Source organism: Crocodylus siamensis, chromosome 6, assembly GCF_052110815.1.
Source record: "Crocodylus siamensis isolate JL-2025a chromosome 6, ASM5211081v1, whole genome shotgun sequence".
Classification (NCBI taxonomy): Eukaryota; Metazoa; Chordata; order Crocodylia; family Crocodylidae; genus Crocodylus; species Crocodylus siamensis.
Window position 1 is genome coordinate 25,864,400 of NC_143400.1, and position 64,814 is coordinate 25,929,213.

Here is a 64,814-nt window from a genome sequence, read left to right on the forward strand (position 1 = left end):
AGGATAATTTTTTCAAAGAGCTTACCCGGGATAGAGGTCAGACTAACTGGCCTGTAATTTCCCGGGTCCTCTTTTTTTCCCTTTTTGAAGATAGGGACCACATTGGCCCTCTTCCAGTCCTCCGGCACCTCGCCAGAGCACCACGAGTGCTCATAGAGCCGTGCCAGGGGTCCCGCAATGACCTCAGCCAGTTCCTGTAGAACCCTAGGGTGAAGATCGTCCGGACCAGCGGACTTGAACACGTCCAGCTTCTCCAGAAGTACCCTAACTAACTCCTCGCTAACCCTTGGCCCAGGCGTGTCTCTCTCGGGGCCCGAGGGGGGCCCAGCAGGGAGGTGGCTGAACTGGTCCCTACTTAGGAAGACAGAGGCAAAGAAATCGTTAAATATGTTAGCTTTGTCATCTGGCGTGATGACTAAGTTGCCCATTGTGTCCTGCAGGGGCCCCACATTACCCGGGACCCTCTTTTTACCCCCTATGTATTTGAAGAAGGACTTCTTATTGTCCTTAATCCGGGAAGCTAGTCCTATCTCCAACTCTGCCTTGGCCCTCCTGACTGCCCCCCTACATCCTCGGGCGACTATAACATAGTCCTTCTTGGCGATGACCCCATCTCTCCATTGGGTATATGCCTCCCTTTTAGCAAGGAGACATTCCCGGATGCTCTTAGTGAGCCATGGGGGTTTATGTGCCCTCCTGCTCCCTTTGACCCTTGTTGGGATTACCTCCCTTTGGGCATGGAGGATCGTCTCCTTAAGGAGCAACCACTCACCTTCGACATCTGATTCCCTTCCCCTCTGGGTCCTCAGCGCTTCCCCAACTATCCTCCTTAGCTTGTTGAAGTCAGCCCTCCTAAAGTCTAGGGCTGTTGCCTTGCTGCAGCCCTTTGCCACCTTACGCTGGATGGTGAATTCCAGCAAGCGATGATCACTGTCTCCCAGGTGGCCCATCACCCGCAGCCCCCTCACCAGGTCATCACCCGTGGCCAGCACTAGGTCCAACAAGGCGTCTCCCCTGGTGGGACTGTGCACCTCCTGGGTTAGATGGAGGTCCTGCAGTCTGGCTAAGAACCGACGTGAGCGATCAGACTTGGCTGACTGCTCCTCCCAGCATTCCTTCATTTTGCCTAGTTTTAGGACACCTGACATGCACCTAAGAGACACAGACCCTTTCACTCTGGTGACGACATGTTTCTGAATCCCAAGTATTTTGGTTGAAGATGGCAATGTACATATCTCTTTGAAAATGGTGGCCATACCCAGCCCGTACATTTTTGTGAGAAAGGCAGCTACACTTCAGAAACCGCCAACTGAGCCAGTGCAGGTTGTGAGAGCTGCAATTTCTGATTCTGGTCTTGTCAGAGGTAAGGCATTGGGCTCTGGCTGCTTTCTGACCACATCAAAATGAGACTCTGACTGAGCAGTAGTTTGACACTGCTGGGTTCAAGGGAAACTGGTGTTGGAAGAAATGAGGGGGAGCTGGGACCTGGGACATATACAACTCATGGGAAAGTGGTCTGAGGGACATATTCATGACAGTAAATACAGAGCCAGGACCCTTCTAATGATTGCTGAGCTAATATTTTGTCAATGTGATGCCTTGCAGACTGGGCACCTTAGGATGAAGGGAGGCAGTAAGTGCCATGCAGTCGTGGGTGAAAAGCAACAGTTCTTCATTGCTGCTTTGGGAAGGATGTCAAGCTTCCAACTCAAGCAAAGTAATTTTAGATTAGATTTGAGAAGAAAAGCACCCTTGTTTTCAGAGCAGTGAGGATGTGGAATAGATTGCCCAGGGAAGTTGTTGAACCTTCACTGGAGGTTTTCAAGAAGAGGTTGGATGGACATTGGCCAGGGATAATTTTGGCGTTATATTCTTGCATTTGTGCATTTGATTCCTGAAGTCCCTTCTATTTTATTGTTATTTATTGTGATTCTAATTGTTGTAAGATTTATAAGTATAGAACTGTGACTGCATCACTAATATGTATGGGATTTAAATAATGGCCTAGCATAAATAGACAGTGAGACAGTAGGAGTATTGGGCGTCTTCTTACAAAATCTCGTTTTTCTTCTCATTTGTCTTCTGTAGGTCAGACAGACAGATGGGTTTATATGTTTTTAGCTTTAGGCTGCTTTGTTTCCATCATTGTGTTGTATATTCAGATCTTCACCACACTGTTGAGGATCCCCTCTGAGCAGGGCCAGCAGAAAGCCTTCTCCACCTGCATTCCTCACCTGACTGAGGTCTCCCTGTGTATCTCCACTGGTGCCTTCGCGTACATGAAACCCACCTCCAACTTCCCATCCTCTCTAGATCTTCTGACAGCTGTTCTGTATTCTGTGGTTCTTCCAATGGTAAATCCATTCATCTATAGCATGAAGAACAAGGAGATCAAAAGTGCTCTGAAAAAACTGCTCCAAAGGCAGATGCTCTTCAAGAACAGGATGTCCCTTTTTACTTTGTGTGTTTGGTTTACTGCTTTGTTTCTTAAGATCTATGATTAAGTCATAAAATTAAGTATTCATAATGTTGTGCGCATTCTACTTATGAAAGATGACAGTTCTCAGCTACATTCAGCAGTGCAATAAAGACTGTGGTACTCAGCTGGAGTCTTTTTGTGTTAACATTGTTGAAATGTAAGTGTATGAGTCTGGTGTTCCATGTGCCACCTATATTCAAACCTTTTATTTCCCAGATGCTGATTATGACTTGTGGGATGTGGTTTTCTAAATGGTAAGATGAATGATTTGGATGCCAGAATAGAGAGCTGCCTGAGAAAATTTGCAGCTGACACAACCTGGGAAGGCTTGCAAACCCCCTGGAGGACAAGAGTGGAATAAGAATGGTTTTAATAGATCAGATAACTGGGTTAGAGGTAACAGGGGGAAAGCCAGTATGGATAAATTTAAGATGCTATATCCAGGAAAAAGTTTAAAAAAGCATAAATACAGAATGGGAGATAAGTGCCAGGCAGTCAGCGTTTATGTGAAGATTCAGGAGTTTTGGGGGAGCACAGCCTCAACATAAATTGACTACTTGCTGCAATTGTAAAGAAAGCAAATGCAATTTTTGAGCTGTATTAAGAGGTGTAAGACACTTGAGATGACAGTGACATTTCTTAGTGCTGGTCTGGGCTTCACTTTTTAGAAAGAAAGGAGCTAGCTGCAGCAGGTACCCAGGTGGGCGAGAAACATAATAATAAAGTATTTGAAAGGTAAGCTGTATAAGAAAGTTTGATAGAACTGGACAAAGATATTTAGGGCCAGATAATCTTTAGGGTCATTTTTAATGGTGATTGTATGATAATGTTCAGGATTACTGCTTCTGCAGTAGACTTACAGGTGTAATGTAAGTATGTAATGAGTAAGGACTGAAGATTAAGTGTGCCCCTAACAGTTGTTTAATCTACATTTAATCTTGCCAAGTTAGGTAAAAATTCTAATATTACAAAAGCCTTAATCTGCCTGTCCGTAAGTCTTTATTCATGCTCTGACTGGCAGTGCATAGTCCCAAAGCATGAATGTCCATGGAACAACATGCATTTGGCCTGGCTGAGGAAACTTCAATAGACTCCACAGAATCCTGTGCAAGGACATTGGGAGCCAGGGCTTAGAGGTGAAAGAGTGAGAATGAGAACTAGATTTGGTAGAGGTACTCCAGATTTCCACCTTGGTAAATGACCTCAGCTTTCAAAAAAGGATGGCATGAATATATCTTGTTATCATGCAGACAATTATGCTACAAGTTGATTATATTGATAAAGACAAAGCATAATACGGAAGTCATAATAAAAATGGCAACACCCATGGGTGGATGCAGGATTTCCTAAAGTGCTGTGCAGCACACCACTCCTCAGATCATGGGGGGATAGGGTAAGGCATGGGTGCAGCTCCTCCATACACATCTGGGGGTACATGCCCCCCGTGCCCTCCCGGGCTGCATGCCCCACCTCCCCATGCCCACCACATGAGCTGCTCATGGCTCTGTCCCCACCCTGCCCAGGCTGTGCAAGGCTTGACCCTCCCTCATTGCCACTGGGGGTGGGGGGAATGGAAGCCCCAGCAGTGACGGAGAAAGGGAGTGTGGATAGGGCTAAGGCTGGGGCCTCAAACTACATGGCCCCGAAAACCCTCTCCGCTTCCCCCTACCCCCTCTGTTGTACATAACTGGATTGATTATTGGACCCAGCATGGAATACAGCATGGCTTCTATGAGATCAAGAGCTGATGGGGAGCTGGGGAAGGCTTAATGCTCTCCTTGCTCAGATGGGCACTGTATTGAAGATCTGAATGTATGATACAATTAGGAAAACAAAAATGGTCTAAAGTTATGCAAAAACCAACAGCAAATATTTCAAGCTGTGTAAGGTACAAGTTGATGCAAGTGAGCTTGATTAGCTGAGGGATGTCACAGAAGAACTGGTTGATGCTATTTTCCTCTTTTAGGCCAGATTGACCCAGCACAGGGGAAAACTAGGGTGATAAATGAAATATCTGGGGAGTGTTTGGTTCATGAAAAAAAAAAAAATCCCAATTAGGAGATTGAGACAGGTTGATATTTTTAAATTTCTCCCATAATGGGATCATTGTTTCTGGCCATGGGAACATCCATGAGGACAGCAAATTCCAAACACCATAAATCTTCTAGCTGCTGGACTCCAACCAACCCCTGTCCCAAGTGGGAGCCACCAGTACAGTAAGTCAGTATGGAGGCTGAAGGACAGACACATATCAGGCTCTGGCATCTATCAGGTTCAGATCAAGAGAAATCAGGTCAGTGAAAGAGTCTCTGATCCCTTGATGCGCCTTCTGGAGCCTGCCTGGCATGGGCTGTATGTAGCATGTGGCTGCACAAGGATATATGCTTTGTGTAACACCTGTGTGAGGCCAGCCCTGTGTACTAGACTTGGGGTTTGTCTAGATTGGGCCCATTGACCCAAGAACCAAATGAATATGCAGTACTCATCAGGAGTGCACAGTCCTAAAGGAGCATGGTTCATTTCAAACCCTACTGCACAGTAGCAATGAGGTAATGCTCAGGAGCTCACTGCTACTGGCCAATAGCGGCAGTATCACAGCTAAAGCCCGCCAATGCTACGTTGCCAGAGGGATGAACAACATTGCTGTAGCTCATTGCTGCACTGAGTTACCATCTCATATAAACACACCTAGTCTGCTGCAAATCCAATGTGCCACAAATGACATGTGCTCCCAGATGCTGCCGGGCTACGGTGACCGCCCGCAGGTGGTGGTGGTGGCGGCAAATGGGGAGCTCCCCGAGGTAGCCATGGCAGTGTCAGTGGCAGGGGCTGGGGGAGTGGCAAGCGCTGGCGGGCAGTCAGTGACCATCCGCTTCTTTCAGGGAGTGCACATACACCCATATACACCCCCCACGCATCGCCAATGCCACTTGCAATATGGATGCCCAGTGACCTGCTGTGGGCACCATGTGCCGCAAACTTGCCCCTCACATCTTATGCTGTGCATGGTGACAGCTGGGGCAGGGCTGTGTTGCTTGCGGTGTGCAGGGCTACAACTGTACACATGGTCCAAGCACCAGATGTAGCCAGCCCACAAAGAGGTTGTATGCAGTGCCTCCACGAGACCACCCCTGTGGGCTTGACCGGGCAGAAGGGGTCCATCTGTGCTTGACACTGCTGGATTCATGGGAATCTGATGGTGGAAGAAATGAGGGGGAGCTGGGACCTGGGACATATACAGCTCAAGGGAAAGTGGTCTGAGAGACATATTTGTGACACTAGGTTCAGAACCAGGACCTTGCTAATGATTGCTTAGCTAATATTTTTCAATGTGATGCCTTGCAATGGAGCTTGTTTGTCTGAGTTATGGAATATATTCATTATATTTCAATTTTTTTTTTTGCGCCTTACAACCTGACTTTTACTTTCAGGTTATTTTCTCATGCAAAACTACATAGGAACTCACCTAATTGCAAGTTGGTGCCTCCCTGTATGCTAAGGTGCCCAGTCTGGCTAACTGGGGCTACCGAGCCAGATAGAGAAGCTCAGGGCCTTCTCAGAGATCCCATGACTTGTGCTGGGAGGGAGATTAAACTAGAGCAGAGCTCTGCTCTTCTGCTAACATATGTACACCTCAGACTGGTTACAACTGGGCTTTTCCTTCTGAGCTGTGCAGGACTCCAGGGAGCGAGTCCCGTGAGCCTTGGGAAGAAAACAACTGCAAAATTTTCGTATTGCTTCAGTCTTTTTCTACAAGGCAGGGTTGAGGTCAGCTGCACTCTCTGAAACCTGGTTGGATTTACTCCAGTCATTCAGTGACAGAGGGAGCAGAGAAAGACCTCTGGGTTATCTGTGCTTCTGGGGACCTAGACTAGTGTTTGGTGCAGAGGAGATCTGAAAGATCAACTGGAGAAGAGCAAAGGATCTTGGCAGGGGAAGCCTGAATATGACACAAGACACAAGAAACCTTCCACAAAAACAATTTCAGTAAGTTTGCTGTATGAGTAAAGTGTCCTGTCTTTGTAAGATGCAGAGGAGATTTAAGAATATAAAAGGAGGAAAACCTGGCTACAAAAATCATACTGCATTTTATGTATAATAGATTCAAAACTACAAGAGTGAGTGAAGACATTTTCAATATTTTCACTATTAATTCACATAAAATCATACAGTTTATAGGGAGTGGTGGGGAGGGTGGGGTGGGAATGGGACCTGTAAGGCAATAACATTTTATACAGTATCTTTTATTTCACATGTCCTTGACTGCAGCATACATTTTCTAGGTGAGATAGATAAATTATACAATTTCAGATTTAGAGCACATAATAAATAAAATCCAGAGCTGAGGCGGGGCTAACACTTTTTTACTTTTTTAATGGAATATTATAATATTTTATTTTATGTAAGCTCTTGTCAGGGAAAAGTAAGTTAATAAAATCTATTTGTCCATAAGGCAAAAAATGGAATATCCACACACATACCATGACATTTGGAGACATTATTGATGAGAATATCAAAGTCAGTGAGCTTGTTACTCTCCTTCTTACCACTGCCCTTGTTCTCTTATACCCAGGTCTTGCACAGTGCTCTGGGGAGGAAGATGTCCAACTGGACGGCTGTGACCAAATTCCTCCTCCTGGGCTTCTCTGACACTCGGGAGCTGCAGATCTTACATTTTGTCACCTTTCTCGCAGCGTACCTGGCAGCTGTGGTGGGGAACCTTCTTGTTATCACTGTCGTAACTACGGACCACCACCTCCACAGCCCCATGTACTACTTTTTGGCAAATTTGTCCATCCTTGACCTTGGATCCATCTCTGTCATAGTCCCCAAGTCCATGGCCAATTCTCTCTTAAACTGCAGGACAATTTCCTATGCTGGATGTGTGTCCCAGGTCTTTCTCTTCTTGCTCTTTGGTGCGGCCAATTTTTCATTCCTCACCATCATGGCATATGACCGGTTTGTTGGCATCTGCAAGCCACTGCATTATGAGATAATAATGAACAAGAGAGCTTGCGTCCAGATGGCTGCCAGTGCTTGGGCTGCTGGTGCCATTGAGTCTGCACTGCACACTGGGAACACCTTTAGTCTACCCTTCTGCCACTCAAATATCATCAACCAGTTCTTCTGTGAAGTGCCCCAGCTACTCAAGCTCTCCTGCTCTGTCACATACCGCAGAGAGGTTGCAGCTCTTGCCTTCGGTGTGTTTTTAGCTTTTGGCTGTTTTGTTTTCATCGTTGTGTCGTATGTTCAGATCTTCACCGCAGTGTGGAGAATCCCCTCGGAGCAGGACCGGCAGAAAGCCTTCTCCACCTGCATTCCTCACCTGGCTGTGGTCTCCCTGCTTCTTTCAACTGGTGGCATTGCTTACACAAAGCCCATCTCTGACTCCCCGTCCCCTCTGGCTCTCCTGGCAGCTGTTCTGTATTGTGTGGTGCCTCCAATGATGAATCCGGTCATCTACAGCATGAGGAACAAGGAGATCCAAACTGCCCTAAAGAGACTGCTCGAAAGGTTTTGTGAAAAAATATTCCATAAATAATAATTAAGTTATTAAATTATTGTTTTTATGCTAAAGTGTGCCACCTCTTTACAAAAAAATGAAGGTGGTAGATGAATCCTGTAGCTTTGTACGTAGAATGACACTTGGCTTGGGTCATTTTGTCTTATGAGAGTTTCATGTATGAAGTTTACCTTGTGTGCCACCTTTAATTAATCTCATCAATTGCAAGAGGAAGAATGGAAAATTTTCTTTACCAGTTGGTGTAATCAATTATTTGGATATAGGCAAATATCCAGATTCTGTGAAGCTGGGATGAACCGCAGACACTTTAGAGGACAGGCACAGAATTCAGATGGATCCAGACAGACTGGCAAGCTGGGCTAGAAAAAGCAGGATGAAGTCCAAGGAAAGAAACTGAAGTTGTTGCACCTAGGGAAGAATAAATAAAAGCACAAATACAAGCTAGATTAGAAATGGATTAGTGGCAGAACTGTTCAAAAGGATCTTGGGAATCTGGTGTATCATAGACTCAACATGGGTCATCAATTTGATGTAGCTACAAAAACATGAATGCCGTTTTGGGCTGCAACAACGGGAGTATTAGTTAGAAAGCATGGGAGTTGATAGGGATGTGTGCTTGGACCCATGCTATTCGATATATTTGTTAATAATGTGGATGAGGGGGGTAGAAAGCTCAATGATTATGTCAGCACACAATACCAAGCTGTGCGAATACATGGGCACACCAGAGGAGAGGGGAAAGATCAGGAGGACTTTGACAGACCAGGTTTATGGGTGGAAGAAAGTCCGAAGCAGTTTAACAGGGAGGGGGAAGTGCAAGGTCCTTCACCTGGGTAGGGAGAACCCTTACCACAACTATACCCGGGGTGGTGGTCTACTGGCTGGCACAGCATCTGAATCAGACCTGGGGGGTCACTATCAACTGAAACATGAGTATGAGCCAACAGTGTGTCAAAGCTGCCAGAAGGGAAAATGAAACTCTGACATGCCTCAGCCTATGTGTGGCCACTAGATCCAGGGAGGTAATCCTGCCTTTCTGTTCAGCATTGGTGAGGCCTCATGTGGAGTATTGTTCCTGGTTCTGGGCACCACACTTCAAGAAGAATATGGATAAGGTTGAGAGGGTATAAATAAGGGCTACCCGTACAATAAGGGGGCGTGGAGATTAGGTCCTATGAGGATAGACTTTGGGAACTGGGCCTGTTCAGGCTGAGTAGAGAAGGCTGAGAGGTGACTGGATAGCTGCCTAGAAGCACGTCGGGGGGGAGCACCAAGAACTACGAGAGCAACTATTCAGGATGGCACCGCAAGGGAGGATGAGGACCCACAGGCATAAACTAATAGAGGGTAACTTCAGGTTGAAATAAGGAAAAACTTCTTCTCTGTAAGAGTCACCAGAATCTGAAACATACTTCCTGCAGAGGTGCTTCAGTCAACCTCCTTGGAGGTGTTCAACATGAGACTGGACAGGAGCACATCTGAGCCCAATAACTTTCTGTGCAGGGCAAGGGATTGGACATGATGAGTGCACAGGTCCCTTCTGGTTCCATGATGATGCTGTAGTGCCAATCGACCTGCTGCTGATTAGGCTTCATCTAGACTATTATGTGAAGTTCTGAGCTCCATGTTTTTAACATAATCCTGAAAAGTTAGGGAAGTTCAGAGATAGGTGACATGAATGATAATGGGTTGCAATGCAAGCCATACAGGGAGAGGTTGAGAGAACTAGGCATATTTACCATGCAGAAAAGGCAATTAAGGGGTTACATCACAGCAGTCCTGAAATAGCTGAATAAGTGCCATGCAGTCATGGGTGAAAAGCAACAGTTCTGCATTGCTGCATTGGAAAGGATGTCAAGCTTCCAATTCAAGCAAAGCAATTTTAGATAAGATTTGAGGAAAAAAGCACCCTTGTTTTCAGAGTAATGAGGACATTTGCATGTGGAAGTGCTTGACCTCAACTTGGCATTAATAAGATTTTGCCATATTATAAAGTTTGACTGAAACATTACTTCCCAAAGACAAGTGTTTTGGGATCCAATGGGAGTCTGATCACATTAAACATAGTACAATTAGCCTATATCTTAACTACAGTAAATAAATCTTGAATCATCCCCTTTGGCCAGGATGAGATCCAGAAGAGTCTTACCTCTTGTCAGCCCATAGACCTCTTGAGTCAAATAGACCTCATGAATGCAAGTGGGGAAGTGTTGTGACCGATCAGATTTGGCCAAATGCTCTTCCCATGAGATATCAGGGTGGTTGAAATCACTCATGATGACCATGAAGTGAAAGCACGCAGCTTTGGCCAGTTCCCCAGCAAATTCATGGTCAACCTCTTCCTCCTGGTTAGGAGATCTGTCATAGCCTCCTACAGTTATATCACCTCCACCACATTCTCCCTGTATTCTAACCCAGAGGGTCTCAAGTAGCCCTCCTTGGGTGCCAATCTCTGCCTGTAGGGAAGTGTACTTCTCCTTCACCCAGAGAATTACACTCCCACCCTGCCTTGCAACATGACCCCTCCTGTACAAAAGTATAGCTGTCAATACCTGTGATTCAGTCATGGGTGGAGTTCCACCAGGTTTCTGTTATCCCTAGGAGATCATACTAATGTTTGGTTAGTAGAAGAGCCAGCTTCTTCTGTTTGACCCCATGCTTGTGGCATTTGTGTACAGGAAGCTAAGTGTGGCATCAGAAGCTCTGGGATTCCCGGTGCTCTTGGACGAGTCTCATCCTGGGGCTGGGGTAGGAGTAGGATCCTTTGTGTTACCTGACCTCCTCATTCTGTGGTTGCCCTGATTCTTCCAGGACTTGCACTAGTGATAGTCCGCCCGTGCCCTGGCGATCTTAGTGTAAATATTATAGCATCCTTCGTTTCAAGAATGGCACCATCAGTATTTCCTTCCAATATTAAATGGCAGGAAAGAAGTTTCTGTAGATTTCTGGATGGGCACATCCCCAGTTAAAAGACTATATTAAAGCTGGTTGGACACTACTGCATGTTTAGCCATCTGTTAATGTGAACCTACAATCTTACATATGTGTCCCCTTTTCATATTAAACCCAATTAAATGAATGCTGTGTCAATTTTCATGTAGACATGGCCTCTGAGAGTGTCAACTGCGTCCCAAGCTTCCAGACAGGCAGAGGGAGCACATTGCAGGAAGGAGCCGGATGAGGAGCCAGGAGCCAGGAGGTCAATGTGAGAACACGTGTGTGGGGGAAGCTGAGTCAGGAAGTGGGACAACCATGAGGAGAATGGTGAATTGAAGCAACTGGTGAAACCCCCTGACAGGAAGGGGCAGGGCTTAGCCCTTCTTAAACCAAGGCAGGAGGCTAGGGTGGCAGTTCCTCCTCTGGCAGCCAAGGAGTGAGGAGCTCGGCCAGTGCGGAGAGAAAGCCGAGGTTTGGCTGCATGAGTATCCGCGGCTTGCTGCCATGAGCTGGAGTATTTTGCCTGGTAGTGATTCTGACCAGACAGTTTTGGCTTTATGTTATAACCTTGGGGCTTTGTCTTTTGTGTTTACTATTTAACCGGAGGACTGGGTGAGGCTATTAGGGGTGGGAGGAGGCCTCACAGGGACTCCCCAGAGTCAAGGGAGAAACCGGTAGCTGTCTGCGAAGCCGGAGCACATCTCCCAGCTGCGGGACTGAGAGCATTGAGGGAAAAGTAGCAGATGCCCAGGTTTGCAGTGGCAGAGCCAGGCACAAGGGTCCAGGGACAGAGTCCAGGGCTGGGTGACGCCCCAAAGACAGGAGGATGGAGGAATACCTGGCAGGTCAGGTGGGAGTGGCAAGGGTCAGGAGGTCAACCCAGAGTCCATCCAGGCAGGGAACCACCACTCGAGCAGCCGGAGGAACTGCGGAGTCCGGGATGCAGGCAGGTGGGACCACTCAGCGAGGGACCGAGCGAAGAGGGGAACCAGAGTGTCGGGGAGCAGTCCCGCGCGATTGCTAAGAAGACACAGCACCCAGCCAGAGGGGTGCTGCAGGAGAAAATTTAGCAAGGAAAGGCTTCTCTCCAGACAGGGAGTTCAGACTTTGATTTTGTAAGCCCAAGAGACTTGCAGGCACGGTTTTCTTTCTTTTTCACGAGTTTTGGGTGCAGTAGCCTATGGCCGGAGGCCCAGGAGGGGAACCGCATACGGGCTTATGACCCACAGAGACTAGAGTCGAACCACACCAATGGAGTCACCACGAATGGGCTTGGCACCACGAGGCGAGGGACGGGCCCCGGGAATCGTGAGCAACTCGGCATGGCTGGGCATTAGGGCGAGGTGTAGAGGAGGGCGGAGCATCGCAGAAGACCAGAGCCCCTGAGAGTCCCAACCCCAGATAAGATAGTAGTCGTCCTCTACACTGAACTTTCCAGCAAAATCGTGGTTGGCGAGATAGGGGGCAGAGACCACAGTTAAGATCACATCCGGAATAGACCTTTCCAGGGACAAAGCGGCCAGCAGGCCCATACGCCCAAGGCCGAGCAGCGCAAGACCTCATGTTTGAGGCCCGTCGGTTGCACCTGGCTACAAAAATTATACTGCATTTTATGTATAATAGAGTCAAAACTACAAGAGTGAATGGAGACACTTTCAATGTTTTTGCTATTAATTGAAATAATGTTATATAGCATATTGGGAGTGTGGTTGGAAGAGGGGAGGGGTGGGATTGGGACCTCTAAGGAATTCATTCCTCATCTGACTGTGGTCTCTCTGTTTATCTCCACTGCTGGCATTGCCTACACGAAGCCCATCTCTGACTCCCCATCCCCTCTGGGTCTCCTGGCAGCTGTTCTGTATTGTGTGGTGCCTCCATTGATGAATCTGGTCATCTACAGCATGAGGAACAGGCAGATCCAGGCTGCCCTGAGGAAACTGCTCCAAAGCAGTTTTCGTTTCTAACTTACTCATGAAGTTAGGTTTTTTCCCCCCATAGTATTGTGTGAATCTTGCATATTAAAAATAAAGGTTGTGGGTTATTTCTGTAACTTGTAAGGTCAAAGACTTGGCTTTTGTCATTTTGGCTGGCACTGTTGAAGTGGGAAACTAATGCTTCATGCATCAATGTTACTGTCTTTGCATCATGTAAAATATATTGCATCAATTGCAAGATAATGAAGAATTCAAGTCTTTTGTTTACTACCTGGTGTAATCAATTCTTTGGATGACAGGATATACGGGCAAATATCCAGATGATGTGAAACTGAAATGAAGTGCAAGTACTTTAGGGGATAGGAATAGAGTTGAGATGGATGTGGATAGATTGGGGCACTGGTGTTGAAACACTAAGACGAAGGCCACAAAATAAATGCAACTTGCTGCACATAGGGGAGAATAATGAAAAGCACAAATACAGCCTGGGTTCTAAATGCCTGGGTGGCATCATTGTTGAAAAGGTGGGTCACAGAGTCAATATGAACCAGCAATTTCTTGTAGCTACCGAAACATTAATGCAGTTTGGGGCTGTAAAACAAGGGTGTACCTTGTAGCCGTGTTGGTCTAAGGACACAGGCAGACAAGCTTCTTTATCTCAATCTGATACCTCTTCTTAGACTACCTTAAATAGTTGGAAACATTTTTAGAGCACATCATTTTCCACCAAAACTTGAGGTCCGGTGTTCAGAGGGTTGGATATTGAAAAGTGCTCTAGCATTGTTGGGTACCTAACTTCATTAGGCTGGTTTGGAAACAGCTGTCTCATTAACTCCACGCCTTGATGCTTTGTCTTGATCATAGTAAGGAAGGGTTACCAGGGCCATAAATATGTGTTCACCACTACTTAAACAGGTTGAGGTTTTTTAAAAAACAAAACCGTAGAAGAAGTTAGGTGCTTACTTTAAAGGAGATTCAAGGTCTCAAACTCACTTGCCTGTTTCAAAATATTCATAAGATCCTAGGACTGGGAGGGAGAGTATTGCTTCCGCCAATGATACGTTTGGTCCTAATACAACAACGCTGTTCTCTGGGTGCATCTATTCATGAAATTATCACAATTGAATGAACCCCATCAAACTGAATATTGTGTATAGTAGATCATAGAATCATAGAAGTGGGGTCGGAAGGGACCTTGGAGATCTTCAAGTCCAACCCCCTGCCTGGGCAGGAGAAAAAACTGGGCTCTAATGATGCCAGCCAGGTAGGCATCAGGCCTCCTCTTAAAGACCCCCAGGGTAGGAGCCAGCACCACTTCTCTTGGAAGTTGGTTCCAGATCCTAGCCGCCCTGACCGTGAAGTAGTTCTTGCGGATGTCTAATCTAAACCTACTCTCCAACAACTTGTAGCCATTATCCCTTGTTATGCGGGGGGGGGGGGGGAGGTGCGCTCGGGGAAACAAGGTCTCTCCCAAACCCTTCTGGTCCCCCCTAGTGAGTTTATAGATGGTCACCAGGTCCCCCCTCAGCCTTGCCTTGTGAAGGCTGAACAGGTTCAGGTCCGGCAGTCTCTCATTGTAGGGTCTGCCCTGTTGTCCCCTGACCATGCGGGTGGCCCTCCTCTCGACCCTCTCCATGTTGTCCACATCCCTCCTGAAGTCCGGCCCCACTTGCTTCTTGTTGGGATGGTCACCCCTTGGGCCCTGAGCATCGACTGCTTAAGGAACGACCACTCATCTTGGGCACTTGTGATCACTGTTGTAGCTATGGACCCCATGTCCACAGACCTATGTCCTACTTCTTGGTGAATTTGTCCATTCTCGACCTTGGATCCACCTCTGTCTTTGTCCCCAAGTCCATGGCCAATTCTCCCTTAAACAGCAGGACAATCTTCTATTGTGGATGCGAAGCCCAACTCTTTCTCTTCTTCCTCTTTTGTACAGCTGATCTCGCATTCCTCACCATCATGGCATATAACCGGTACGTCGCCATCTGCAAGCCACTGCATTACGAGTCAATAATGAACAAAAAAGCTTGTATTCAAATGGCTTCCGGTGCCTGGGTCAGTTGTATTCTCTATCCTGCACTGCATGCTGGGGACATGTTCAGCATACCCTTCTGCCCTTCCAACATTATCAACCAATTCTTTGGGGAAATCCCCCAGCTCCTCAAGCTGTCTTGCTCCAATGCAAACCTCACAGAACTGGGGATTCTTGTATTCAGCATGTGTTTAGTTTCCAGCTGCTTTGTTTTTATAATTGTCACATATGTTCAGACCTTACCTACAGTGCTGAGCTTGCCCTCTGAAGAGAGTCGCAAGAAAGCCTTCTCCACCTGCCTGCCTCACCTCATTGTGGTCTCCTTGTTCGTGAGTACGGGCATCTTTGCCCACATGAAACTGGCTGCGAGCTCCCCGACAGCGCTGGATCTTTTTGTGGCAGTTTTGTATTGTGTGGTTCCTCCATTGATTAATCCGATCATTTATAGCATGAGGAACAAGGAGCTGAAAGCTTCTTTATGGAAACTGCTCCATCGGAGGGTATTTGACCATAAAAACAAAACCATGCGGAACCTGTTTACTGAACACTGAATATTAACGTGACAAAAACACATCATAACCACACGAAAGTCAATGGATCCTTTATTTCTGCTTTCACCCTCTCCCTCCATGTCTTCCTGAATGGCCATTGTGAACTACCGCTTATTACCCAAGCTCTTCAGGCACTGCCTGAGAAAAAGTCCATCTCCACAACAAGTGTGGGATACATATCCCAATTATTCTATATTAGAGGACAACCGGTCTTGTTGCAGGGCCAGTGGATTTCTTGTTTTGTGGCTTGTTTTCCTTTGTGGTGCCTTTTGTCCTCTATATCATTTAGTTGGACTAATTGTGTATCAGGCTAGACTGGATGATTTTGGTTATCAAATCAATAGGCTGTTGCACAGGATTTCATTTTATTCTTTTCTGTTTGAACCTAGCTTTGCAATTTTTTTTGTACCTGGACTTTGGCTTTTTAATAATATCCAATCTTCACTTAAAAGCTCTTGTTGGGTGTTATTTTGGGGAAGGCTTCAAAATGGAAATTTTATTTCAATTGCTTTGTATCGGAGGACAATGGGGAGGGCGGGGTTCAATATGTGAACTCTTTGATGGGGCTTTCCAAAAAAAAAAATATACGCATGCAGTATACACTGGTAAAGGCCTAGAAAAGAAGTGTGCATAGATTTTTTGAGGGGAGGTTGTCTCCAACAATTTAAATATTGAATGCTGCTGATTTCACATTGTGTTTCAAGAAATGTGTTAACGTGGTCCTAAAGTGTCCTAGCTGTGCAGTTTTGGGATATTAAAGGTAAATGTATACATTTATGAATACTGTGTCACTTTTGTTGTGATAGAAAGGTGTTTCGGAAGAGAAAGATTTCTATGTTCCCTAAACAATTTCTGTTCTAAATAGTAATGAATTATTTGGGATTCAACCATTTATTTCAAAGGATTCAATGTCTGTATTCTGTATTTGGTGACGCGTCCAATGATCACTGCAGTCATCTAAAGAAGGAGGAACCAGGAGATTAAAGGTGCCCGGAGTTCAGTTCATACTCTCAGCTGAGGCTGCTGCGTGTGGGTGGGTGCATGTGTGTGGGTGGGAGCGCGTGTGCGTTTTGGGGTGGGAGCATAGGGGTTATCAGAGGAGAACAGTTCAGATGGATGGGATGTTTTGTGGGTCATCTCATTGCTTGTTTAGGGGCTTGTCTTGGGAGAATAGCAATCAGTGGTACTTGGCACACATGTGAGGAAGGGACGCTGCTTTGCCACTGTTCACATGGGCTGGGTATGAACAGGCAAGCCAGGTATGAAAAGAGTTGCTCCAGGCTCCATCCCTGAGCCCGTCAGCCTCATTGCACACCAAATTATCTGTATTATTGACACGGGAAGAGCTGAAGTGCCTCCACCACCAGTTTGAAATGTGGGGATGCTGAATACATGCGACACAAAGGCTTCTGGAGCAGCCTCGTGTGGAGGTGCTGGGTATGTGTATAGCAGTCCTATGTTTCCATGTGTGTGCATGTGGCATCAGGCATGGGACTGAGGGTTGAGGAGTCACATACCATTACCCAGAACCATAATAAGAACTCTATGGTAAGCCCACAGTGATTCCTATGTGGAATACCAAGGTGTCTCTAGCAGGTGTTAACAAGAAATGAGGAGAAAACAGGTCAGTGGTATGGACAAGCTTTAGTCCAGACTCAAAGGTACAGATTTCCATGAAACAACACGTGTTTGACCTGGTTGAGGCACCTTCAACTGATTATACAGAATCCCGTACAAGGACTTTGGAAGCGAAGCCTTGGAGGTGGTACTGGGAGGTGAAAGAGTGAGACTTTGAATTAGATTTGGAGAGATGTCCTAGATTTTTACCCTTGAAAATGCTCTCAGCTTGAAGAAAGAGACAGCGGGGACAAGGTGAGGTATGGCTGGAGGCCCCAGGTGGGTTGGGGACACTGGGGAGCTGGGCAGGGAGCAGGAGAGTGAAGGCAGGGACTGCCCCTGGTTGACATGCCGCTGTCTCCACCCCACTCTCCTGCAGGTGCAACCTGGTCCAGTGTTTTCCTACCCTCCTAGTGAGAACATTTTTCCTCACAACCAACTTAAATGTCCCTTGCTGGAACTTGAGACCTTTGCACCTTGCTCCGTCATCTGAGGAAGCCTCGTTTTCTCTCATAAAAAAAAATACTCCCAATTTTCTGAAAGTATCTCAAATCCACCAGGATCCCTGGTCATCTGCCACCACTGATAAGAGTTTCTCTCGGGGTGGGCGGATCCAGCCAATGGCCAGACTCCATTTCCCAGCAGCCCCTGCCTGCATCACGGTAGCTGCCTTCCATGGAGACACCAGAAGGGGTGGGGCTGTGAGAGGGAGAGGGCAGCACTTCCATCGAGACCAGCCAAAGCAGCATTGACCAGGCTTAAGGCTGGGCGGGAAGCTGCTCCAGAGCTGAGGCCCGGATCTTGTGGCAGTGACAGCATGGTCCAGCACCAGGGTAGAGCCACAATCCTGTGCCTGCACACTGTGGCAGGCCAGTAGGGGGTGCTCCTGCATTAAGCCACCCACCTCACTGCACCCAACCACCTTCCAGGTTCCAAGTGCTTCCCTAGGGGTGCCTCACTTCCGGCTGACCCCCTTCCTGGAGCACACTCGCTAGCCTGGGGGTAACGTGCGCTGCCACCACCCCCAGAAGGGACTGTCTCGGCCCAGTGTCCTTGGAGAAACACAGGCCTAAAGTCCTAAAGGTACTCGACCCAGTACAGGCACTTGTGGCACTTCCCCAAATTGGGGGGCCAAAAAGGAAAGTCTCCCCTAGTCTGCAGACCTAAGGGACCTCTTAGGCACAATTTAGACCCACCCCTCAAGAAGTTTCCTCCACCGGTCACAAAGGAGAACTTTATTGATTACGGAGTAGGGTGAAAATCGGGTACACGATAGAGCAATATCATAGAAATCCCATTGAGCAAAACGGTCTGGCTGAGGTAGGCTTTTGATCACGCATCTGAGTTACTGCCAGCTGTATATCTAACCAGATCTTGAGTAGCTTACTCACAAGCATCATCCTGAGGCTGTTGGAGATCCCTCTGGGGGCAGGCCATTCCTACCTCCTGTGTTTTGGGAGATAGCACCGGTTTCAAATAGTAAAAGCCCTCTCTAAGTCTCAGTCCCGCACATGGCTGCTGCCCCCTCCTCCTGGGCACTCTTAACTTATACAGCCCCTGTGACCTTGTTCACCTGGTCCACTGTAATCCAGCTCCAGTTGGCTGTCGGTCAACCAAGTTGAAATACATCACTAGTTGCCAGGCAGACCCTAGCCCACCAGGTAGATGCCCCTCACCCAGGTAGCTGATACCAGTCACGCAGGCAAAGTTTCATAATTTCTAGGGTCAGAAGGGACCTGAGCAGATCATCTAGTCCGACCCCCTGCCATAGCAGGAAAGAATACTGGGGTCAAATGACCCCAGCAAGATGCTCATCTAACCTCCTCTTAAAAACCCCCAGGGTAGGAGCCTGCACCACTTCTCTTGGAAGTTGGTTCCAGACCCTAGCTGTCCTGACTGTGAAGTAGAGCTTCCTGATATCTAACCTAAATCCACCCTCTGCCAGCTTGTGACCGTTATTCCTGGTCACTCCTGGCGGTGCTCAGGGGAACAGTGACTCCCCCAATGCCTGCTGATCCCCCCTGACTAGTTTATAACAGGCCACAAAATCCCCCCTCAGCCTTCTCTTTTGGAGGCTGAACAGGTTCAGGTCCCATAGCCTCTCCTCATAGGGCCTGCCCTATTGTCCCCTGATCATACGAGTGGCTTCCTCTGGACCCTCTCCATGCTGTCGACATCCCTCTTGAAGTGTGGCACCCAGAACTGGACACAGTACTCCAGCTGCGGCCTGACCAGTGCCGCATAGAGGGGGAGGATCACCTCCTTGGACCTGCTCGAGATGGATCTGTGGATGCGTGACAAGGTGTGGTTGGCCTTCCTTACTGCATCCCCACACTGCCGGCCCATGTTCATCTTGGAGTCAATGATGACTCCAAGATCCTTTTCTGGCTCTGTACTGACAAGAAGGGAGTTCCCTAACCTGTAGGTATGGTGCTGGTTGTTCCTCCCGAGGTGCATCACCTTGCACTTGTCTGTGTTGAAACCCATCCTAGTCTCATCCGCCCACGCTTGTAACCTGTCTAGGTCTGATTGTAGCCTGTTGCATCCTTCCAGTGTGCCCACATCCCCCTACATCTTAGTGTCATCAGCAAATTTGAATACGGTGCTTTTTACCCCCTCATCCAAATCGCTGATGAAGATGTTGAACAGTGCAGGCCCGAGGACTGAGCCCTGTGGAACCCCACTGCTCACATCCTTCCAGGTTGAGAAGGACCCATCCACTACCACCCTCTGGGTGCGGCCCTCCAGCCAGTTGGCGACCCAATTGACTGTGTGGGTGTCTACGCCACAGCCCTCCAGTTTCTTAATGAGAACGGGGTGAGAGACGGTGTCAAAAGCCTTCCGGAAGTCCGGGAAGACTATGTCCATTGCTACCCCTGCATCTAATGATCTGGTGATCTGATCGTAAAAGGCCACCAGGTTGGTCTGACAGGCAGAGGGAGCAGGTTTTCTCCCTCCCTCAGGAATGTATCCGTCTCAGGTTACCTAAAGAGATAGGGTAAGGTGTGTCTCCTCTGCTGGGCCCATCCTAATCACATTGTCACAGCACAGAGATTTTGGGGAGAAACAAAGGTGGCTGCCTGCCACACGCGCCACCCCCAACACCGATGCGTCCAGGGGCTGCTGGGAAATGGAGTCCACCACAGACTGAATCCAGCCCACAGGCTGGACTTTGCTCACCCCTGGTCTAGCTCCATTCTCTCTGGACCCACCCTTCAGGTAGTCGAAGGCTGCTATTTAATGCCCTCTCACTCTCCTCTTCTCCAGGCTAAATAGGCCCGGTTCCACCAGCCTCTCCTGACTTGTTGTCTGCCTCAGCTCCATTAATGTTTTTGTTGCCCCCAATGGACTGTCTCTACTTTGTCCACACCGGTTGTGTAGTGGGAGGCCCAAAAATGAGATTCCCCTTTCCAGGTCCCAAGGTCCATTTCCTCCATATAGGGTTCCAGCTTCAGATACTCCAAAGACTCCTGGCTAATTCTTTCTGCCCCGAGTTGCTCTCCTTTTTGAAACTCCCACTCTCATTGTATAGTCCCTGCCCACAAGTCTCTTTCCCATCACTTAGTTCCTTGCATCCTTCTACCCAAACATCACCCCCTTCCCTTTTCCTCCACCACAACTTTGGCCTTGGACACTGCTCCATTACTTTCTAGTTCTTCTCCAACTTCCTTCATAGTTTCATAATTGGTAGGGTTGGAAGGGACCTAAGTAGATCCTCAAGTTGGACCCCCTGCCATGGGCAGGAAAAAGTATTGGAGTCAAACAACCCCGACAAGGTGTCTATCTAGCCTCCTTTTGAAGACCCCCAGGGTAGGAGCCAGCACAACTTCCCTTGGAAGTTGGTTCCAGCTTCTAGCTGCCCTGACAGTGAAGTAGCGCCTCCTGATGTCTAGCCTGAATCTACCCTCAGTCAACTTATGGCCATTATTCCTTTTTACTGCCAGTAGTCCTCAGGGGAAAAGGGACTTTCCCATAGCCTGTTGGTCCCCCTTGGCCAGTTTATAGATAGCCACCAGATCCCCCCTCAGCCTTCTCTTGTGGAGGCTGAACAGGTTCAGGTTGCATAGCCTCTCCTCGTAGGGCCTGCCCTGCTGCCCCCTGATCATGCGAGTGGCCCTCCTCCAGACCCTCTCCATGCTGTCCACATCCCTCTTGAAGTGTGGCGCCCAGAACTGGACACAGTACTCCAGCTGCAGCCTGACCAGTGCAGCTTAGGGGGGAGGATCACCTCCTTGGTCCTGCTTGAGATGCATCTGTGGATGGATGACAAGGTGTGGTTGGCCTTTCTGACCGTGTCCCCACACTGCCGGCCCATGTTCATTTTTGGCATCAATGATGACTCCAAGATCATTTCTGCCTCTCCACTGATGAAAAGGGAGTTCCCCAGCCTGTAAATATGGTGCTGGTTCTTCCTCCCCAGGTGCAGCACCTTGCACTTGTCAGTGTTGAAATCATCCTGTTCTTATCTGCCCACCCCTGCAATCTGTCTAGATCTGATTGCAGTCTGTTCCTCCCTTTTAGCTTGCCCACTTCTTCCCACAGCTTAGTGTCATCTGTGAATTTGAACAAGGTGCTTTTCACCCTCTCATCCAAATCACTGATGAAGATGTTGAACAGTATGGGCCCGAGGACTGAGCTCTGGGGGACCCCACTGCCCACATGCCTCCAGGTTGAAAATGACCCATCCACCACCCCACTCTGCGTGTGACCTTCCAGCCAATTGGTGATCCAACGATGCCACAGTCACCTAATTCCTACCTTTGATCTGTGCAGCAAATCCCCAGGTTAACTGTGGGCTTAGTGACTCCATATTTGGTTGGGAGTAAAAAGGTGCGAATTTTGTCAGCCTTTGGGAAAAATGCTGGAAACTCAGAATTTCCTGTGTGATGGCAATTCCAGTTCATGCTCCAGTGTCCTCTCCAGCTACATCATAGGGACACAACTCTGAAAGACACAAAACCTCTGACAACAGGTCTCCAATCAGACACTACCTCAAAGAGATACATTTCTTGACCTGGAACCCAGGGCAGAACTGGTCACTACGGACATCCCCGCTCATTCCTCAAGAGCAACATCTGTGGCGGCTCTCACAAGTCCTTGCTCTCAGCATTGTTGCTCCCAGGATGATTTTGGAACACAGGCGCATTGTGTTCCATTAAACTACAGCATTGACAAGTCCAAGACATGCACAGGACTTTCTCACTTACCTGGGAAGTAGCCCTTGAGAGGGATACGATACCCCTTTGTCCTCCTCTGAAGGACAGGCAGTAACAACCCCCTTGAGATCAGGGTCCCCCCAACACGCATGACGCAGTTCAGTCTCCCTGTCCTTACCCCTCAAGCCACAGCAGGTCTAGTTTGGGAAGGAAGGTCAGACTACTGCTCTCCCCACCCGACCCCCTCAAGTTGTACGCAGCTGCAAGGTTACCAGGGATCAGTGGGCCTGAAAATTAAACCCTATGGAGGTACTAGGGGCACTTTCTCTGTCCCACAGCAATTGTCTCAGGCTCTCTGTAGACTCAGGTAGGCATCATTGTAGTAATTGCATTTGAGGCATCTCTACAGGAGGTGGTCCAGTTCAAAGGCTGCAGAATGGGGTGGGTCACCCCGGCCATGGCCTGACCAACTTTTAGCACATTCATTTATATATCCCACAAATGTGCAATTATCATTCTAGTTAAAACTATATAGCTATTTTTTAACTGCATTTCTACCTAAATTAACGTGCTAAACACTGGTCGGGCCATGGCCCAGGTGGCCCACCCCGTTCCATGGCCCATGGTCCAGTTCATAAGAGGTCCATTTTCTGATTATGGCCTCTATCAGAAACACAGGGCATTGAATTAAAGACGACAACAATGTTAAGATACAGTTAAAAAATTCCTGAAGAAAGTTATCAAAATTGTATTATTGAGCTGACAAGAGCTAGCTGAAGAGTTATGGGCAGTTTTGAGGAGTCTCAGCCATCTTAATCTATCCTCCCTATCCCCTACTGCCTCTGTTTGCTTGTTGCCATTTTTGCATAGAGTATTCCTGGTGTCTAAAGGAACAGAGCCCTGAAGATTTGCATTTCTCAGCCTCGTCTATCCTTTGCAAATCTCACAATTCATTCACCTGAAAGTTAAGAAGACCACAGAGTTTGAGACAGAACAAGGTGGGCACCGTGACATGGTTATTAAAACCCCAAGAAGTGCATAGCATAAAAGGCAAGAGGGAAGATGCCAGGCCATGTATACCACAGGTGATGATGGGCCTAAAATACACATTTCCTGAAAGTGTGTGAGTCCCTCTGAATTGTTATTTGCCTAAATATCTTTGATAGTTTGGCCTCCCTCCCTACAGTACAGGTCTTGGCCCCGAAGCAGGACAAGCAATTACGCAGCAGTCTAACTAAAAGATTAAAATTAAAACTTTTAAATCTATCAATCTGGGAATGTTTCCCTCTGGTTCTCTGCTTCAAAGCTAAGCTGGATTCTAGGGAACAGGTCCCATGTGGCCCAAGAGAGAGGTGGTTAAATCCCCTTCGTGCAGCTTCAGGTCTTCAGTTCTCTCTAGTGACAAACTGGTTTGGATCTAGTCCTGTCAGTCATGGAGTGAAGGTAAGATATCTGAGCATTTACCACTGAGATAAGACTGTTAGGGAAAAGGGAAATTATATAGATTGATAGAAGGAAAGTGAATAAAGACTCCTGGGACTAGAGAGTCAGATCACAAGCCTGGAAAACCTGAGCAAGTAAACTGCAGCCAGTTTGTCATTGCAATGAAGTGTATTTGGGTGGTAGAAAGATGAGTGTGTGTGTGTGTGTGTGTGTGTGTGTCTCCATCTCATTTAACAACTTGAAAATGAGATAAACCTGGAAATGTAGAGGACAATGTAAATGTATTAAAAGTGCTCTAGCTGGGGGTGGGGAAATAATCCAAATGAAACAAAACAACCAGAAAAAACTTGCCACCAGAAAATTTCAATTTGTCACCCAGAACCCATTTATAATTTCAGTTTTGGACAATGGGATATTTTTTAAGCAAAACTGGCAGAAACGACACATTTTTTAGATCAAATTTTCTTCTTTCCTTCTATGAAAATTTTTGTGTTTTCATTTTAGTGTTTCTATGTAAGTTAAGAGTTTTGAAGAAATAGAAATACTGTGACAAGGCTAGGTTTAGAAAAAATACTTCTTTTTATGAGGAAACTTTAATGGAAACAGACCTCCGGCTCTAAATTGGAAGCCCGATTAGGTCCTATGTGATATCTTTTATCAGACCAGCTGAATAGTTGGAAAAATGTTTTTTTGCAGGCTTCTGGGCACAAACCCCCTTCTTCAGGCGTAGGGAGAGTATGATGGTGTTTTCTGTTCTCCTGGATGGACTAGAAACCAGTGTGTAAAATGCAGGTCTGTGAAAATGCACATGCTTGATGGTGAGGATCAGAGGCGAGGGGAGACAATAGGAGGCAAGGGGAAGGGGACTCTTAGATGCTACTCGTAGCTCGGCTGTATGCACCTGGGAAGAGGAGTTAGCATTTTGTTGAGCACAGCACTGCAAGCTAAATGCAAATGCTTGAAAACACTGTGTTGAGAAAAGACATCTAAAGTAGCATCTTTTCTGACCCAAGAGAGGTGAGAGTAGGGCTTTGGCTCAAGAAGAAAAGCAGGAAAGCATGCCAACTCTAGCAGGTCAAAGTGACAAGGGAGGAGGTTTAAAAGCAAATCCACAAATTAAAACAGTAAGCAAGTGACTGGGACCAGATCACATTCCCTTAGAGAGTTGTGTAGGAATTCAAATGTGAAACTGCAGGGCTGCTGTTCATAGCACGTCACCTAGCAAGGGCCCCCGTACCAGAAGAGTTTTTGGGTGACAACACAACACCCAACTTCAAAAAAGGGCTCCAGAAGTCATCTTGGGAACTACAGCCCAAGGTTTTTTTACTTCTATCCCTGTGGAGACATCTCACCAAAGTAACCCCCTACTCGGTATAAGGACAGACTGCTGTTCCTGGGCCACTGACTGTTGCTGCAGTTCTCACTTTTGCTTCTGTCAGGGAAATATCAAATGCAGAATTACTTCCAGCTAAAAAAAGCATATGGATAATTTTTTGGCAATGCTGTTTCTGATGGTTCATAGGTGACTGTTTCAACACCTGAGGCCCCTGTTCTTCTTCCCCAGCAGGTTCCCGGGTCTGGCTATATTCCATCAGTGTCAGTTTGCTGAGGGGAGATGGGTTTATATGTAGTGAGGCCTTGAAGGAGACGGGGAAATGAGGCAATGAAAGAACATACTCCATAAGGCATTACAGGATCAACTGAAATAACTGTAAAATGTTTTCCTTTTCCCTGAAATATTCTTTTTAGATGGCTTGGTGCTTATAGAGATACAGCCACAGGCAACAACTTTTACAGAAAGTCGCAACAAGACAAAACCTGCTTCCCACTAAACTGCTCCCAGCAGCGCCACATGGGCACCTTTGACATTTTGGTCGAGATGTTACTGCGGATGTGAGCTTCCCCCGTACATTTGTTGCTCTGACCCTGATCGCTGCCTTTGCTCTCCCTTCACCGGCCTTGCACAAGGCACCGAGGAGAACGATGTCCAACAGAACCACAGGGACAGGATTCCTCCTCCTGGGGTTTTCTGACACTCGGGAGCTGCAGATCTTACACTTCCTCCTCTTCCTAGCAGCATACCTGGCAGCCCTGACGGCCAATCTCCTAATAATCACAGCTGTAGCCCTCAGCCACCACCTGCATTCCCCAATGCACTTCTTTTTGATAAATTTATTCATCCTAGACCTTGGCTTCATCTCAGTGACCGTGCCCAAATCCATGTCTAATTCCTTATTAAATAACAACTCAATTACCTGTGCTGGATGTGTTGCCCAAGTGTTTTGTCTCATCGCCTTCTTGGGAGCAAATGTATCCCTTCTCACAGTTATGGCATATGACCGGTACGTTGCCATCTGCAAGCCACTGCATTATGAGATAATACTGAACAGGAGAGCTTGCACCCAGATGGCTGCCTTGGGCTGCTGGTGCCATCAACTCTGCACTGCACACGGGGAACACCTTTAGTCTACCCTTCTGCCACTCAAATATCATCAACCAGTTCTTCTGTGAAATACCCCAGCTGCTCAAGCTCTCCTGCTCTGACACATACCGCAATTGTCTTCAGTGTATTTTTAACTCTACGCTGTTTTGTTTTCATTGTTGTGTCGTATGTTCAGATCTTCACCACAGTGTGGAGAATCCCCTCTGAGTAGGGCCATCAGAAAGCCTTCTCCACCTGCACTCCTCACCTCTGTGGTTGCCCTGATTCTCCCAGGGCCTGTACTAGTGATAGTCCGCCCGTGGCCTGGCAATACTAGTGTAAATGTTATGGCATCCTTTGTTTAAAGAATGGCAACATCAGTATTTCCTTCCAATATTAAATGGCAGGAAAGGAGTTTCTGTAGATTTCTGGTTGGGCACATCCCCAGGTTAAAGACTATATTAAAGCTGGTTGGACGCTACTGCATGTTTATCCATGTGTTAATGTGAACCTACAGTCTTATATATGTGTCCCTTTTTCATGTAACACTCAATTGACTTGAATGCTATGTCAATTTTAGCATGATGGAGAGGCATTTTGGAAGATGAGGACTTAGAGTATTTCCTAAGACAACCTATGACTGAATAATAATATCACGTGTTGACCCTGTTGATGTTGTTGGGAGTGACCGCTTTGTTTGAAAAGTTCTGATTTTGATCAATGCATTTTTTCACTTAATGGTAAATTGAAGCACTTCAACTTTGAGTAATGATGGGATACATGTCCAAGAAGAGGGTGATGGGGGCTCAAACTTCCCTTGGCCAAGATGGTTCTGGAAGCAGATAGCCTCATACTCAGTTGCTTGGAAACTGAGCAGAGTAATGAGAAAGTGCTCTGAGTACTAGGTTGCTGGAAACCAGGTGTATTCTTCTTCCTCCATTTTGCCTAGTTTTAGGACACCTGACATGCACCTAAGAGTCACAGACCCTTTCACTGCAGTGATGACATATTTTGAAATCCCAAATCTTTCAGTTGGATGAACATGGCAATGTACATATCTCTTTCAAAATGGTGGCCATACCCAGCCTATACATTTTTGTGAAGAAGGCAGCCACACTTCAGAGACCGCCAATGGAGCCATTGCAGCTTGTGAGAGCTGCAGTTTCTGATTCTGTTCTTGTCAGACCTAGGGCACTGGGCTCTGGCTGCTTTCTGACCACGTCTACATGACACTGACCGAGCAGTAGTTAGTCACCCATCATTTAGCTCTTGTATAAACAAGTACTAAATGACTGCACAGGAAATGGCATTACTAACCGTTTTTTCTTGACACTGACTGCACAGTAGCCTGACACCACCCAGCAGTAGCGCGATGTCACATTTTCTGTCATGTGACAGTACTGTGTGGTAGTCATGGGCTAGTGTGCAGTAAACATTTCATGTAGACATGGCCTCTGAGAGTGTCAACTAGATCCCAGGCTCCAGGGCAGCCAGAGGGAGCAGATTGCAGAAAGGAGCCAGAGGAGGAGTCGGGAGGTCGATGTGAGAAGAGGTGACTGGGGGAACGTGAGTCAGGAAGCAGGAGGATCAGGAGGAGAATGGAGTAAGAGGGCAAGGCAAATCGTGAAGCCAGGAAAACACACAGAGAGCAGAAAGAGGCACAAGGTATAATTGCCAGGAAGGCTGTCCGAGTTCATGTTGAACCCTGTTGTCCAGACACTTCCTGCTCCAGGTCAGGACTTGAAACGGCAGTGCAGTGAAGTGGGGGAGTGACCAGTCACTCTGCTGGTGGGGGGGGTGGGCAGAAGGGTCGGCCCTCCTGGACCCAAATCTAAATACACAATCAATGCTTATATTCCTCCAGCCTCTGGTTTTGACCCTCTCATAAGTTTCCTTTGCATTTTTTGGTATTTTTCCTTTCTGTTTTATGTTGCCCACTTTTGGAGGTCTTGTGAGGCATGGTAGAGAGCCCAAGTGTTGGTTAAACCAGAAAAGGGGGTTTGCAGTCTCAAGGGAGACTAGATGGCTGCGAGACTCAGTGGGTAACATGTGGGTTTGGTCCAGCTGACGTATAGCTCATCTCTGCAAAAGGACGCGGGGCAACAATGGTTGGGGATTTGGTCAAGAACATCAGGAGCCTGTCAAGGCAGGGTAAAAGGGTGAGGTAGAGGGAAGGTGGTGCCTTACAGAAGATCATCGTCCAGTGGTACCACAACCGAGAGTACCCCAAAAGTTGGACACCCCTCACTGAAGAAGATAGAAAGACATGGCAGGAGAGACTGGGGGAGAGACTACCAAGTGGAGGGACATCAACTTGGTAGGAACACAGGGACGGACAAGTGGGCAACTCCAAGTATCTGGGGCCATGCCGCATGTGACCAGACGTTCGAGGCTGGACGGGCACACTTATATTTCCACCAGCCTCTGATTTTAACCTTACAGGTCCCAGAGTGGAACATTTTGCCCAGGGACATAGGAAGTGATCTATTTGCAGAGATGAGTGCAGATTTTCTGAGTCCCAGCCATCCTGACCTGCCTTTACTAGCCCCTGTTTCCTGTCTGTCTGTTGCCATTTAGGCTCTGATTTTCTGGAGACTCCAAGGAACATGTATACATGTCACACTAGGTCACTGTACAGTGTACTACGGTGACATAACAATCATGGGGGTCTACACGAGATCAGCAACTACGTCGCAGTAGTGGCACACTCTCCTGGTATAGTGTGTCAACACAGCGGCATAGTGGGACAATCAACCTGTGCACCACGTGCATGGCGCTGGAGGGGCAGATGCTGCACTGTGCTTTAGTACTTCCACAAGAAAGAGCTTAATCATTACACCGGAGCAATGTCACTGCATGGTGACGTGTAAATGCACCCTAAGAGAACAGGGCACTGAAGACCTTCAGTCTCTTCTACTGCTTTGCCAAGCCCAGGATTTATTCTTCTGAAATTAAAGAAAACCAAAGCAACAGAAAAATAACAGGATGGATATAATGAAACCTGTACCTGAGCATGGAGAATTACAGGGCATAAAAGTTAAGAGAAAAGATACTGGGTCAGCTATATCAGAGGCACTGCTTTGCGTAAAATGCAGGTAGATCTCAAAGGGACTCACACCACCACCTAAGCTACCAAACCGAGCCAGCACTCCTGTGTAACTGTTTTCCTAAATGTGGCCATATATCTCACTGATTTTTGAGATGTCTGAATATTTGAATCTGGTTTCCAGATGCTACATATCCTGGCCCAGAAGCAGGATACAATAGATACAAGGTGATCAAACTAAACAATCAAAATAAAACTTTCTGGCTTTAAAATAAATGAATCCAGGAGGGCTTATTTCTGATTGTGTGCTTCAAAGCTGAGCTAGGCTCTAGGGAACAAGTCCCAGAAGCCCTAAGAAGAGAGATGTGGATAAATCACCTTCCTGCAGCATCAGTCGTTTCAAACCAGTGAAGTTTCCTGTCATCTGCAGAGAGAAACTGCTTTGGATCTACTTCCGCCAGTTCAGTCGTGGAGTGGGGAGAAAGCTCCCACTAAGATATTTTGACTTTGAAAGATGCGACAGTGGCAGGGAAAAGGGAAGTTAGATAGATCAGTAGCGGGAAAGGAAGCAAGGTATCCTGGCACCGGAGGATCTGTCACAAGCTGAGGAAAATGTCACAAAGAACATTGCTGTAAGTCTGTTCTTGCAAGTGGTGTGGTTGGTTGGGAACAAGGGGGACGTTTCGTTTATTTAAGCACCTAAAAAAGACACAAATCTAGAAAACTATCAACATTTTAATAGCAAGGTATTCAAAATTGTATAGCTGAAAAAAAGGAATAAAAGTAAATAGTTCCCTTTAGAAAATCTGAACTTGCTCCCAAGAACCCACAGATTTCAGTGTCTTTGGAAGCAGACATTTTCTGTCAAAAGCCCTTGGAAACTGCAGATTTAAACCAAATAATCTTCCCATACATATATTTAATTTTTACTTCTTCTCAATAAATGTATGCTTTTGAAGAAATGTACATATTGCAAACATTATTTCTTTAAGCGAAGACATTTTTAAAAGAAATCTCTTTCCAGGCTTACATTTTAAGCCCCACGGCAGAGATTCAGTATTGCTCAGCAACACCAGAAGGCCAATCCCACCTCTTCACTGCAGCCAGGTTTCATTGTTTTCTAGAAAAAACACCCGGAGGAGGGATAACTTAGTAAACCCTGCTGCTGATACCCTGCAAAATGCATTTTAAATATCCGAGTGCCTCTCATCCTACGGTCCGGGAATCCAACAAAGTGTGATGAGCAAATAAATAGTGAGAAGCATCGCTTGCCCAAAGAGCTTAAGGTTCTTGTACCCAAATGACAACGATCAATGACACAAAGTGAAGGTAAGAGGAAGATGGGATTGCCCTATCGTGGCAGAGGGATGATCATTCAGCCAGAGGTGGGGACCGTATCAATCAGCTTCTTGTGGCAGGCAGGACTCAGTGCAGATTCAGTCCAGACAAGGTGACTCTTGGGAGGCTGCCCATGTTTATGCTGTAGATAGCAGTGAGGAGGAAAGGAGGATGTGCTAGCAACGTCTTGACCAGCATATTATTGCCGTCACAAGTGCTGTGTTCACTGAGCCTGCTCTTGCTGTGGCCTTGCTTTTTTTCACTGTGAATCTTGTTTTTCCTTTTGTTGTTATTAAAAATTGAATATAAAAAGCATCCAAGCAAAACTACCATGTGGGTTTTTTACGATGGTTCAATGGCTACTGTCTCACGGCTTCTGAACCCTATTCTGCCCTCTTTGCTGGGCCTTTTGGTTTGACGATATCCCTCCGGTCGGCCGGCTTGTTGAAGGGAGATAGTTTTACAGTGAGATTTGAAATGAAGGGGGGGGGAAGACGAGAATGAGCACATGAAGCAAATAAAAGGCAAACCCTCCGTGTTATTGCAGTCCCTATCAAATAATTATAACACTTGCTTTTGGCTGTAATATTCTCTGTTCATTGGTTTGGTGTTTCTATATATACGTCCACAAGTAAGGACTTTTGTGCAGCTTTTTAAAAATGCAAAATTATAAAAATAAATAAAATCTGAACAATATTACTTTCTACTAAAAAACGTACAGCCCTTTAACATAGACCTTGTTGACAGTGTGTTCATGAGTTGTTTCCGACACGAGATGCATGCCTGTTATGCTTGTTACTTTGATCCTGACCAGAACCCTTGTCTTTCCTTCACAGGCCTTGCACAAGGCATTGAAGAGGGAAATGTCCAACCAAACCACCGTGACCGAGTTCCTCCTCCTGGGCTTCTCTGACATCCAGGAGCTGCAGATCTTACACTTTGTCGCATTTCTGGCGGCATACCTGACAGCTCTGGTGGGAAATCTCCTCGTTATCACAGCTGTAACTCTCAACCCCAAGCTTCACTCTCCCATGTTCTTTTTCTTGATTAATTTGTCTCTCCTGGACCTTGGCTCCATCTCAGTGACCGTGCCCAAATCCATGTCTAATTCCTTATTCAATACCAACTTGATTACCTACTCTGGATGTGTTGCCCAAGTGTTTTGTCTCATTGCCTTCATGGGAGCAAATTTATCCCTTCTCACAGTGATGGCATATGACCGGCATACGGCCATCTGCAAGCCACTGCATTATGAGATAATAATGAACAGAAGAACTTGTGTCCAGATGGCTGCCTGTGCTTGGGCTGCTGGTGCCATCAACTCTGCACTGCACACTGGGACCACCTTTCGTCTACCCTTCTGCCACTCAAATACCATCAACCAGTTCTTCTGTGAAATACCCCAGGTACTCAAGCTCTCCTGCTCTGATACATACCACAGAGAGCTGGCAGCTCTTGTCTTCGGCATGTGTTTAGCGCTAGGCTGTTTTGCTTTTATCGTTGTGTCGTATGTTCAGATCTTCACCGCAGTGTGGAGAATCCCCTCGGAGCAGGGCCGGCAGAAAGCCTTCTCCACCTGCATTCCTCACCTGGCTGTGGTCTCCCTGCTTCTTTCAACTGGTGGCATTGCCTACACGAAGCCCATCTCTGACTCCCCGTCCCCTCTGGATCTCCTGGCAGCTGTTCTGTATTGTTTGGTGCCTCCAATGATGAATCCGGTCATCTACAGCATGAGGAACAGGGAGATCCAAACTGCCCTGAGGAAACTGCTCCAAAGCAGTTTTCTTTTCTAATTTACACGTGATATTAGTTTTTTTGTCATTGTATTGTGTGAATCTTGCATATTAAAAATGAAGGTGGTGGGTAATTTCTGTAACTTTGGAAGGTGAAAGACTTGGCTTTTATCATTTTGGTTGGCACTATTGAAGTGAAAAACTAATGTTTCATACATCAATGTTACTGTCTTTGCACCATCAAAAATATAATCCATGAATTGCAAGATAATGAAGAATTCAAATCTTTTGTTTACTCATTGGTGTAATTAATTATTTGGATGACAGAAAATGCAGGCAAATATCCAGATGATGTGAAACTGGAATGAAGCGCAAGTACTCTAGCGGATAGGAAGAGAGTTCAGATGGATGTGGATAGATTTGGGGCACTGGGGTTAAGGAACGACCATTCATCTTGGGCACTGAGTTCCCCTGCCTGCGAGAAACCCAGCGCCTCTCCTACTAATCTCAACTCGTTGAAGTTGGCCCTTTTGAAGTCTAGGGCTACCTCCATGCTGCAGGCCCCCATTCATTCTCCTGCCTTAGATTCTAGGGTAGGAGAGTGAATGAGGACATTTAGTGTGTTTTTGCTGTTAACTCAGATAAAGTTCTACAGGTTTTTGGGGGACGAGGTGGGAATGGGACCTCCAAGGAATTCAGTTTTTTATCTAATCTCTTCGATCTCACAAATTACATTTGTTTTTGTTAGCAGAAAAATTCCAGGTGAGATCAGTTGAAAACTATAGGCTTTCATATTTAAAAATAAATAAAATATCTGTGGCAGGATGAACATTTTGGTCAGTTTTTAAATGGACTATGGTAAGCTCTTTTCAGGGTAAAAACAAATTAAAATCAAATTTTCCAAGGGGAAAAAGATTATGGACCTGTTCTGTATTCTCACCATGAACTTTGGGAATCAGATCAAGGAGACATTATTGATGGGAATATCAAAGCCACTGAGTTGGTTACTCTCCTCCTTACCACTACCCCTGTTCTATAATATACAGGATGTGCACAGTGCCCTGGGAAGGAGGATGCCCAACTCGACCTCTGTGACTGAGTTCCTCCTCCTGGGCTTCTCTGACACTCAGGAGCTGAAGATCATACACTTGTTCATGTTTCTAGCAACATACTTGGCAGCTCTGGTGGGGAACCTCATTGTGATCGCTGCTGTAGCTATGGACCCCCACCTCCACAGACCTATGTCTTACTTCTTGGTGAATTTGTCCATTCTCGACCTTGAATTCACCTCCGTCATTGTCCCCAGTCCATGGCCAATTCTCTCTTAAACAGCAGGACAATCTCCTATTGTGGATGCGTAGCCCAGGTCTTTCTCTTCTTCCTCTTTTGTGCAGCCTATTCTTGATGAGAATAGGAAAACACTGAGTTTGTTACTCTCCTGCTTACCACTGCCCTTGTTCTCTTATAGTCAGGACTTGCACAGGCCAGTGGGAAGGAAGATGTCCAACTGGACGGCCGTAATCAAGTTCCTCCTCCTGGGCTTCTCTGACACTCGGGAGCTGCAGATCGTATACTTTGTCATCTTTCTTGCAGCATACCTGGCAGCTCTGGTGGGGAACCTCCTTGTTATCACTGTTGTAACTACGGACCACCACCACCACAGCCCCATGTATTACTTTTTGGTACATTTCTCCATCCTTGACCTTGGCTTTATCTCCCTCATTGTCCCTAAGTCCATGGCCAATTCTCTCTTAAACTGCAGGACAATTTCCTATGCTGGATGTGTGTCCCAGGTCTTTCTCTTATTCCTCTTTGGTTCAGCTGATGTTCCCTTGCTTACCATCATGGCAGTGTGTGCCAAAGCAGGAGAGCTTGAGCAGCTGGGGTATTTCACAGAAGAACTGGCTGATGGTATTTGAGTGGCAGAAAGGTAGACTAAAGGTGTTCCCAGTGTGCAGTGCAGAGTTGATGACCCCAGCAGGCCAAGCACTGGCAGCCATCCAGATGCAAGCTCCCCTGTTCATTATTATCTCATAATGTAGTGAGATGGATGTGGATAGGTAGGGGCACTGGAGTTGAAACAATAAAATAAAGGGCACAAAATAAATGTAACTTGATGCATATAGGGGAGAATAATGAAAAGCACAAATACAGCCTGGGTTATAAATGCCTGGGTGGTATCATTATTGAAAAGGTGGTTACAGACTCAATATGAACCAGCAATTATTTGTAGCTACAGAAACATTAATGAAGTTTTGGGCTGGAGTATTAGATGTAAAACAGAGCTGTACCTTGCAGCCGTGTTGGTCTAAGGACACAGGAAAACAAATTCAGGGCCATAAATATTTGTTCACCACCATTTAAACAGGTTGAGGTTTTTTAACAAACTCTAAAAGAAGTTAGGTGCTTACTTGAAAGGAGATTTAAGGTCTCAAACTCACTTTCCTGTTTCAAAATATTCATAAGATCCTAGGACTGGGAGGGAGAGTATTGCTTCCTCTAATGATATGTTTAGTTCTAATACAACAACGCTGTTCTCCGGGTGCATCTATTCATGACATTATCACAGTCAAATGAACCCCATCACACTGAATATTGTGTAAATAGATCATAGAATCATAGAAGTCGGGTCGGAAGGGAAGTTATAGATCTTCAAGTCCGACCCCCTGCCTGGGCAGGAGAAAAAACTGGGCTCAAATGATGCCAGCCAGGTAGGCATCTAGCTTCCTCTCAAAGACCCCCAGGGTGAGGAGCCAACACCACTTCCCTTGGAAGTTGATTCCAGATCCTAGCTGCCCTGACTGTGAAGTAGTTCTTATGGAAGTCTAATCTAAACCTGCTCTCCAACAACTTGTGACTGTTATTCCTTGTTATGCCAGCAGGTGCTAGGGGAAACAAGGTCTTCCCCAAACCCTTCTGGTCCCCCCAGTCAGTTTATAGATGGTCACCAGGTCCCCACTCAGCCTTGTCTTGTGAAGGCTGAACAGGTTCAGGTACCACAGTCTCTCATTGTAGGATCTGCCCTGTTGTCCCCTGACCATGCGGGTGGCCCTCCTCTGGACCCTCTCCATGTTGTTCACATCCCTCCTGAAGTGGGGCGCACAGAACTGGACACAGCTGTGGACGGATCAGCATCACGCAGAGGGGGAGGATCACCTCCTTGGACCTGTTCGAGATGCACCTGTGGATGCATGCCAAGGTCCGGTTAGCCCTGCCAACCGTGACCTCGCATTGTCGGCCCATGTTCATCTTGGAGTCAATAGTGACTCCAAGATCACTTTCTGCCTCTGTGCTCTCAAGAAGGCAGTTTCCCATCTTAGCTCTCTATGTGAAGGAAAGCTACATGTCCCTGAAAGCTGATGTTGGCGACCGGCATGGACAGCTAGAGACCCTCTGGGTAAAAATTCGTGGGGAATTCGGCACAGGGGACACAACGGTGGGCGTCTACTACAGACCTCCCACTCAAAGTCCCGAGCTTGACCAGGAGTTCGCCCAGGAACTGACTGAGGCCGCTTGCTCCAGGACCTTGGTTGTCATGGGTGACTTCAATTACCCGGACATCTCGTGGGAAGATCACTCAGCTAAATCTGAGCAGGCGCAAAGCTTTCTCTCGTGCGTGGATGACCTCTACCTGACTCAAGAAGTCTATGGGCCAACGAGAGGCAAAGCGCTGCTCGACCTGGTACTGGCTACGGGGGACGACCTAATCGGTGACCTAGTGTTTGATGGGAAGTTGGGTGACAGCGACCACGAGCTGATCACCTTCACCATCCGCTGTAAAGCTGGCAAGTCAGTCAGCGACACAGAAGTCTTTGACTTCAGAAAACCCAACTTTGACAAGCTCAAGAGGCTAGTCAGTCAGGCCCTCAGGGACCATGACGCCAGGGAGTTGGGAGTTCAAGAAGAGTGGTTGCTTCTCAAGGAAGCGATCCTCAGTGCACAAGCTAAATCTATTCCAACATGGAGGAAAGGCAGCAAGAAGGCACAGCAGCCCCCCTGGCTCTCCAGAGACCTAGCGGACCTACTGTGGCTAAAAAGGAAAGCCTACAAAGGATGGAGGATGGGATTCACATCCAAGGAGGATTACTCCGCGCTGGTCTGGTCCTGCAGGGAGCAAACCAGGAAAGCCAAGGCTGCAACTGAACTCCAACTAGCTTCAGGCATCAAGGACAACAAAAAGTCCTTTTTCAGATATGTGGGGAGCCGGAGGAAAAGCAAGGGCAATGTTGGGCCCCTGCTAAACCAGATGGAGCAACTGACAACTGACGCCCAGGAAAAAGCCAACCTATTAAATAGGTACTTTGATCAGTCTTTCATCAGTCACACGGGATGCCCATGCCTGCTATGGGACAGGGAAATCTGGGTGAGGGGGATCCCCTACCTTCCATCAATGCTGACCTCGTGAAGGAACACCTTGAGAAGCTGGATACCTTCAAGTCAGCCGGCCCTGACAACCTGCACCCCAGGGTACTCAAGGAGCTGGCGAGCGTCATAGCCCAGCCCCTGGCACGGATCTTTGAAAACCCCTGGCGCTCTGGTGTAGTTCCCGAAGACTGGAAGAAGGCCAATGTGGTGCCGATCTTCAAGAAAGGGAGGAGAGTGGATCCGGCTAACTACAGGCCCATTAGCCTGACTTCTATCCTGGGGAAGATCTTAGAAAAGTTTATTAAGGAGGCCATCCTTGATGGACTGGCCCAGGCTAACATTCTAAGGGACAGCCAGCACGGGTTTGTTGTGGGTAGGTCTTATTTGACCAATCTCATTTCCTTCTATGACCAGGTGACCTATCACCTGGACAAGGGAAAAGAGATTGATGTCTTATACCTTGACTTCAAAAAGCTTTGATCTGGTATCCCATGATCACCTCTTGGCCAAACTGGCCGGTTGTGGCCTTGGCTCCACCACGATCCGCTGGCTGGGAAACTGGCTCCGTGGTCGGACCCAGAGGGTTGTGATTGATGGCAGTCACTCATCGTGGTGCCCTGTGACCAGTGGGGTCTCTCAAGGCTCTATCCTGGGACCCATACTGTTCAACATCTTCATTAACGATGTGGACATTGGAGTCAGGAGTGGACTGGCCAAGTTCGCCGATGACACCAAACTTTGGGGCAAAGCATCCACGCCAGAAGATAGGCGGGTGATCCAGGCTGACCTGGACAAGCTCAGCAAATGGGCGGACGAGAACCTGATGGTGTTTAACACCAAAAAATGCAAGGTTCTCCACCTTGGGAGGAAAAACCTGCAGCACCCTTATAGGCTCGGCAGTGCTACGTTGGTTAACACTACAGAAGAAAAAGACTTGGGGGTCATCATTGACCACAAGATGAACATGAGCCTGCAATGCGATGCTGCGGCTAGTAAAGCGACCAAAATGCTGGCTTGGATCCATAGATGCTTCTCAAGCAAATCCCGGGACGTCATTCTCCCCTTGTACTCGGCCTTGGTGAGGCCGCAGCTGGAGTACTGCGTCCAGTTTTGGGCTCCACAATTCAAAAAGGATGTGGAGAAGCTTGAGAGAGTCCAGAGGAGAGCCACGCGCATGATCAGAGGTCAGGAAAACAGATCTTACGATGACAGGCTGGGAGCCATGGGACTCTTTAGCCTGGAAAAGCGCAGGTTCAGGGGTGATCTGATGGCCACCTACAAGTTTATCAGGGGTGACCAGCAGGATGTGGGGGAACATCTGTTTACCAGAGCGCCCCATGGGATGACAAGGTCGAACGGTCACAAACTCCTGCAAGAGCGTTTCAGGCTGGACATAAGGAAGAATTTCTTTACTGTCCGAGCCCCCAAGGTCTGGAACAGTCTGCCAGTGGAGGTGGTTCAAGCACCTACATTGAACACCCTCAAGAGTAAATTGGATGCTTAGCTTGCTGGGATCCTATGACCCCAGCTGACTTCCTGCCCTTTGGGCAGGGGGCTGGACTCGATGATCTCCCGAGGTCCCTTCCAGCCCTAATGTCTATGAAATCTATGAAATCTGTAAGTGTGCTGCTGGTTACTACTGCCCAAGTGCAGCACCCTGCACTTGTCAGTATTGAAATGCATCCTGTTTATCTCATCCCACTCCTGTAAACTATCCAGGACTTGCTGCAGTCTTTCCCCCCTTACTGGCTTGCTCACCTCACCCCAAACCTTGGTATCATCAGCAAATTTAAACAGGTTGCTTTCGAACCCGTCGTCCAAATCGCTGATAAAGAAATTGAACAGCGCGGGCCCAAAGACTGAGCCCTGGGGGACTCCACTGCCCACTTCTCCCTGGGTCGAATATGACCCATCCACCACCACCCTCTGAGTGCGACCCTTCAGCCAATTTGCAAACCATCTGACTGTGTAGGCATCAATGCCACAGTCGCCTAGTTTTTTCATGAGGATGGCATGGGAAATGGTGTCAAAGGCCTTGCTGATGTCCAGAAAGACTACGTCCACAGCGACACCTGCATCCATTGCCTTTGTGACGTGATCAGAAAAGGCAATCAGGTTGGTCTGACATGACCTGCCCCTAATCAAACCATGCTGGTTGCCCTTGAGCATCATCCCTGAGGCCGGCCCATCACAGATGTGCTCCTTGAGGATCTTCTCAAAGAGTTTCCCAAGGATAGAGGTAAGACTGATGAGCCTATAGTTTCCCAGGTCCTGTCTCTTCCCTTTTTTGAAGATGGGGACCACGTTAGCTATCTTCCAGTCATCCGGCTCCTGGCTGGAGCACCACAAGTGCTCGTAAAGCTGTGCCAAGGGCCCTGAAATAACCCCAGCTAGCTCCCTCAACACAAGGGGGTGGAGAGCATCTGGACCTGCTGACTTGTAGATGTCCAGCGCCTCCAGAAGCTCTCTAACCCGGTCCTCCCCAACCTGAGGTCTGGAGGCGTTCTCCTTGAGTCCATGTGGCATCACAGCAGGATAAATAACTCAAATAACATCAACCAGCTCTTCTGTGAACTGCCCCAGCTGCTCAAGCTCTCCTGCTCTGACACATACCGCAGAGAGCCGGCAGCCCTTGTCTTCAGTGTGTTTTTAACTCGAGGCTGTTTTGTTTTCATCGTTGTGTCATATGTTCAGATCTTCACCACAGTGTGGAGCATCCCCTCTGAGCAGGGACGTCAGACAGCCTTTTCCACCTGTATTCCTCACCTGTCTGTGGTCACCCTGTTTCTTTCCACTGCCATCATTGCCTACATGAAGCCCGTCTCTGATTCCCCGTCCCCTCTGGATCTCCTGGCATCTGTTCTGTATTGTGTAGTGCCTCCATTGATGAATCTGGTCATCTACAGCCTGAAGAACAGGGGGATCCAAGCTGCCCTGAGGAGACTGCTCCACAGGCTGATCCTCTGCAAGAACAACATGTCCATCATTGTTTCATGACTTTGCTTTACAAATTTTTTTTTTTTTTATAATTAACTCCTGAAATTATTGTTTTCATACTATAGTGTGCAACCTATTTACAAAAAATACAGGTGGTGGGTTATTCTGTAACTTTGTAAGTACAATGATACTTGACTTGGGTCATTTTGTGTTAATACAGTTGAAGCAGGGAAGTATTGTTTCTTGCTTCTATTTTACCATCTGCACCACCTAAAATAAACCCCATCAATTGCAAGATGATGAATGCAAGACTTCTGTTTACCAGTTGTTGTATCATTCTTATTAGTTGCATCACTAATATGTAGGGGATTTAAACAATGGTTTGGAAGTGAATAAACGGTGAGACAGTAGGAGTATTGGATATCTTATTACACCACCTTCTTTTTTTCTTTGAATGCTTTTCCCAAGAAATATCAGGGTGGTTGAAGTCACTCATGATGACTGTGCAGTGAAAGTGTGCAGCTTCTCCCAGTTCCCTAGCCAGTTCCCTAGACAATCCTGTCTAGGAGGTCTGTAATAGACTTCTACAGTTATATCACCTCTGCCATGTTCTCCCCGTTACCTAACCCAGAAGGTATCAAGTCGCCCTCCTTGGGTGCCAATCTCTGTTTGTAGGGAAGTGTACTTCTTCTTCACATGCAGAGCTACAACCCTGCCCTTTCTTGCAACACAATCCCTCCTGTAAGCGGTATAGGTATCAAGATGTGTGGTCCAGTCATAGGTGGAGTCCCACCAGGTCTCCATTATCCCTATGAGATTAGTTCTTTTGGTAACCAAAAATGAACACCGTTTCTCCTGTTTAACTGCATGCTCCTGGCATTTGTGTGCAGGAAGCTAAGCCTGCCATTGGAAGCTCTGGGATTCCTGGTGCTCTTCGAAGTCTCATCCTGGGGCTGGGGTAGGAGAGAGATCCTTCGTGTTACCTGACCTCCTCATTTTGTTGTTGCCCTGATTCTTCCATGGCTTGCACTAGTGATGGTCAGCCCATGCCCTGGCAATCTTAGTGTAAATGTTATGGGCTACTGTGGAATCAAGATTTCATGTAGACATGGCCTCTGAGGGTGTCAACCAGGTCCCAGGCTCCCGGGCAGGCAGAGGGAGCAGGTTGCAGGAAGGAGCCAGATGAGGAGCCAGGAGGTCAATGTGAGAATGGGTGTGTGGGAGATGCTGAGTAAGGAAGTGGGAGTACCAGGAGGAGAATGGAGTAAGAGGGCAAGCCAAATCATGAAGCCAGGAAAACACACAGAGAGCAGGAAGAGGCACGAGGTATAACCGCCAGGAAGGTTGTCTGAGTTCATGTTGAACCCTGTTGTCCAGACATTTCCTGCTCCAGGTCAGGACTTGAAACGGCAGTGCAGTGAAGTGGTGGAGTGACGAGGCACTCTGCTGGTAGGGGGGAGTGTCTGCAGAAGGGTCGGCCCTTCTGGAGGGGTCTGCACAGGCTTCCCCAGCCTGAAGAGTCAGCTGGAGAGGTTGTAGGTTGGGATGAACAGGTTGGGATGCAGATTTGAGGCTTTGCCCTGACAGAAAACAAGGTAACAATAATTTAGTAGAGTTACAAATTTCCTGAAGGGCTTGATCCAGATGGAACAACAGACCCAAATCTAAATACACAATCAATGCTTATATTCCTCCAGCCTCTGGTTTTGACCCTCTCATAAGTTTCTTTTGTATTTTTTGGTATTTTTCCTTTCTGTTTTATGTTGCCCACATTTGGAGGGGTTGTGAGGCATGGCAGAGAGCTCGAGTCTTGGCTGAATGAGAAAAGGGGGTTTGCAGTCTCAAGGGAGGATAGACGGCTGTGATACTAGGTGGGGTTTCCCCCAGCTGACATTTAACCCATCTCTGCAAAAGGATGTGGGGCAACAACAGTTGGGGATTTGGCTAAGAGCATCAAGAACCCTTCAAGGCAGGGTGAAAAGGCAAGGAAGAGGGGAGGTGGTGCCTCGCAGAAGATTGTCGTCCAGCAGTACCACAACTGAGAGGACCCCAATAGTTGCACCCCCCACCACTGAAAAATATAGAAAGTCATAGCAGGTGAGATTGGGGGAGAGACTACCTAGGGGAGGGACATCTACTCAGCAAGACCACAGGGACGGACAAGCAGGCAACTCCAACTATCCTGAGCCATGCCGCATTGACTGGATGTTTGAGGCCAGACGGGCACACTTATATTTCCTCCAGCCTCTGGTTTTGACCCTACAGGTCTCAGAGTGGAACATTGTGCCCAGGGACATGTGAACTGATCTATTTGCAGAGATGAGTGCAGACTTTCTGAGTCCCAGCCATCCTGATCTGCCTTCACTAGCCCCTGTTTCCTGTCTGCTTGTTGACCATTTTATGCTCTGATTTTCTGGAGATTGTAAGGACATTTCTACATATCACCCTATGGTGATGTTGCAGTGCACTAGGTCACCTTATGGTGTGCTACAGTGACCTAACAATCATGTGGGTCTACACATCATGAGCAGCTATGTTGCTGTAGTGGCACGCTCTCCTGGTATAGTGTGTCACTATGGCAGCATAGCGGGACAATCAACCCATGCACCACGTGCATGGCGCTGTAGGGGCAGCTGCTTCACTGTGCTTTAGTACTTGCACAAGAAAGAGCTAAATCATGGCACTGGAGCAACATCACTGCATGGTGACGTGTAGATGCACCCTAAGGGAACAGAGCACTGGAGACCTCGTTCCTCAGTCTCTTCTGCTTTGCCAATCCCAGAATTTATTGTTCTGAAATAAAAGAAAAACAAAGCAACAGAAAAATAAGGGGATGGATATAATGACACATATACCTGAATTTGGAGTTTTACAGGGCATAAAGCTTAAGAGAAAGGATAGGTCACCTATATCAGAGGCACTGTTATGTGTAAAATGCAGGTAGATCTCAAAGGGACTCACAACATCACCTAAGCGAGCAAACTGAGCCAGCACAACTGTGGAACTGTTTTCCTAAATGTGGCCATATATCTCACTGATTTTTGAGATGTCTGAATATTTGAATCTGGCTCCCAGATGCTACATAGCTTGGCCCAGAAGCAGGATACAATATAGAAAAAGTGATCAAACTAAACAATCAAAATAAAAATTCATGGCTTTAGAATACATGAAACCAGGAGGGCTTATTTCTGATTGTGTGCTTCAAAGCTGAGCTGGGCTCTAGGGAACAAGTCCCAGAAGCCCTAAGAAGAGAGATGTGGATAAATCACCTTCTTGTAGCATCAGTTCTTCCAAAACATTGAGGTTCCCTGTCATCTGCAGAGAGAAACTAGTTTGGATCTACTTCTGCCGGTTCTGTCTTGGAGTGGGGAGAAAGCTCCTACTAAGATATTTTGACTTTGAAAGATGTGATAGGGCAGGAAAAAGGGAAATTTGATAGATCAGTAGCAGGAAAAGAAATAAGGTATCCTGGCTCTGGAGGATCTGTCACAAGCTGAGAATAACGTCACAAAGAGCATTGCTGTAAGTCTATTGCAATTGGCTGTGGTTATTTGGTAACAAGGGGGACGTCTGGCTTATTTAAGCACCTAAAAAAGACACAAATCTAGAAAACTATCAACATTTTAATAGTAAGGTATTCAAAATGTCTTAGGTGGTCAGAGGAAAAAAAAGAAAAGAAAATAATTCCCTTTAGAAAATCAGAACTTGCTCCCAAAACCCCACGTATTTCAGTGTCTTTGGAACTAGAAATCTTCAGCCAAAAAGCCCCTGGAGACTGCAGATTTAAACCAAATAATCCACCCACCAATATATTTTATTTTTAGTTCTTCTACATAAATGTATGCTTTTGAAGATATGTGCATATTGCAAAACATTGTGTCTTTAAGCAAAGACATTTTTCATGGCATCACAGCGCTGCCATATAACCGGTACATTGCCAACTGCCAGCCACTGCATTATGAGATAGTTATGAACAGCAGAGCTTGTGTCCAGTTGCTGCCTGTGCTTGGGCTGCTGGTGTCATGCACTCTGCACTGCACACTGGGAACACCTTTAGTCTACCCTTCTGCCACTCAAATACCATCCACCAGTTCTTCTGTGAAATACCCCAGCTACTCAAGCTCTCCTGCTCTGGCACAAGCTAACAACACACTGAAGGTCCTTGCCTTCAGTGTGTTATTAGCTTTAGCCTGTTTTTTTTTCATCGTTAAGTCGTATGTTCAGGTCTTCACCGCAGTGTGGAGAATCCCCTCTGAGCAGGGCGGCAGAAAGCCTTCTCCACCTGCATTCCTCACCTGACTGTGGTCTCCCTGTTTATCTCCACGGGCACATTCGCCTACATGAAACCCACCTCCAACTTCCCATCCTCTCCAGATCTTCTGACAGCTGTTCTCTATTCTGTGGTTCCTCCAGTGGTAAATCCATTCATCTATAGCATGAGGAACAAGGAGATCAAATGTGCTCTGAGACAACTGCTCCAAAAGCAGATGCTCTCTAAGAACAGGACGTCCCTTCTTACTTTGTGTGTTTGGTGTACCTCTTTGTTTCTTTAGATCTATGATTAAATCATGATATTAAGTTTTCATAATGTCGTGTGCATTCTGCTTATGAAACACAACAGTTCTCAGCTACATTCAGCAGTGCCAGAAAGACTGTGGTACTTAGCTGGAGTCATTTTGTGTTAACATTGTTGAACTGCAAGTGAAAAACTCTGGTGTCCCTCGTCCCACCTAAAATAAATCCCTTTAATTCCAAGATGAAGATGACTTGTGGGATGTGGTTTTCTAAATGGTATGATGAATGATTTGGATGTCACAATAGAGAGCTGCCTGAGAAAATTTGCAGCTGACACAACCTGGGAAGGCTTGCAAAACCCCTGGGGGACAAGAGTGGAATATGCACAGTTTTAATGCATCAGAAACCTGGGTGAGAGGTAACAGGGGGAAAGCCAGTATGGATAAATTTAAGATGCTACATCCAGGAAAAAGTAATAAAAAACACAAATACAGAATGGGAAAGAAGTGCCAGGGAGCCAGCATTTATGTGAACGATCCAGGACTTTTTGAGGAACACAGCCTTAACATAAATTGGCAGTTTGGTGACGTTTTAAAGAAAGCAAGTGCAATCTTTGAGCTGTATTAAGAGGTGTAAGACACATGAGGTGACAGTGACATTTCTTACTGCTGGTCTGGGCTTCACGTTTTAAGACAGAAAGGACATAGTTCCAGCAGGTATCCAGGTGCTCGAGAAATGTGATAATAAAGTCTTTGAAAGGTAAGCTGTGTAGGAAAACTTTGATGGAGCTGGACAAAGATATTTAGGGCCAGATAATCTTTAGGGTCATTCTCACTGTTGATTGTATGATAATGATCAGGATTATTGCTTCTGCAATAGACTCACAGGTCTAATGTAAATATGTAATGAGTAAGGACTGAAGACTAAGTATGCCCCTAACAGTTGTTTAACCTACATTTAATCTTACCAAGTTAGGTAAAAATTCTAATATTATAAAAGCCTTAATCTGCCTGTCCGTAAGACTTTATTCACGCTCTGACTAGCAGTGCATAGTCCCAAAGCATGAATTGCCATGGAAAAACATGCATTTCGACTGGTGGAGGAACCTTCAATAGACTCCATAGAATCTTGTGCAAGGACATTGGGAGCCAGGGCTAGGAGGGGAAAGAGCGAGAATGAGAACAAGATTTGGTAGAGGTACTCTAGATTTCTACCTTTGTAAATGACCTCAGGTTTCAAAAATGGATGGCATGAATAGATCTTGTTATCATAGAGACAATTATGCTACAAGTTGATTATATCGGTAAAGACACAGCATAATACAGAAGTCATGATAAAAATGGCAGCACCCATGGGTGGATACAGGATTTCCTAAAGTGGTATGGAGCACACCACTCTTCAGATGATTGGGGGATAGGGTGAGGCATGGATGCAGCCCCTGCATACACATCTGGGGACACGTGCCCCCCCTGCCCTGCCCGGCTGCATGCCCCACTCCCCATTGCCCCCACATAAGCTGCTCATGGCTCTGTCCCCTCCCTCCCCAGGCTGTGCAGGGCTTGACCTCCCCCACTGGCATTGGGAGGTGCGGGGCAGGAATGGAAGCCCCAGCAGTGAGGGAGGGAGGGAGTGGGTATAGAGCTTGTGTTTGGGCTGGCGCCTCAAACTGCATGGCCCCCACAACCCTCCCTCCACCCCCACTGCTGTACATAACTGGATTGATTATTGGACCCAGCATGGAATAGAGCATGGCTTCTATGAGATCAAGAGCTGATGGGGAGCTGGGGAAGGCTTAATGCTCTCCTTGCTTAGATGGGCACGGTATTGAAAATCTGAATGTATTATACAATTAGGAAAAGAAAAAAAGGTCTAAAGTTATGCAAACAACAACAGCAATTATTTCATAGATTTCATAGATTTCATAGACGTTAGGACTGGAAGGGACCTCGGGAGATCATCGAGTCCAGCCCCCTGCCCAAAGGGCAGGAAGTCAGCTGGGGTCATAGGATCCCAGCAAGCTAAGCATCCAATTTGCTCTTGAAGGTGTTCAATGTAGGTGCTTGAATCACCTCCGCTGGCAGACTGTTCCAGACCTTGGGGGCTCGGACAGTAAAGAAGTTCTTCCTTATGTCCAGCCTGAAATGGTCTTGCAGGAGTTTGTGACCGTTCGACCTCGTCATCCCTTGGGGTGCTCTGGTGAACAGACGTTCCCCCAGATCCTGGTGGTCACCCCTGATAACTTATAGGTGGCCATCAGATCACCCCTGAGCCTGCGCTTTTCCATGATAAAGAGCCCCATGACTCTCAGCCTGTCATCGTAAGATCTGTTTTCCTGACCTCTGATCATGCGCGTGGCTCTCCTCTGGACTCTCTCAAGCTTCTCCACATCCTTTTTAAATTGTGGAGCCCAAAACTGGACGCAGTACTCCAGCTGCGGCCTCACCAAGGCCGAGTACAAGGGGAGAATGACGTCCCAGGATTTGCTCGAGAAGCATCTATGGATGCACGCCAGCATTTTGGTCGCTTTATTAGCCGCAGCATCGCATTGCAGGCTCATGTTCATCTTGTGGTCAATGATGACCCCCAAGTCTCTTTCTTCTGTAGTGCTAACCTACGTAGCACTGCCGAGCCTATAAGGGTGCTGCAGGTTTTTCCTCCCAAGGTGGAGAACCTTGCATTTTTTGGTGTTAAACAACATCAGGTTCTCGTCCGCCCATTTGCTGAGCTTGTCCAGGTCAGCCTGGATCACCCGCCTATCTTCTGGCGTGGATGCTTTGCCCCAAAGTTTGGTGTCATCGGCGAACTTGGCCAGTCCACTCCTGACTCCAATGTCCACAACGTTAATGAAGATGTTGAACAGTATGGGTCCCAGGATAGAGCCTTGAGAGACCCCACTGGTCACAGGGCACCACGATGAGTGACTGCCATCAATCACAACCCTCTGGGTCCAACCATGAAGCCAATTTCCCAGCCAGCCGACCGTGGTGGAGCCAAGGCCACAACTGGGCAGTTTGGCCAAGAGGTGATAATGGGATACCAGATCAAAAGCTTTTTGAAGTCAAGATATATGACATCAATCTCTTTTCCCTTGTCCAGGTGATAGGTCACCTGGTCATAGAAGGAAATGAGATTGGTCAAACAAGACCTACCAGCAACAAACCCGTGCTGGCTATCCCTTAGAAAGTTAGCCTGGGCCAGTCCATCAAGGATGGCCTCCTTAATAAACTTTTCTAAGATCTTCCCCAGGATAGAAGTCAGGCTAATGGGCCTGTAGTTAGCCGGATCCACTCTCCTCCCTTTCTTGAAGATTGGCACCACATTGGCCTTCTTCCAGTCTTCGGGAACTACACCAGAGTGCCAGGAGTTTTCAAAGATCCATGCCAGGGGCTGGGCTATGACACTCACCAGCTCCTTGAGTACCCTGGGGTGCAGGTTGTCAGGGCCAGCTGACTTGAAGGTATCCAGCTTCTCAAGGTGTTCCTTCACAAGGTCAGCATTGATGGAGGGTAAGGGATCCCCCTCACCCAGATTTCCCTGTCCCATAGCAGGCATGGGCATCCTGTGTGACTGATGAAAGACTGACGCAAAGTACCTATTTAATAGGTTGGCTTTTTCCTGGGCGTCAGTTGTCAGTTGCTCCATCTGGTTTAGCAGGGGTCCAACATTGCCCTTGCTTTTCCTCCGGCTCCCCACATATCTGAAAAAGGACTTTTTGTTGTCCTTGATGCCTGAAGCTAGTTGGAGTTCAGTTGCAGCCTTGGCTTTCCTGGTTTGCTCCCTGCAGGACTGGACCAGCGCGGAGTAATCCTCCTTGGATGTGAATCCCATCCTCCATCCTGTCTAGGCTTTCCTTTTTAGCCACAGTAGGTCCGCTAGGTCTCTGGAAAGCCAGGGAGGCTGCTGTGCCTTCTTGCTGCCTTTCCTCCGTGTTGGAATAGATTTAGCTTGTGCACTGAGGATCGCTTCCTTGAGAAGCAACCACTCTTCTTGAACTCCCATCTCCCTGGGGTCATTTCAAGCTGTGTAAAGTACAAGTTGATGCAAGTGAGCTTGATTAGCTGAGGGATTTCTCAGAAGAACTGGTTGATGCTATTATCTTGGTGGAAAGATATACTAAAGGTGCAACCAGTGTGCAGGGCAGAATATAGAAAACCACAGATCCGTGCATGGGCTACCACTTAGATGCAAGCTCCCTGTTCATGATTGTCTCATAGTGCAGTGTTTTGCAGATGACAGTGTATCAATCATATGCCATGATGGTGAGGAAAGGGAAGTCAGCTGCAAAGAAGAACAAAAAGAAAAGGACTGGGACGACACATCCAGCATAGAACAAGGACGTGGTGTTCAGCAGAGAATTGGCTGAGGATTTAGTTCCTAGGTCTGGGATAGAAAGATTCATCAGGAAGAAGTGCATGGGGCTGTGTAGGTGGTGGTCAAGAAGTGTAACTCTGATATCAAGGAGATTCCCAATCAGGGATGCCATCAGAAAACGAGGGTGAGGCCAAAACCAGGGGACTACTACCATTTTTCCCCAGTGGTGCTTCTTTTTCCATTTTGATATGGTCAAAATGAAATATTTGGGGAATATTCGGTTCATACAAAAAAAAAATCCCAATTAGAGATTGGGAAAGGTTGATATTTTTAAATTTCTCCCCTGATGGGATCAATGTTTCTGGCCATGGGAACATCCATGAAGAGAGCAAATTCCAAACACCATATATCTTCTAGCTGCTGGACTCCAACTAACCCCTGTCCCAAGTGGGAACCACCAGTACAGTAAGTTAGCGTGGAGGCTGAAGGACAGACACACATATTGTCATATCAGGCACTGGCATCTGTCAGGTTTGGATCAAGAGAAATCAGGTCCATGAATGAGTCTCTGATCCCTTGATGAGCCTTGTGGAGCCTGCCTGGCATGGGCTGTACATAGCATGAGGCTGCACAGGGATATATGCTTCATGTAACACCTGTGCCAGGCCAGCCCTGTGTACTAGACTTGGGGTTTGTCTAGACTGGGCTCATTGACCCACCTACACGCAGGATCCAGTGTGCACAGTCATCTACACGTCTGCCCCACTGGGCCGTTTTTACTGTGCAGTCATTCAGTACTTCTTTTACCAAGAACTAAATGAACGTGCAGTACTCACCAGGACTGCACAGTCCTGAAGGCGCATGGATCATTTCAAACCCTACTGCACAGTAGCAATGAGGTAATGCTCAGGAGCTCACTGCTACTGGACAGTAGTGGCAGTATCACAGCTAAAGCCCGCCAACGCTACGTTACCACAGGGATGAACGACATCGCTGTAGCTCATTGCTACAGTGACCTAGCATCTCATATAAACACACCTAGCCTGCTGCAAATGTCACATGCCACAAATGACACGTGCACCAGGATGCTGCCGGGGCATGGTGACTGCCCACAGGCAGTGGCAGCGAACAGGGAGCTGCCTCAGGTAGCCGCGGTAGTGTCAGCGGCAGAGGCTGGGGGAGCGGCAAGCATTGGAGAGCAGTCAGCGACCATCAGCATAAACCACCAGCCACAAGTGGCCAGCGATGATCCGCAACTGTCCATAGATACTGTCGGCAGAGTTGGAGGTCAGAGGAGGTGGAGGCACTGGCAACTGCACACAGGCACCGGTGGTGCTTCTTTCAGGGGGTGCACATACATTCACTGTGCATCGCCAGTGCCACTTACAGTATTAACCCCAAGTGACCTGCTGTGGGCACCATGTGCTGCAGTGCTGGCCCCTCACACCTTATGCTGTGCACGGTGCTGGGGAGCAGGGTACAACTCAAAGGAAAGTGTTGATATTTTCATGACAGTAAATGTGCTAATGATTGCTGAGCTAATATTTTGCAATGGATGCTTGCTGGAGCTTGCTGTGAGTTATGGAATATATTCATTATATTTAGAATTTTTTTTGCACCTTACAACCTGACTTTTACTCTCAGTTATTTTCTCATGCAAAACTACATAGGAACTCACCTAATTGCAATTTGGTGCCTCCCTGCATGCTAAGGTGCCCAGTCTGGTAACTGGGACAACAGAGCCAGATAGAGAAGCTCAGGCCTTCTCAGAGATCCCGTGACTTGTGCTGGGAGGGAGATTAAACTGAGCACAGCTCTGCTCTTCTGCTAACAGCTGTACAGCTCAGACTGGTTACATCTGGGCTTTTCCTTCTGAGCTGTGCAGGACTCCAGGGAACAAGTCCCATGAGCCTTTGGAAGAAAACAACTGCAAAATTGCCATCTTCCTTTGGTCCTTATCTACAAGGCGGGGTTGAAGTCAGCTGCACACCCAGAAACCTGGTTGGATTCACTCCAGTCATTCAGGGACACAGAGGGAGCAGAGAAAGACCTCTGAGTTATCTGTGCTTCTGGGGACCTCGACTAGTGGCTTGGTGCAAAGGAGATCTGAGACATCAACTGGACAAGAGCAAAGGATCTTGGCAGGGGAAGGCTGAATATGACACAAGACACAAGAAACCTTCCACAAAAACAATTTCAGTAAGTTTGCTGTATCAGTGAAGTGTTCTGTCTTTGTAAGATGCAGAGGAGATTTAAGAATATAAAGGGTGGAAAACCTGGCTAGAGAAATCATACTGCATTTTATGTATAATAGATTCAAAGCTACAAGAGAGAATGCAGACATTTTCAATGTTTTTGCTATTAATTCACATATAATCAAAGAGTTTATAGGGAGTGGTGTGGAGGTTGGGGTGGGAATGGGACCTCCAAGGCAATAACATTTTATACAGTATCTTTTATTTCACATGTACTTGATTGCAGCATACATTTTCTAGGTGAGATAGATAAATTATAGACTGTCAGATTTAGAGCACATAATATATAAATAAAAATCCAGAGCTGAGCTAACATTTTCTTCACTTTTTTAATGGAATATAATATTTTATTTTATGTAAGGTTTTGTCAGGAAAAAGTAATTTATTAAAATCTATTTGTCCATAATGCAAATAATGGAATATCTACACACATACCATGACATTTGGAGGCTTTATTGATGGGAATATGAAAGCCACTGAGTTTGTTACTCTCCTCCTTACCACTGCCTTTGTTCTGTTATACCCAGGACTTGCACGGTGCCCTGGGAAGGAAGATGTCCAACTGGACGGCTGTAACCGAGTTCCTCCTCCTGGGCTTCTCTGACACTCGGGAGCTGCAGATCTTACACTTTGTCATCTTTCTCGCAGCATACCTGGCAGCTGTGGTGGGGAACCTCCTTGTTATCACTGTCGTAACTATGGACCACCACCTCCACAGCCCCATGTACTACTTTTTGGCAAATTTGTCCATCCTTGACCTTGGATCCATCTCTGTCATAGTGCCCAAGTCCATGGGCAATTCTCTCTTAAACTGCAAGACAATTTCCTATGCTGGATGTGTGTCCCAGGTCTTTCTCTTATTCCTCTTTGGTGCAGCCAATTTTTCATTCCTCACCATCATGGCATATGACCGGTTTGTTGCCATCTGCAAGCCACTGCATTATGAGATAATAATGAACAGGAGAGCTTGTGTCCAGATGGCTGCCAGTGCTTGGGCTGCTGGGTCATCAACTCTGCACTGCACACTGGGAACACCTTTAGTCTACCCTTCTGCCACTCAAATACCATCAACCAGTTCTTCTGTGAAATGCCCCAGCTGCTCAAGCTCTCCTGCTTTGGCACATACCGCAGAATCCCCTCGGTTTTTAGCTTTTGGCTGTTTTGCAGTATGTTCAGATCTTCGGCAGATCCCCAGTCGGAGCAGGGCCGGCAGAAAGCCTTCTCCACCTGCATTCCTCACCTGGCTGTGGTCTCCCTGTTTATTTCAACTGCCGTGATTGCCTACATGAAGCCCATCTCTGACTCCCCGTCCCCTCTGGATCTCCTGGCAGCTGTTCTGTATTGTGTGGTGCCTCCATTGATGAATCCGGTCATCTACAGCATGAGGAACAAGGAGATACAAGCTGCCCTGAGGAAACTGCTCCAAAGGCTGATCCTCTTTAAAAACAATATGTCCATCATTCTTTCATGACTTTGCCTTACTTACGTTTCTTTTATAATTATCTCATGAAGAGGTTTTCGTGCTATCGTGTGCAACCTATTTATGAAAAATCAAGGGGTGGGTTATTCTGTAACTGTAAGGAGAATTCCTTTTGAGTTGAGTCATTTTGTGTTCATATTGTTGAAGTGGGAAAATAATGTTTCATACATCAATTTTACCGTCTGCGCCACCTAAAATAAATCCCATCAGTTGCAAGATGATGAATGGAAAGCTTTTCTTTAGCAGTTGGTGTAATCAATTATTTGGATATATGCAGATTCTGTGAAGCTGGGATGAACTGCAGACACTTTAGAGGATAGGCACAGAATTCACATGGATCCAGATAGACTGGGAAACTGGGCTAGAAAACCACAGGATGAAGTTCAAAGAAAGAACTGCAAGTAGCTGCACCTAGGGAAGAATAATTCAAAGCACTAATAAAAGGTGGGTGATAAACATCTGTGTGGCAGCACTGTTGAGAAGGGTCATGGGCATCTGGTGTATCACAGACTCAACATGAGACACCAATTTGATGTAGCTACAAAAACATGAATGCAGTTTTGGACTGCAACAAGAGAAGTATTAATTCGAAAACATGGGAGGTGATAGGGATCAGTGCTTAGACCTCTATGCTATTCAATAAATTCTTTAAGAATGTGGACTATGGGGTGGAAAGCTCAATGATTAAGTTAGCAAACAATACCAAGCTGTGCAGATAAACGGGCACACCAGAGGATAGGACAAAGATCCAGGAAGACCTTGACAGACCAGATTTATGGGTGGAACAAAGTCAGATGAGGTTTAACAGGAAGGGAGAAGTGCAAGGTCCTTCACCCGGGGAGGAAGAACCCTCACCACACATATACAGTGGCTGGCACAGGATCTGAATGAGACCTGGGGGCCATGACTGACTGGAACATGAGTATGAGCCAACAGTGTGTCAAGGCTTCCAGAAGGGAATCCAAAACTCTGGCGTGCATCAACCGATGTGTGGCCAATACATGCAGGGAGGTGCTCCTCCCTTTCTATTCAGCATTGGTCAGGCCTCAGCTGGAATACTGTGCCCAGATCTGGGCAGCACACTTCAAGAAGACTATGGATAAAGGTCAAGAGGGTACAAAGACGGGCCACCCATATGCTTAAGCGCATGGAGGTTAGGCCCTAAGAGGGGAGACTCCGGGAACTGGGCCTGTTCAGGCTGAGTAAGAGAAGGTGAGAGGTGACTTGATAGCTGCCTGCAAGCACATCAGAGGGGACCATGAAGAACTAGGAGAGCAACTCTTCAGGAGGTCACTTCAAAGGGAGATGTGTACCCATGGGCATAAACTAATGGAGGGTAAATTCAGGTTGGGCTTAAAGAAACACTTCTCTGTAAGCCTCACCAGAATCTGCAAGACATTCCCAAAAGACACTGTGCAGTCGCCGTCTTTGGAGGTGTTCAAGATGAGGTTGGACAGGAGCACATCTGACCCCAATAACTTCCTGCCTGTGGCAGGAGATTGGACTTGATGATCTTACAGTTCCACTTTTATGTTTCTATGATTCCTTAGTGCCAATGTACATGCTGCAGGTTAGGCTTCATCTAGACTATTATGTGAAGTTGTGGGCTCCATATTTTTAAAATAATACTGAAAAGTTAGGGAAGTTCAGAGATATGTAATATGAATGATAATGGGTTGCAATGCAAGCCATGCAAGGAGAGGTTGAGAGAACTAGGCATATATAAGCTTGCGGAAAAGGCAATTATGTGGCCACATCACAGCAGTCTTGAAATATCTGAATAAGTGCCATGCAGTCGTGGGTGAAAAGCAACAGTTCTCCATTGCTGCATTGGGAAGGATGTCAAGCTTCCATTTCAAGCCAAGTAATTTTAGATTAGATTTGGGGAAAACACGTGTGTTTTCTGAGTAGTGAGGACATTTGATAGATTGCCCAGGGAAGTTGTGGAGTCTCCTTCATTGGAGGTTTTCAAGAAGAGGTTGGATGTACATTGGCCAGGGAAAATTTTGGAGGAAGTGTTGCGACCGATCAGATTTAGCCGAATGCTCTTCCCATGAGATACCAGGGTGGTTGAAGTCACTCATGATGACCATGAAGTGAAAGCATGCAGCTTTGGCCAGTTCCCCAGCAAATTCATGGTCAAGCTCTTCCTCCTGGTTACGAGGTCTGTAATAGCCTCCTACAGTTATATCACCTCCACCACATTCTCCCCCTATTCTATCCCAGATGGTCTCAAGTCTCCCTCCTTGGGTGCCAATCGCTGCCTGTAGGCAAGTGTACTGCTCCTTCACATAGAGAGTTACACCCCTGCCCCACCTTGCAACACGACCCCTCTTGTACAATTATAGCAGTCAATACCTGTGGTCCAGTCATAGGTGGAGTCCCACCAGGTCTGTCCCACCAGGTCTAGTTCCCTAGGAGATCATATTCATGTTTGGTTAGCAGAAGGGTCAGCTTCTTCTGTTCGACTCCATGCTCCTGGCATTTGTGTACATGAAGCTAAGTCTGCCGTCGGAAGCTCTGGGATTCCCGGTGCTCTTTGTAGAGTGTCATCCTGGGGCTGGGATAGGAGTGAGATCCTTTGTGTTATCTGAACTCCTCATTCTGTGTTTGCCCTGATTCTTCCAGGGCTTGCACTAGTGATAGTCTGCCCATGCCTTGGTGATCTTGGTGTAAATGTTATGGCATCCTTCGTTTCAAGAATGGCACCATCAGTATTTCCTTTCACTGCAGTGATAACATGTTTCTGAATCCCAAGTCTTTCAGTTGAAGATGGCAATGTACATATCCCTTTCAAAATGGTGGGCATACCCAGCCTGTACTTCTTTGTGAGGAAGGCAGCCACATTTCAGAGACCGCCGACTGAGCCATTGCAGCTTGTGAGAGCTGCAGTTTCTGATTCTGGTCTTGTCAGAGGTAGGGCTTTGGGCTCTGGCTGCTTTCTGACCACGTCTACATGAGACTGACCAAGCACTAGTTAGTCACCCATCATTTAGTACTTGTATAAAGAAGTACTAAATGACTGCACAGGAAATGGCGTTACTAACGGCTTTTTCTTGACGCTGACAACACAGTTGCCTGAGACCACCCAGTGGTAGTGTCATGTCAAGTTTTCTGCTGTGTGACAGTACTGTGGAGTAGTCAAGGGCTACTGTGGAGTCAACATTTCATGTAGACATGGCCTCTGAGGGTGTCAACCGGGTCCCAGGCTCCCGGGAAGGCAGAGGGAGCAGATTGCAGGAAGGAGCCAGATGAGGAGCCGGGAGGTCAATGTGAGAACGGGTGTGTGGGGGAAGCTGAGTCAGGAAGCAGGAGGACCAGGAGGAGAATGGAGTAAGAGGGCAAGCCAAATGGTAAAGCCAGGAAAGCACACAGAGAGCAGGAAGAGGCACAAGGTATAACCGCCAGGAAGGTTGTGTGAGTTCATGTTGATCCCTCTTGTCCAGACACTTCCTGCTCCAGGTCAGGACTTGAAATGGCAGTGCAGTGAAGTGGTGGAGTGACCAGGCACTCTGCTGGTAGGAGGCGGTGGGCAGAAGGGTCGGCTGTCCTGGAGGGGTCTGCACAGGCTTCCCCAGCCTGAAGAGTCAGCTGGAGAGGTTGTAGGTTGGGGTGAACAGGTGGGATGAATTGGAGGCTTTGGCTTGACAGAAAACAAGGTAACAATAATTTAGTAGAGTTACAAGTGTCCTGAAAGGCTTGATCCAGATGGAACAACGGACCCAAATCTAAATACACAATCAATGCTTATATTTTCTCCAGCCTCTGGTTTTGACCCTCTCAAAAGTATCTTTCGTATTTTTTGGTATTTTTCCTTTCTGTTTTATGTTGCCCATATTTGGAGAGCTTGTGAGGCATGGTAGAGACCTCGAGTGTTGACTAAACAAGAAAAGGGGGTTTGCAGTCTCAAGGGAGACTAGACGGCTGCAAGACTCAGTGGGTAACATGTGGGTTTGGTCCAGCTGACATATAGCCCATCTCTGCAAAAGGACGCAGAGCAACAATGGTCGGGGTTTGGTCCAGATCATCAGGAACCTGTCAAGGCAGGGTGAAAGGGCAAGGTAGAGGGGAGGTGGTGCTTCACAGAAGATCATCGTCCAGCGGTACCACAACCAAGATGATCCCAAAACTCGGACAGCCCACACTGAAGAAGATACAAAGTCATGGCAGGAGAGATTGGGGGAGAGACTACCTAGGGGAGGGACATCTACTCGGCAGGACTACAGGGACGGACAAGCGGGCAACTCCAACTATCTGGGGCCATGCTGTGTGTGACCGGATGTTCGAGGCCAGATGGGCACACTTATATTTTCTCCAGCCTCTGGTTTTGACCCTACAGGTCCCTGAGTGGAACACTGTGCCCTGCGACATGTGAACTGATCTATTTCCAGAGATGAGTGCAGATTTCATAAGTGTCAGCCATCCTGACCTGCCTTCACTAGCCCCTGCTTCCTGTCTATTAGTTGCCATCTTAGGCTCTGATTTTCTGGACACCCAAGACATGTCTACATGTCACCCTACAGTGATGTAGCAATGCACTAGGTCAACGTACGGTGTGCTACGGTGACATAACAATCATGTGGGTCTACACGTGATAAGCAGCTATGTCACTGTAGTGGCACTCTCTCCTGATATAGTGTGTCACTACAGCGGCCTAGCGGGACAATCAACCCGTGCACCACGTGCATGGCGCTGTAGGGGCACCTGCTGCATTGTGCTTTAGTACTAGTACAAAAAAAAGAGCTAAATCATGGCAATGGAGCAACATCGCTGTACGGTGACGTGTAGATGAACCCTAAGGGAGCAGAGCACTGAAGACCGCGTTCCTCAGTCTCTTCTAGTGCTTTGCCAAGCCCAGGATTTATTCTTCTGAAATTAAAGAAAACCAAAGCAACAGAAAAATAACAGGATGGATATAATGAAACCTATACCTGAGCATGGAAATTACAGGGCATAAAAGTTGAGAGAAAAGGTACTGAGTCACCTATATCACAGGCATTGTTATGTGTCAAATGCAGGTACATATCAAAAGGACTCACAACACCACGTAAGATACCAAACTGAGCCAGCACACCTGTGTAAATGTTTTGCCAAATGTGACTACACGTCTCACTGATTTTTGAAATGGCTGAATATTTTAATCTGGCTCCCAGATGCTACATAGCCTGGCCTAGAAGCAGCATACAATAGAGAAAAGGTGATCAAACTAAACAATCAAAATACAACTTTGTGTCTTTAAAATACGTGAATCCAGGAGGGCTTATTTCTGATTGTGTGCTTCAAAGCTGAGCTAGGCTCGAGGGAACAGGTCCCAGAAGCCCTAAGAAGAAGAGAGATGTGGATAAATCACCTTCCTGCAGCATCAGTCCTTCCACACCAGTGAGGTTGACCTGTCATATGCAGAGAGAAACTGGTTTGGATCTACTTCTGCCAGTTCAGTCCTGGAGCGGGGAGAAAGCTGCTACTAAGGTATTTTGACTTTGAAAGATGCGACAGTGGCAGGGAAAAGGGAAATTAGATAGATCAGTAGCGGGAAAGGAAGCAAGGTATCCTGGCACCGGAGGATCCCTCACAAGCTGAGGAAAACATCACAAAGAACATTGCTGTAAGTCTGTTATTGCAATTAGCTGTGGTTGGTTGGTAACAAGGGGGACGTCTGGTTTATTTAAGCCCCTAAAAAAGACACACACCTAGAAATCTGTCAAAATGCTTATAGCAAGGTATTAAAAATTGTTTAGCTGTAAAAAGAAAGAAAAGAATACAGTTTCCTTTAAAAAATCTGAACTTGCTGCCAAGAACCCACATATTTCAGTGTCTTTGGAGCTAGACATTTTCTGTCAAAAGCCCTTGGAAACTGCAGATTTAAACCAAATAATCCTCCCGCCAATATATTTTATTTTTAGTTCTTCTACAGAAACGTATGCTCTTGAAGAAATGTACATATTGCAAACATTATGTCTTTAAGCGAAGACATTTTTAAAAGAAATCTCTTTCCAGGCTTACATTCTAAGCCCCACGGCAGAGATTCAGTATTGCCCAGCAACACCAGAAGGCCAATCCCAGCTCTTCACTGCAGCAAGATTTTGCTGTTTTCCAGAAAAAACACCTGGAGGAGGGATAACTCAGTAACCCCTGCTGCTGATACCCTGCAAAATGCATTTTAAATATCTGAGTGCCTCTCGAACTAGGGTTAGGGGACCCAGCAAAGTGTGATGAGCAAATAAATAGTGAGAAGCATCGCTTGCCCAAAGAGCTTAAAGTTCTTGTACCCAAATGACAACGATCAGTGACACAAAGTGAAGACAAGAGGAAGATGGGATTGGCCTGTCGTGGCACAGAGATGACCATTCAGCCGGGGGTGGGGACCGTATCAATCAGCTTCTCGTGGCAGGCAGGACTCGGTGTAGATTCAGCCCAGACAAGGTGACTCTTGGGATGCTGCCCATGTTTGTGTTGTAGGTAGCAGTGAGGAGGAAAGGAGGACGCGTTAGCAATTTCTTAACCAGCATTTTATTGCCGTCACAAGTGCTGTGTTCACTGAGCCTGCTCTTGCTGTGGCCTTTTTTTTTTTCACTGTGAATCTTGTTTTTCCCATTGTTGCTATTACAAATTGAATATAAAAAGCATCCAGCCAAGACTACTATGTGGGTTTTGTACAATGGTTCATAGGCTACTGTCTCAAGGCCTCTGAACCCTATTCTGTCCTCCATGCTGGGCCCTTTGGTTTGACGATGTCCCTCTGGTCGGCCAGCTTGATGAAGGGAGGTAGTTGTACAGCGAATTTGAAATGGAGGGAGGGGAAAGAGGAGAATGAGGGCATGAAGCAATACAAAGGCAAACCCTCTGTGTTATTGCAGTCCCGATCAAATAATTCTAACACTTGCTTTTGGCTGTAATATTCTCTGTTCATTCGTTTGGTGTTTCTATATATATGCCCACAGGTAAGGACTTTTGTGCAGCTTTTTTAAAATGCAAATTATAAAAATAAATAAAATCTGAACAATATTACTTCCTACTAAAAATTTTACAGCCCTTTAACTTAGCCCCTATTGAAGTTTGTTCATGACTTGTTTCCGATGCGAGATGAACGCCTGCTATACTTGTTACTTTGATCGTGACCAGAACCCTTGTCTTTCCTTCACAGGCCCCGCACAAGGCATTGAAGAGGGAAATGTCCAACCAAACCACCGTGACCGAGTTCCTCCTCCTGGGCTTCTCTGACATCCAGGAGCTGCAGATCTTACACTTTGTCACATTTCTGGCAGCATACCTGGCAGCTCTGGTGGGAAATCTCCTCGTTATCACAGTTGTAACTCTCAACCCCAAGCTTCACTCTCCCATGTTCTTTTTCTTGATTAATTTGTCTCTCCTGGACCTTGGCTCCATCTCAGTGACCGTGCCCAAATCCATGTCTAATTCCTTATTCAATACCAACTCGATTACCTACTCTGGATGTGTTGCCCAAGTGTTTTGTCTCATTGCCTTCATGGGAGCAAATGTATCCCTCCTCACAGTGATGGCATATGACCGGTACATGGCCATCTGCAAGCCACTGCATTATGAGATAATAATGAACAGGAGAGCTTGTGTCCAGATGGCTGCCAGTGCTTGGGCTGCTGGTGTCATCAACTCTGCACTGCACACTGGGAACACCTTTAGTCTACCCTTCTGCCACTCAAATATCATCAACCAGTTCTTCTGTGAAATACCCCAGCTGCTCAAGCTCTCCTGCTCTGACACATACCGCAGAGAGCTGGCAGCCCTTGCCTTCAGTGTGTTTTTATGTTTAGGCTGTTTTGCTTTCATTACTGTTTCATATGTTCAGATCTTCACTGCAGTGTGGAGAATCCCTTTGGAGCAGGGCCGGCAGAAAGCCTTCTCCACCTGCATTCCTCACCTGGCTGTGGTCTCCCTGCTTCTTTCAACTGCCATTATTGCCTACATGAAGCCCGTCTCTGACTCCCCGTCTGCTCTGGATCTCCTGGCAGCTGTTCTGTATTGTGTGGTGCCTCCATTGATGAATCCGGTCATCTACAGCATGAGGAACAAGGAGATCCAAGCTGCCCTAAGGAAACTGCTCCACAGGCTGATCCTCTGCAAGAACATCATGTCCATCTTTGTTTCATGACTTTGCTTTACTTATGTTTTTTTTATAATTAACTTCATGAAATTATTGTTTTCATGCTATAGTGTGCAACCTATTTACAAAAAATACAGGTGGTGGGTTATTCTGTAACTTTGTAAGAACAATGATTCTTGACTTGGGTCATTTTGTGTTAATACTGTTGAAGCAGGGAAGTTATGTTTCTTGCTTCAATTTATACCATGTGCACCACCTAAAATAAATCCCTCAATTGCAAGATGATGAATGGAAGACTTTTTTTAGCAGTTGCTGTTTTATTATTATTATTGCATCACTAATATGTAGGGGATTTAAACAATTGTCTGCAAGTGAATAAACAGTGAGACAGTAGAAGTATTGGATGTCAGAATTACACATCCTCCTTTTTTTTTTGAAGGCTCTTCCCATGAGATATCAGGGTGCCTGAAGTCACTCATGATGACTGTGCAGTGAAAGTGTGCAGCTTCTCCTAGTTCCCTAGTCAATTCATACTCAAGCTCTTCCTCCTGGTTACAACGTCTGTAGTAGACTCCTACAGTTATATCACCTCCACCATGTTCTTCCCCTTATGCTAACCCAGAGGGTCTCAAGTCTCCCTCCTTGGGTGCCAACCTCTGCTAGTAGGGAAGTGCAGTGCTCCTTCACTTACAGAATACACCCCTACCTCTTCCTCATTACAATCCCTCCTGTACAAGGTATAGGCATCAAGACCCGTGACCGGAAGTTCGAGGCCAGACAGGCACACTTATATTTCCTCCAGCCTCTGGTTTTGACCCTAGAGGTAATTCCAACATGGTTCAAAGGGAGAAGGAGGGCACAGAAGCCCCCATGGCTCACCAAAAGCATCCGGGATTGTCTTGTAGCTAAAAGGGAGGTGTACACCCAATGGAAAGGAGGGGCCATCCCCAGGGAGGACTATACTGCAGTTACTTGGGAATGTAGGAAGGCAGTCAGGAAGACCAAGGTGGAGATTAAGGACAACAAGAAGTCCTTTTTTAAATACATAACGCGTAAAAAGATGGTTCTGGGTAATGTGGGGTCCCTGCAGGACACATTAGGAAATTTGGTCGTCACACCAGACGACAAAGCCAACATATTTAATGATTTCTTTGCCTCCATTTTCCAAAGTAGGGACTTGAACAGTCACCCCCGCATTGGGCCCCCCTCAGGTCCCAGGGAGGCACACCAAGGCCAAGGATTAGTGAGGAACTAGTTAGGGAACTTCTGGAGGGACTGGATGTATTCAAGTCAGCTGGTCTGGATGAACTCCACCCTAGAGTACTAAGGGAATTGGCTGAGGTCATTGCAGGACCCCGGCACGGCTTTATGAGCTCTCGTGGTGCTCTGGTGTGGTGCCAGAGGACTGGAAGAGGGCCAACGTGGTTCCCATCTTCAAAAAGAGGAGAAAGAAGGAGCCGGGAAATTCTAGACCAGTTAGTCTTACATCAATCCTTGGCAAGCTTTTTGAGAAAATTATTCTGGCGCATATCCACGAGGGGCCAGCAGGGGAGGCCATGCTTAGGGGCAATCAACACGGGTTCATTAGTGGCAGGTCCTGTCAGACCAACCTGGTGGGCTTCTATGATCAGATCACCAAATCATTAGATGCAGGGGTAGCAGTGGGCATAGTCTTCCTGGACTTTCAGAAGGCCTTCAACACAGTCCCTCAGTTTCTTAATGAGAACAGGGTGAAAGACAATGGTGTTGACACCCTCACAGTCAATTGGGTCACCAACTGGCTGGAGGGCTGCACCCAGAGAGCGGTGGTGGATGGGTCATTTTCGACTTGGAGGGATGTGGGCAGTGGGGTCCCCCAGGTCTTGGTCCTCAGGCCCGCACTGTTCAACATCTTCATCAGTGACTTGGATGAGCGGGTAAAAAGCACCCTGTTCAAATTAGCTGATGACACTAAGATGTGGGGGGATGTGGGCATGTTAGAAGGGAGCAATAGGCTGCAATTGGACCTAGACAGGTTACAGGGGTGGGCAGATGAGATTAGGATGGGATTCAACACAGACAAGTGCAAGGTGATGCACCTGGGGAAGAACAACTGGCACCATACCTACAGGTTAGGGAACTCCCCTCTTGTCAGTACACAGGCAGAAAAAGATCTTGGGAGTCATCACTGGCTCCAAGATGAACATGGGCCGGCAGTGTGGGGAGGCAGTCAGGAAGGCCAACCGCACCTTGTCACGCATCCACAGATCCATCTTGAGCAGGTCCAAGGAGGTGATCCTCCCCTGCTATGTGACACTGGTCAGGCCACAGCTGGAGTACCTGGCAGAGGGTGAGTCCCAGCCATTCTGACCTGCCTTTACTAGCCCTTTAAGAGGAAGTTTCCTGTCTGTCTGTTGCCATACCAGCTCTTATTTTCTGGAGACTCCAAGGAACATGTATACATGTCACACTGGGTCACTGTATGGTATGCTACGGTGACAGATATAATAACAATCATAGGGGTCTACACGAGATCAGCAGCTACGTCGCTGTAGTAGCACGCTCTCCTGGTATAGTGTGTCACTACAGCAGCATAGCGGGACAATCAACCCGTGCACCACATGCATGGCGCTGGAGGGGCAGATGCTGCAGTGTGCTTTAGTACTTCCACAAGAAAGTGCTAAATCATGGCACTGGGGCAATATCACTGCGTGGTGATGTGTAGATGCACCCTAAGAGAACAGAACACTGAAGACCTCGTTCCTCAGTCCCTTCTACTGCTTTGCCCAGCCCAGGATTTATTGTTCTGAAATTAAAGAAAACCAAAGCAACAGAAAAATAACAAGATGGATATAATGACACCTATACCTGAGCATGGAGAATTACAGGGCATAAAAGTTAAGAGAAAAGATAGCAGGTCACCTATATCAGAGGCACTGCTTTGTGTAAAATGCAAAAAAGTGATCAAACTAAACAATCAAAGTAAAACTTTGTGTTTTTAAAATACATGAATCCAGGAGGGCTTATTTGTGATTGTGTGCTTCAAAGCTGAGCTAAGCTCTTGGGAACAAGTCCCAGAAGCCCTAAGAAGAGAGGTGTGGATAAATCACCTTCCTGCAGCATCAGTCCTTCCAACCAGTGAGGTTGACCTGTCATATGCAGAGAGAATCTGGTTTGGATCTACTTCTGCCAGTTCTCCTTGGAGTGGGGAGAAAGCTCCTACTAAGATATTTTGACTTTGAAAGATGCGACAGTGGCAGGGAAAAGGGAAATTAGATAGATCAGTAGTGGGAAAGGAAGCAAGGTATCCTGGCACCGGAGGATCTGTCACAAGCTGAGGAAAACGTCACAAAGAGCATTGCTGTAAGTCTGTTCTTGCAAGTGGTGTGGTTGGTTGGGAACAAGGGGGACGTCTGGTTTATTTAAGCACCTAAAAAAGGCAGACACCAGGAAATCTATCAACATTTTAATAGCAAGGTATTCAAAATTGTATAGCTCAAAAAAAGGAATAAAAGAAAATAGTTCCCTTTAGAAAATCTGAACTTGCTCCCAAGAACCCACAGATTTCAGTGTCTTTGGAACTAGACATTTTCAGTCAAAAAGCCCCTGGAGACTGCAGATTTAAACCAAATAATCCTCCCACTAATATATTTCATTTTTACTTCTTCTAAATAAATGTATGCTTTTGAAGAAATGTACATATTGCAAACATTATGTCTTTAAGCGAAGACATTTTTAAAAGAAATATCTTTCCAGGCTTAAATTCTAAGCCCCACAGCAGAGATTCAGTATTGCTCAGCAACACCAGAAGGCCAATCCCACCTCTTCACTGCAGCAAGGTTTTGCTGTTTTTCAGAAAAAACACCCGGAGCAGGGATAACTCAGTAACCCCGCTGCCTGCAAAATGCATTTTAAATATCCGAGTGCCTCTCGAAGTAGAGTCAGGGGACCTAGCAAGGCGTGATGAGCAAATAAATAGTGAGAAGCATCGCTTGCCCAAAGACCTTAAAGTTCTTGTACCCAAATGACAACGATCAATGACACAAAGTGAAGACAAGAGGAAGATGGGATTGGCCTATCGTGGCACAGGGATGACCATTCAGCCGGGGATGGGGACCGTATAAATCAGCTTCTTGTGGCAGGCAGGACTCGGTGTAGATTCAGTCCAGACAAGGTGACTCTTGGGATGCTGCCCATGTTTGTGTTGTAGATAGCAGTGAGGAGGAACGGAGGATGTGCTAGCAGTGTCTTGACCAGCATTTTATTGCCGTCACAAGTGCTGTGTTCACTGAGCCTGCTCTTGCTGTGGCCTTGCTTTTTTTCACTGTGAATCTTGTTTTTCCCGTTGTTGCTATTACAAATTGAATATAAAATACACGCAGCCTAAACTACCATGTGCGTTTTCTACGATGGTTCAATGGCTACTGTCTCAAGGCCTCTGAACCCTATTCTGCCCTCAGCGCTGGGCCCTTTGGTTTGACTATGTCTGTCTGGTCGGCCACCTTGATGAAGGGAGGTAGTTTTACAGTGAGATTTGAAATGGTGGGAGGGGGAAGAGGAGAATAAGGGCATGAAGCAATAAAAAGGCAAACCTTCTGTGTTATTGCAGTCCCAATCAAATAATTCTAACACTTGCTTTTGGCTGTAATATTCTCTGTTCATTGGTCTGGTGTT

The 64,814-nt window shown here is 46.8% G+C and overlaps 2 protein-coding genes and 2 pseudogenes across 2 annotated transcripts; all 4 read left to right on the forward strand.

Moving 5' to 3' along the window:
- The first annotated feature begins 7,079 nt into the window (after positions 1–7,079).
- Positions 7,080–8,021, forward strand: LOC149861863 (olfactory receptor 14A16-like). The gene has a single exon (XM_090053837.1). It carries the CDS (start codon positions 7,080–7,082, stop codon positions 8,019–8,021), a length of 942 nt encoding a protein of 313 aa, XP_089909963.1.
- Positions 8,022–25,662: 17,641 nt separating this feature from the next.
- LOC149861864 (olfactory receptor 14A16-like) lies at positions 25,663–26,329 on the forward strand (annotated as a pseudogene).
- A 4,980-nt stretch (positions 26,330–31,309) lies between these two features.
- Positions 31,310–52,072, forward strand: LOC149861865 (olfactory receptor 14A16-like; annotated as a pseudogene).
- A 7,180-nt stretch (positions 52,073–59,252) lies between these two features.
- Positions 59,253–60,209, forward strand: LOC149861866 (olfactory receptor 14A16-like). The gene has a single exon (XM_090050687.1). It carries the CDS (start codon positions 59,253–59,255, stop codon positions 60,207–60,209), a length of 957 nt encoding a protein of 318 aa, XP_089906813.1.
- The last annotated feature ends 4,605 nt before the right edge of the window (positions 60,210–64,814 follow it).

Coding starts and splice junctions, on each gene's coding strand:
- LOC149861863 (XM_090053837.1), top strand. CDS start 7,080: ATGTCCAACTGGACGGCTGTGACCAAATTCCTCCTCCTGGGCTTCTCT.
- LOC149861866 (XM_090050687.1), top strand. CDS start 59,253: ATGTCCAACCAAACCACCGTGACCGAGTTCCTCCTCCTGGGCTTCTCT.